General features: G+C 42.5%; 1 long non-coding RNA gene across 1 annotated transcript; it reads left to right on the forward strand.

Moving 5' to 3' along the window:
• Positions 1-16,021: 16,021 nt before the first annotated feature.
• LOC309840430 lies at positions 16,022-51,715 on the forward strand. Its single transcript, XR_014298593.1, has 3 exons — positions 16,022-16,077; positions 34,933-35,009; positions 51,630-51,715. It is a non-coding gene; the product is annotated as an uncharacterized lncRNA (long non-coding RNA).
• The last annotated feature ends 20,374 nt before the right edge of the window (positions 51,716-72,089 follow it).

Raw genomic sequence — 72,089 nt, forward strand, 5'->3', positions numbered from 1 at the left:
CAGGGCTTGTCCGGGACGTCTGCAACATGACAGACTTCCCACCTGCCCCCCGGAATCTGGGGGCACGCGCAGAGGCCTTCCCCGGCTCGCCCGCCGTGCGGATGGTCTCCTGAGCACCTTCCTCTCCTAGGGCTGCCCCGGAGTAGGGACGCTGGACGAAGCGAACACTGCAAGGACGGGACGGTGAAGAGCCTCGGATTGCCAGGGCCCCGCGCACTGGCCATTCCGCAGCCACGTCCCCTCCCTGACTTCCTCCAACCTCCCTCCCTGTTTGTAGCTGTTACTGGTCAAGAGATCGAAGAGTTCGGTTTGTCCTTCGGAGGGTGACAGGGATAGCTTCCTTTTCATTTCCTAGCCCAGAAAGATGCCCCATGCGTTTTTAGACATGTGCTCGTTCAGTCTCCTGTCATGCCTGGAGTGACTTCTGTGCCAGGTCATGGCCCAGGCACCTGCGCTCTGACCTAAGAGCTCAGGAGGTAGTTGGGAGGCGGTGTAACTGGAACCACGGGATACTGGATATAAGAAAAAAGTAGAGGTTACAGTGGTGCGGGGTGCATCTCAAAATCAGGAGTGAGGAGTTTTTAGAGACTTTGAAGAATGAGCAGAAAAAAGTTCATTTGCCAGAACTTTAAAGTTGGAGGACAGATCATAGCACAAAGGCATGAAAGGGCTAGTTTCTTTAGTCAAACGCAAGGGATTTCCTACCGTTTTTGAATATGGTGTGAATATGATTTGGGATTTGAGGGTGGGTAGGGAAAAAGAAGCAATGGAGAGTGGGTTTGGGGATGTCTGTGTCAACTTTATGACCCTGAAGGTCTTGATAAACTCAAGTATCACGTCATGGAATCCTTAAACCAAACCTTGGGTAACTGATGTTTCAGTGTAGTTAGAATTTATCTAGGCCTTCCTTGATTGGTCCTGACTTGTTCACAGTTCTCTCTTGTTCCCTTTGACTGTTCTTAACTCCACATTCCAGTCTCTTGCATTTTACAAAATTTTGTTAGTTAACATATAATGTCATACTGGTTTCAGGAGTAGAATTCAGTGATTAATCACTTACACAGAATCCCCAGTGCCCATCCCAAGTGTTCTCCTTCATGCCCGTCCCCATCCAGCCCACAGCACCCCCTGCCTCCATCAATCTTCAGTTTGTTCCAAGTTAAGTCCTATGGTTTGCTTCCCTCTCTCTCTCTCTTTTTTTCCTTTGGTTTTTTTCCCCTCACATGTGTACATCTCTTTTCTTTCTTAAATTCCACCTATGAGTGAAATCATATGGTATTTATCTTTCTCTGACTGACTGACTTTGCTTAGCATAATACACTCTAACTCCATCCATGTCATTAACATGTGGCAAGATTTCATTCTTCTCAGGGCTGAGTAATATTCCATTGCATACATATGTACCACGTCTTCTTTATCCATTCGTCTGTTCATGGACATCTGGGCACTTTCCACAGTTTGGCTACTATGGACACTGCTGCTATAAACATTGGAATGCATGTGCCCTCTTGGATCACTACATCTTTATATTTGGGGTAAACACCCAGTAGTGCGATTGCTGGGTCGTAGGGTAGCTCTATTTTCAACTTTTTGAGGAACCTCCGTGCTGTTTTCCAGAGCGGTTTTGAGGAACCTCCATGCTGTTTTCCAGAGTGGCCGCACCAGCTTGCATTCCCACCAACAGTGTAGGAGGTTCCCCTTTCTCCGCATCCTCGCCAACATCTGTCGTTTCCTGACTTGTTAATTTTAGCCATTCTGACTGGTGTGAGGTGGTACCTCATTGTGGTTTTGATTTGTATTTCCCTGAGGATGAGTGAACATCTATTTTCATTTTAACTCTTTGGTATTTTTCAGAAGTTTTGTTTTGGATATGTACTTCTGGATTCCAGAAGGTTCCTGGAATCCTGGGTCTCTAGATTACCTGGATTTAGGGTGTCTTTGGCCGTTTCTTGTTTTTGTTGTTGTTGTTGTTTTGTTTTGTTTTGTTTTGCAATGGTTTTATTTATTTGAGGGAGAGAGCACAAGCATGAGGAGGGGCAGAGGGAGAGAGAGCAGCAGACTCCCCATGCTGGCCTTGATCCCAGGACCCCAGGATCTTGACCTGAGCCGAAGCTGATGCTTACCCAACTGAGTCACCCAGGTGCCCTAGGGGCTGCTTTTGACCATTGATGTTTATGCTAGGTGATGTAACAGAAGTAACCTTTTTTTGTAATTGACACTGATCTATGGGGGAACCACAGGCAAATTGCAAATGTTTAAAATTGCTACTGCATTTTCATCTAATGGTATTAGTAGTATACTGGGTCACTCTAATAAGTATACAATTATATTTTCAGTTTTACCTACAGGACAGATATTGATTTAGATATGTTCTTATTTTCCCATATACTGCTATTTTGAAATTTCAAAAGTAATTTATGATTAACTTACAGACTAAAACAAACACCAAAAGCCCTCAAATAATATTAGATGTCATTCCAGTGTTAAAAGTTGACATCTAAAGAATCTTATTCAGTGGTAACATCTTTTATATGATTAAATAAAATAACTTCCTAGCATCTTGAACACTCTGTGGAATGAAGTATACATTATTTTTCTCTTCTTTCTTTTAAAGATTTTATCTATTTGAGAGAGAGAGCCTCAGAGTATACAGGAGTCAGGGGGAGGGGCAGATGGAGAGGGACAAGCCGACTTCCTGGTGAGTGTGGTGCCTGATGTGTGGCTCAGTGTGGGGGTTCCCTCCCAGGACCCTGAGATCATGACCTGAGCAGAAGGCAGACGCTCAACCTCTTGAGCCATCCAGGTGCCCCTCTTTTCCTGTTAAAAGCTAAGAGATATCACTAACTAATCAAGAAAATTTCTAGCTAATTGAGAAATGCAAGAAACAAGGAATATAGGTCTTGACAATATGCTTTAATTCTGCACAGAAACACAAGTCTTTTAAAAAATTTTGAAGTATTTTAAAGGGTGAAGATTTTTTGCTGTTCATATAATAATCCTTAATAAAGTCATTACCTTCATTGGTATTCTGAGCAGTGCTTTCTTGTTTCAGGATCTGAAGTCATGGGTGAAATTAGTGCGATAGAGTCCTGTGCATTTGGTGAGAGCTTAATAAATAGTAATTGATTGATGAGGTGTCCAACCAGCTTTATTTTTCTCCCTTTATCAGGCTGTATCGAAGCTAAAATATCGAATGGAAAAATACAACTATTCAGTTGTTACACTATACCCATGTGAAAAATTAAGTGAATTTTAAGATCACTTGTTTTATGAGAATTGAGTCAACTTGATTTGTGTACATAGAGCCCTCCAGAATATAGGCATACTTGTCATCAGTTAGCATGCATCTGGTTATGAGATCACCTTATTATTTCCCAAACTGTATCTTAGCTTTATATCAAGGAATCTCCATTTGACCAGGGTTAAGTTTTGCAGATCATGAGAATTTATACGGTAACAGTTATTCACAAAGGCTATGTCAAAAGAAACACTTTGTCACAAGGTGTTGAAGATGACTGATTAGTACTATAACTCTTTTCATTAGAATTTTTAATGCTGACTTTGCCTGCTGTAGCATTTTATATTACCTTTCAGAAATAAAGACTTAATTAATATGATTAATTAACATCAGCAAAGTATGGTAGGTAAGGGAATAGTCTTCGGAGCCAGGCGTCTGGGCTTGAGTCCTGGGTGTGCCACTTCCTACATTAAGACCCCAGGCATGCTATTTAACCTCTGTGCCTGTTTCTTCTTTTGTTAAAAAAAAAGCTCTTAGAATAATCCTTGGAACATCGTGAACTCTATGTAAATGTTTTTCCTGTAATATAATAGGTAAATGAATAAATTCTCAGTGAACAGAGTTCTTACAATCCTGAAAATTATAAAGAGGGAAACAATGAATTATACACACCAAAAGAAAAAAATCTCATCACCAAGATATAACATTTTGTGAAGCAGTATTTCAGAATTTTCTCTAGATATATATGAAAAGAATAATCAGTACCTAGAAAGGAAAGCAACTTCATAAGAAGTATTATTGTACGTAGTTTCTAAAAATAAAAACATTACATATGATTTTATTTGAATTTAGTAAATGAGAGCGTAATTGATGGAGTTGGCAAACTTCATATAAATGGTTATTCAGCACAAGCTAGTTTATTTTTTTAAGATTTTATTTATTTATTTGACAGACAGAGATCACAAGTAGGCAGAGAGGCAGGCAGAGTGAGAGGAGGAGGCAGGCTCCCTGCTGAACAGAGAGCCCCATGTGGTTCTCGATCCCAAGACTCTGAGATCATCACCTGAGCCAGAGGCAGAGGCTTTAACCCACTGAGCCACCCAGGAGCCCCAGGTTAAAGTTTAATAAAGGACACTTCTTGTAAGAAAAGAGATTATAAAAATCATTAACATGTTAGAATCTTTATTTTTTTAATGTCCTGTTTTAAACTCCTTGCTCTGAGAGGTAAACTGATGAACATTCCCATTCATTTTTCTTCCTCCCCCTCACCACTGTTTCCTCCTTGCATCTCAGGGGCTTTAGCAGAATATATCTTGGAATTGATCAACTTAAACACCCCTGGTTGGTGCATTTTGCAGCTTCACTTCTCCCTTGTGTCAGTGGACGATTGTGATCACTACTCCTGGGATGTGTTGTTCATGACTCCATTTATAAGAATTACGTTCACGGGGAATCATTCTCTGTCATCTTTCGGATCATTTTCATTCATTGTACTTCATTTTCTGCTGTGTAGTTACTGAGAGGACTCTTACCTAGTCTCCTTCTCATTGATTGGATTTTTAGACTTGATCTTGGCCAAGAGACTGAGAAACAATCATTGATTGGATTTTTAGGAGTGTCTCTTGTTCCCTGTTGTTCCTTATTGGATAAGAGACGATGCTGTGTGTGCTGTCAGCATTTTCCCGTGTCCACAACTTACCTTGTCATTCCCATTTTATTTTTTTCTTTCTTGAGAACCTGTTTCTGTTTGTTACATTCATACGTTGGGGAAGTTATCTAACATGAAGCTATTGCAAAAAAACTTCTCTTCCTTGAGTTATCTTTCTTTCCCAGACTGGTTCTGCAGTGTTCCTTTGTTGGTCATTCTGTTCTGATGTATGATTTTTGCTGGGTCCCATGTGTAACTGGCATGCTGTTTCTTTTCATCTTGTTGCTGCTCTGATTCTAGGCCATCTCCTTGCTCTGGTGAAATTATGGGGAAATTTTCCTTGACACAGCCCCCATTTATGCTGTGATCTATTTATCACCCTCCTTTGGAGCCACAGGAGCTAGAACTAGGTGTTGCTTTGAAGCCCCCTGTTCTGTGGTAGGAGGGTATGTGAGGGCCGCGGAAGCGCCAGGCTGCCCGGGGACCTGGTGTTTGCTCCCTCCTCTGGGATGCTGCCGGGTGCGCTTCCACACAGGGCTTCATCAGGGCACACCTCTGGGGGCAGGGCATTGGAAATTGGCAAGTCCTGCCTATCATTTTATTTTTGCTACTGAGGTATTTTGGGGGAGCCTGGGTGGCTCAGATGGTTAAGCGTCTGACTTTGGCCCAGATCATGATCTCTAGGTCCTGGGATCGAGCTCCGCATTGGGCTCCCTGCTCTGTGCGGAATCTGCCTCTCCTCTCCTCCTGCTTGTGCTCTCTCTCCCTTACTCTCTCTCTCAAATTAGTAAATGCAGTCTATTAAAAAAAAATAAGATGTTTCCTGGAACATGTGGGGCCTTCTAATACGCATTAGGGGGTTTGCCTTATTGATTTAGTGTTTTAGAATTTCCTATTCTTTCTCTTGGCCTGTGTCTACAAATTGGAGGATATTTGTGAAAACTCTCAGAATTCTATCCATTATAAACCTTTTGTAATAACCTTTCTTCCCTTTCTTTAATTGCTGTACCTATTAAAAAAAAAAACTATCCATCCATCCTTCCCTCTGTCCATCAATGTTGTAATGAAAGGAAATTCTATGATACTAATCTATTTTGCCATTTTTAGTCCCATTTATTTCTTTCTCTTGGTTTTTTTTTGGGGGGGGGGGTTAATTGCCCCTGTTGACTATGGCTTGGGATTTGGTCTATCGGAAGTAAGCTATGCAACTAAATTTCATGTTTCTTGACTACAAAGAATGAAACAGTGATTTGAAGACACTGCTTTTAGCCAAAATACACAAATAACCTTGAACCTGGAGTCCTTGTGAATTATTAGTGATACCTCTGTGCAGTCCGGGCAGTAATCCATTCCAGTGGATTATCCAGTCCATTATCCAGTCCATTACGAGGGCGAGTGGGTGGGGGGGCCTGGGCGCTGAGCTGGTCCTGACAGATCTTCCCAGGGAGGCACGTGGCTCTGTCTCTTCATGCTACAGAGTACAGGAAGTGCTGCTTCAGCCCACGGTGATTTGAAACACAGATGATGATGACTTTTGGGGAACAGTTCTCAATTTTATTCTGATGCCCTCAATATTTAGATGTCTCATAAGAGGAGCATGATATAATGGAATAAGCAGAGGTTTTTCTGAGTCACATAGACTTGGATGCAAACCCTCGATCTATTAGCTGTGATCCTTTGTTAGTTGTTTTTTCCATGTCATCTGTATAACATAATGATAGCTGTTTGCAGGGGTTAAATTAATTAAATGTGTACAGTACTTGGGACATTGCAGACACCCAGTAAATATTGTCTTCCTCACTGTTGACTCATTTATGACTGCTTTTAGGATAGCTAGGGACTGCCTGTCCATTCCTCTAGACTGTGGTGGAGATAAACAATCATTGATGTTTTTTCTCAATACTGTCTTGGGCTATTACCGATTTTGGCATCAAGGAAAGCAAAATGGGAGATTTGATCTGTTTTTCTGCCTAATCCTATGCTGTCATGGGGATCCTCAGACCAATGTGGCCAATTAGAGTTTGACAGAATCTCCATGTAGGCTCTTAGTCCCAAAGGTGTAGTTAAAAGGCTAGTGGTTAAGAGCTCAGTTTTTGGAGTCAGACCTCCTGAGTTTCGTTCCAGGCCATGCCCACTTGTACTTAGGTCGGGTTACTCTTGCCTTCTGTACTTTAGACTTCTTAACAGTACAATGGGAAACTAGTTCTGAATTCATAGGGTCTTTATGAGTACTAAATGAGCTAACTCAAGTGAATTGCTTAGACTGATGTGTGACATGGGGCGCATTTAATCAATGTTACCTTCTCTCACTACTCAGGGATATCAACCGGGAGACGTGGCTGAAGGTAGTCTTGAGTCTCTCCATGACTGGGTAGAGTGAACCGCTCCCTACTTTGTAGTCCCGTCTCGTGTGCGGATACTGCCGTGATAGCACATTCCACAGTTTATCACCCCTATCGTCCCTGCTATTAGACCGCATCTCTTAAAGGGCAAATACTACATTAGTTCATCTGTGGATCCTTGACACTGGGCACAGCCTAGCATGGAGGACGTGCTTGATACGTGCTGTGTGGTGATTGGGAGTCAGCCTACCGTGGTTTACATGCTGGTGTGCTCAAAGACTAGCTGTGTGACCAGAGGGCGATTACTTAATGTCCCTGTACCTCAGTTCCCCTTTGGTAAAGTAAAGATAATTAGATGCCTACATCATTGGGTCGTTATAAAAATTAAATCAATTTGGGGGCGCCTGGGTGGCTGAGTTGGTTAAGCATCTGTTTCAGCTTAGATCATGATTCCAGGGTCCTGGGATCAAGTCCTTCACTGGACTCCCTGCTCAGCGGGGAGCCTGCTTCTCCCCCTGCCTCTGCCCTTTCTCCTGCTAGTGTGCACTCTCTCTCTCAAATGAGTAGATACAATCCTAAAATTAATACTTGTGCATTCATTAGAACAGGGCTTAGCCTATTTTGAGAGGCTCAAAAAATATTAGATTTTTTAAAAATTCTCTGTTGTTGTGAAATTGAATTGGTAAATAGATGGAAAATGCTAAGTGGTGTTATGGTCTTACACATATATATGAAAGTTTCACTTTCTGACTGTCGTGGGAAGATTAGAAGAGATTCCTTATGACCAGAACACCTAAGAGTCCACAGCCAAAAGACATTCTTCATTTCTTTTTTTTTCTTCCTCTGAGAGGGAGCCAGTTCTTATTATTTAATATGAACAAAGGCAGGTGAATCTCCTAGTTTACATTCTCTGCTCTGAGTACTACTCAAAATCCCGCAGCCTGACTCTGAGTATGCTTGCTACCTCTTCCCAGCATTAGACTCTCCTGTTATCAAGACCTCAGTATTTTCCTGGAGTCGTCAGTTTCTCCCATTGCGTTCTTTACCCACTTAACAGATGGGGTATTATCCATTGCAGAGCCCCACTGGCTGCTTCAGGTTGCTGATCTTTAATTTCATGGTCCACTAGGAAGAAGAGTCTTTGATGTTATTCCTAGTAGCCACTGAAATAGGGTGAAGCGGGATGAGCAGAGCAATAGATGAGATTTATGTTGACTTGTAATTTCTAATAGCTGGCAGTTTGCGGCAAACAATAATAGACAGTTCCTTAGTGGGACAATTTTAATCAAAAGCAAGCAGTATTGCCTTCTGATTTTTTTTTCTTCTTGACTGTTTTCAATTTATATTAGTTCTCAGTATCAGTGGGTCAGAATTGAGAATATTGCAGTTTTAAAAACACTCTTATTACCAATCTCTCTTTTATCTGTGGACATACATAAGTAGACATGCATATTTTCTTTTGACACTGAATGAGCCAAAAGACGTGAATTATTTTGAGGGCAGGAATCATACCCTGAATTTCACCATCCCTAGTATCCAGGACGGTACTTGGTACGGGATGCTTACAACTGAAGAGCACAGCCTTTCTGTAAGACGGCACCTCTCTCTTCACCTAGCGTTTGTCGAAGATCAGCCGTGTTCTAAGGCCAGTGGGAAGCAGCTTCTTGCTCCTGTCCCAGCAAGTCTCCTCACGTCTTCCCATGGATGAAATCTGTTAGTCTTCTTTTACGGAAAGTGAAAAATAGGCCAACTGGTTTAAAATAATATTCTCAGGACCCAAATTAGGGTGTATTTGTAAATGAAAATGGCCGAAGAATCCAGGGATTTCTTATGTTCTTTCAGTAATACAGCTTCACGTACATATAGAAAAGGCAAGCCCAGTGAAAGCATTTATATCTGCCTGAGTTAATTATACAAGTGGCTACATGGGAACTGTAGGGCAGGCAGTGTGGTGAAGTGGTGGGAGTGTGTGTGTGTGTGTGTGTGTGTGTGCATGTGTGTGTGCATGTACATGTGGGCATACATGCATGTAGGTGAGCGAGTTTTTGTAAGTGAATGAATGGTTAGACCAGAGGGAGGAGCCTGTTGACATGTAGTGAATGATGGTGGATATTCAGAAAGATGGTTAGAAAAGATCTTGAACTGTAGGCTGAACAGCTGCCGCTTCATGAGAATGGGTGATTCAGGATGGGATCTGGAGCGGAGCATCAGCAGCACGAGTGACACAGCAGAGCGGGTTCTGGTCCTTATGCCGTCTAAAGGTCTCCGGGTGAGACTTCAAGGCACTGCTCGACCTTGCTTTGCTTCTGGTTCATTTTACTTCCTAGCATTGTGCTGACTTAGCACAGAAGTCTTTTTTTCTCTTGCATATCAATCTTTCAAGCATTTAGTCAGCTTTTATGTATGTTTGGCCTGTTACCTACTTGGGCTTGCATTTCCAGAGCGAAGTCATAAGCCATCAGCAGTGTCTAAATGATGGGCTCAGAGACTTGCGGGGATCTCCCAGGCCGGCGAGCTGGAAGCATTTCCAGGAGGACTAGAAGCCCATTGTAAGACCGGCTCTTCGGATCCTTGTGGTTTGTCATGCGTTCCCGAGTAAAATAGATTGCACACAACGTTCACGTAATGCAACTTTGTTTCATGCCTTTGGGGAGGTTATAACCCATTGTAATCATTACTAGCAGAGCATACATCATACCTTGAATTTAATCAACAGAAAGGTAATTATAGAAGTATGGGCTTTAAAGTTATAGCCCCAGTTTAGTCTCACCAAAACTAACAGCTGCCAGAGAGGGGATTTTGAGGCCACAGATAACCTAACTGTTCACCTAAGGAACACTGCCATGTAGGAAACCGTATGTTTTGTTTTTCTGCTGCTATTGCTGTAACTAAGTCCATTTGAGACCATAATTCTTCATAATTTAGTCCTTTTTCATCCCGTTGCTTACTCTTACACTTTATGTTCCCAGTAACACTGGGAAGAATTTTCCTTAAGTTCTATGCTGTTTCTTGCTTTCGTATCCATAATAATACTGTCATCTCCACCAAGAATGTTCTTTCTTCTACTCCTTTCAGATTCAACTCATCTTGTCATCTCTTGGAGTCTTCCATGACCACAAAGACTGGGCACGTCCTCTCTTGACCCAGTAGTTGGTGCTCACTGCTGCTTTTGTAACTGTCATATAATTACTTTTCATGTGTGTGTGTGTGTGTGTGTGTTTCCTTTTCCAGGTCAGAGTCTGTGTCTTGTTCGTATTTTTAATTCTCGGTGTCTAAAACAATTGTAGGCACCGTCTTGGGGCTCAGTAATTGTTTGCTGAGTCATTAACTTCAAGTAGTTCCCAGTGCATGAGGAATTCTGACTTACATATTCAAGGAGATGTTTTTGGAAGACTTAATACACAAAAACAGCTTTTTATCCCTTCTTAATCGATTAGATCCTAGGGTTCTGGGATCTGTCTCAGGGAGACAATGGGGTATGATGCTTACATAGCTGACTAAGGTCTTTATAATTCATTAGTTCCTAGAAGGGAATAGTAAAGATATAGGCATAGGTGAGGGTCAGATAGCAGGTGTCGGTCAAGACCCCGACATTCAGTCTGGGAAGGATGGTCGGAGTCTGAGGGATGCTGGGGTCTCGTTCGTGCATGACATCTGGGAAAGTTAGACCCTTTAAAAAGTTCAAGGTCAGAAATCTGGGAAAAGTTAACAGAAGACACTGATGGCAAGGCAGCGAAATGATGCAAGATGGATTTGGTACATCTTTTATGGACGGATGTTTTGAGCATTTTTGGGAAGTCCTAGTATCAGGTTCAAAATTGTGATGATCACGGAGTCTGAATCTGACAGGATGACGGCCGGCTGCATGACGGCCGGCTGGGGGGCGGCAGGCTGGATGGAGCACGCCGGTGTGAGGAGGACGGGCCTGGCTGAGGCCCATGTGCTTCTCAGGGCTCCACGCTGAGGGCTCCCGGACGTTCAGAAGTCGAGCCGGTGCATACAGACTTGGCTGACCAGTGTGGAAAGGCTGTGCTGCGGGTTAGAAGAAAGGAATTGAGTTTCCAGATGAAATTCTCCAGTGGTCACTTTCTTGGGGGCCTGCCCAACATTGTTGCTGGAGATGTGGCAGTCGTTGAAACTCTGGATGGCACAAGCAACAAACAGACTAGAAGGGACACACCTGGAGAGACACGTTCAGTGGGTGTTAGACGCAGCTGTGACTTCCCAGGACCTTCTTCTCCTGCTGGGCTTTACAGTTACAGGTGATTTTCTTTCCTCCTCCCTGGGTTTCTTAAACGAACCAAGAAAAAGTCTGAGCAGACTCAGGCCAAGGTTACAAAAGAAAGTCTCCTGCAGATCAACTCAGGGGGCCACGTGCAGATTCTCTGAGATTCTGTGAGAGGTCCCCGGGATGGACATCATCTCTCGTGGCAAACGTTGGCAGACACCGACCTTTGCAGCCCGGCGCTGTCATAGACGCCACATGTGCTTGAGCAGGTGTCTGCAGAGAAACGGGAGCTCCTCAGCCGCACGACCTGACTCGCTCCCTGCTCTGGTTTCAGCCGAGACCTCACTCGCGTGGGTCATTGACTGATGTCATTTCTCCCCTCCGTCTCCCGATCTAATGCTCCCGGGTTTTCCACGTGTCTTAGGACTCCGGTTTTACTTGACTGCTTCAAACTTTGGTCCACTGCAAGACGACTCTTAACTTGTCTCATGATACCTGTTAGTGAGTACAATTTACTGAGTAAATACTGTTACTTTGTCACCTGATTCACTCTGCGACTCCCTAGGAGGGCTTGCCTCTGTGTAAGCTGTCCTCCGGAGACCAAATGGAAAAGTCATGAATTAAAGAAAATTTCTTCATGTTTTGATAAGTTCTCAGAGATACTCTCTACATAGCTAAAATACATGAAAAAGTTAATATGAATACAAAGTGCAAAAAAATAATGTTTGTCCTGATCTATAAAAGCCTTTTCTTACAAAAGCTCTTCCTTCTCCATGGGAAGCACAGAGGCCCAGATTTGTTAATTGAGTTCTCTTGGACTGAGCAGATCGTCAGAAGTAAAGGCAGGCGGGACAGCAGGCTCCTGTCCCCAGGACCAAAGAGCTGGCCAGGGTCCCTTTGTCGGTGCCTCCTGTGTTGGAGCTGAGAGTGTGAAAGAAGCTCCGCTCTTCAAAATGAAAGTTTGTTTCTTCTGTGCAATGTTACAGTTCCTTTGTGGCTCTAAGAATCTGCTGTAGGAAATGTGTCATTCCCACCGGCAGCCGCAAAAAAGATAGAATACAGGGAAAAGTTAGAGTTTTTCTGGGTTACTTGAGCCTCCAGGGTGCCCAGTTGGAATAGACTTCATCTTTGGGGCTAAAACCTGGGTTCTGTAACATTCTTGAATTCCACACATCTTGCTTAGCTTTAAAGTATGCAGTGTGTGTACCGAGAGGCAATTCTGTTTTTCTTTTTTAAGGCCTTTTAGGAAATGGTGGAGATGGTAATTGAGTAATTTAGGAAACACATTAGTATGTTTGAAGATAGGCTTGAAGATCATTAGAAATTTGTGTTTTGTCATTAATTCACTTACGTAGAAAAATCTGGGAAAAGCAATGCCCAAATAATCACACATCAAGCTATAGCAAAAAATTACTAGTTCCTAAATTGTTTTAATTTCAATTTTTATATTATTGTGAGTTCCAAAACAATCTGTCTTATGATCTTTATTACAACCTATTTCTCTTCTTAAATGCCTTTCATAGATTTTATTCCTGTTTTCAAAGGTTGAACAAAAGCCCCAAGTAGACAGTCAGGCTGCCTTATTTGTTAAGCTTTATTAAGCTTTACAATATGTATTTTATTTCATGCCTTAGCCCGAGGCACATGTGGTTGTGAGGGACTTGGGTCTCTCACTGACAGTGTGCAACTGCTCTGTCCCAAATAATGTTGCATTATGCAAAGAAGTTAAGCAAAAATGTAAGTTTTACATTTCTGATGCCGTGCAACACATTCTGCCTGCATACCTATGCTTTTGGTTATAAAATAACATGGGATAGGAATGAAAGTTAACAGAAGAATTGCTTTTTATACTTCGAATTCCCCATTTTTGATGGATTGGAATAAGTTTTGGACCCATGCTGTGTTGCATAAAAAACTCTCAGGAGGTAAGTGCGGAAGTATGGCTTCTTCTGTCCTGTATCATCCTTAAGATTTTCCCCAAACCTTCAGTTTCTCCCCACCCCCCGCCTTCCATCCTGTGAATGAGCTGCAGTCACTGTGTTATCTCAGATCAGGACCTTTCGGGAGATATCTTAAAGAAAATATTTTCCATATAGCTTATTTAACTGAAATGTTATATCCCGTCATAGATTGCTTTAGTTCTTTTTTTTACATATTAAAACAACAGTAGAATAAATTATTAGGAAATTAATATCCCCCTGCATTGCTCATTTCTTCTAAGCATTTTAATACTGTGATACCTTGGATTGTCGTGGAAATCATTTTATCATACATTGCCTGTTCTACTGAAGCGCATTTTTAGAAATTCAGTTTGACCTAATCAGATCTGACTGTTTCAGTTATTTCTTCATTATCTCCTAGTTTAGCTGCCTATTTTTGTGTATTAAATCATTTCTCATTGTTTCTATTGATTATTTTGCTATTGAGACCTAAAACAAAAATAATGGAGGTTTCCACTGGGGTGGAAAAAATGCTAATCTTCACAGGAATGAGAAAAGAAGAAACAGAGGCCGGGGTGTTCATCCTAAAGCCAATTATAAAGTGAAACAACAAATTTGATAGCACATTTTGCCAGATTATTTTGAAGGCTTTAACAATTTAAATATTATTAGCTATTTCCCTGTGTCTATAAGCATGTCTGTGGTTCATAGAGTTTACGTATCCACTCCTGCTGTTTCTGGAAATAACCCTCTACTTCAAAATGTATTCTAATCCCTGATCAAATTGTTTGAGTTCAAGAAAAATCATGAAAATAATAAGAACAGCAGCTGCATTCTAAAACTAATTTTTGTTCTCGAAGAGCAGGGGCCATGTGAATAGCAGATTATGTGAGTCATATTGGCTTTTAAGAAGTTAGGAGATACAGCCACAGTTGATTTATTGTAACTTTTGAACCCAAGTTGATGATCTCGTTACCCCTACTTGAGGCTGGACCACCCGTCCAGGCCACCTCACGAAGTGACTCCAAACCTCCTGTCTAGCTTCCCCCAACGTGCTCACTGAAGAGAGTTGTGATGTTTTATTGTTAAACATTGCAGTGTTTAAGGATATATCAAACGCTAGTAGTAATCCCAGCGTTGGGAGCGGTCGACAAGGTGCCGATTGCTGTGTCATGTGTTATTTAATCATCACAGAAATTCTGTGACAGAGTCGGATTATTCTCATTTCTCAGTGGGATCTTGGATCCAGAAAGGTGAGAATCAGGCCCAAGGTCGTCACACCGTGAGCTGCAGCGCTGGGGTTCACAGGTAGGGTCGTATCGTTCCAGAGCCCTCTGTCTCTCAAGTAGGGATCAATGAATCGCGAGGCTAATCACATCACCGAAAGGCTGTGTGGGCTGTTTGATGAGGTGCTGAGAAAACGATGTTCCCATCCCCGGGGTGGTGGTCTGGGGACACCCAGATGACTTTTTGGTTGTGGTGATGCTTACGAAGGGTGCGCCTGGCATTTGGTGCTTTCGGTGGGAGTGGAGGTGGGGGGAGTGTTGGCAGGGGTGCCAGCGGCCGGCAGTTCTCGACACAATTTCATCCAACCGAGAGCTTCTGCATGACCCGCTGCATTTTGAAATTCAGATATACGTGGAGGTGAAAATGTTTTCGCTTTTATCAGAGCCTAAAGCCCAATTCCACTTTACATGTAAGTGCACAGTGTTCTTGTTTTTTGCATGGTTTGAATATACACTAAGTTTTCAGGGATGCAGTCACCATACAAACTGAAGGGAGAGCATACTGTTTTTTGAGGAGTTGGAGTTTTGCTAAGAGTTGTTCACAGATCTCAGGCCACTTGTGGCTCTTAGGCTATCAGTGAAGGCTCCTTGATGTCTTTTCATCCTTGTGATGAGGGAGCAGGAGGCTGGCTGAGGACAAAGCAAAAGCTGGCGCCTTGCACCCCTCTCCACCTGCCCCCCCATATGTGTAGCATTCCTCAAGCACCCCTGACTGCCATAAAACGATAGTTAACTTGCAGGGATCACCGTCCTGCAGAACAGGAATCTCCCTTGCTCTACAGATGTCCTAGAGATCTAAACAGGGAGGTTACCTTATCAATAGCACAAATTTCCAGAGGCAAATAACTCTCAGTTCCTGAAGCCCTAATGTCTCTCTCCCCACCATAAACTGGAGGAGACTGAGGTAGAAGGGAATGTAAATGATAGCAGGATCATAACACCTCACCAAGAATCTCCCAACTATCTTGATGTTAATACCTGACCTAAAGACAACATTGATCAAGCCGTAAGGGCAAGGCCTCCCCCGGCACCTTGTAGGCCCTCCTTAATATGTGAAAACTCTGTTGAAACCTCCCATCCCTTCACCACCTTCCCCCAACTGCAAGGTATATAAAATGCCTACCCGGGGCAGCAGCTCTTCCCGCCCACGGGTCCTGTCCCTGTGCTTTAATAAACCACCATTTTGCACCAAAGATGTCTCAAGAATTCTTTCTTGGTCATCGGCTCCAGACCTCAGCCCACCGAACCTCACTTAGGTTCTAGAACTTCATCACTTGGAGATTCACATCCCTGGGATTCTACGGAGAGCTGCAAGAATCTGCTTATTCCAGCGTTTTCTCTCTCATCGTCATGCCTGGTAATTCATACAGTGTAATGCATATTTTTTTCTAAATGGTTTGTATTTATTTTTCCTGTAAGTTATAGTGAGAGCATAATATTAACTGCCTTTAAAGAAATTAAGTGGTTATTTAAATTACATTATATGCCAGCTTCATTTTTTGCATAGTTAAAAAGTAAGTAAAACAACGTATTACATGAAATATCGAACGTGGTAAGGTGTGTTGGGTCTGACAGGCTGAGAACCATCTGTCACTCCCTCCCCCAGCGGGGCTGGTCCTCGGGTGGCTCCTGCCTGTGGTTGCGAGAGCCGTCGGTGGGTCTCTGCCCTGCCTCGGGTTCTGCCGAGGCTCCATTCTTGCCTTCTCTGGCGCTGGGAGGACACTCTGGGAGTGTTTCGGGGCCCTTCAGTACGCCTGCTGTTCGTTCATCATTTCACAGTTTTCTAGGGATGGTGGTGCTCAGGAGCCTGAGAGAGGATGTTTAAATGCCAGTTTTCATACTTTTCACTTTGGAGGCTAGACTGTACTTTTCATTTTTATGAAGTTTTTTTTTTCCCATTTAAAATAAAACTAGGAGCCAGTTATCTATCTGGCAAGAGTGTGGCAAACAATAAGTGTTAACTGTTTGTACATGAACAGCAGCCAACCATAACATCGATGCGTAAGCCACACAGAGCCTGACACTCCGGTCTTCGTTCGATTTTTTTCCCATCTTTGCTGAAATCATTATAAGCATACTTTCACTCTGAAGGCTCTCGTTGGTTTATTTTAAATCAACATTACAGGGTTACTCCTGAATCCAACCAAAGAGTAGCTCTGTGCGTGGGTTTCTCATTGTTTTCTGGTTTGGCGCTGCAGGCTCTCTCAGGAGCCCCCGGCTGTGTGACTGTGTGACTTTGCTGTGGCCCCTTCTGCCCTTCTCCTGCTACTCAAGTGTTGGCTGACATTTAACTCAATGGCCCACCAGTTTTTCCTGACGCTTTGATGTCTGGGGAGTGGGAGGGTATTTTGTCCTCTGAACAAAGGAGCCTGCTGCTCTTTTCCTTAATTTCCATTCCCGGCCAGGAAGCCTTTTCAAAACCCTCTCATTGTCTCAGATGCAAATGGTATTCCAGCCCCAGGAGAGGGCCATACTGGGAAGTCAGTGACTAGATGTGGGAGGAAGGTGTGAAAGAGGGGGAAGTGCACAGCAATTTCATTCTTAAGCCTTCCCTGAGTGTTAATTCATATGAAAAAGTATGCATGCAGTATCAGTCCTTCAGCAGGAATAATAGTGACCATCCCAATAACAAAGATGGTGACCCTTTGTTGACTCTTGGAGTCAGGCAGTTAGCTAATCACATAAATGCATTAGCTCAGTTAGTACATAATGAATAAGTAATGAATGTGATTGCCCCCATTCTAAAATAAGGAAATGTGCCTATGGTTGCTTGGTTTATAAACCACAAATCTGAGATTTGATCCTAGGTCCATGTGACTTCAAAACTCCCATGCCCTTCAGTTAACGAAGAAAATGCAGTTGTCCCCTTGTTAGTACAAGAAGTTCAAGTCTGTAAGTTTGGTCATGTCACTTAATGAATGAATAGGTTCTTCCAGGGACTGGGTTTAGGAAATAAATTGTTAATTGAACTTTTATTGTCATCACATAGTGACTTTATAGATATTTCCCCAAATAGCTTTAAGTGAAGAAAACTTCATATGTCTCAGAATAATAAGCTGATAAAGTAGTACTTCCAAAACTCAATGCACTGAGGTAACAGAAAATAAAAAATAAAACAGCAGTTTTGATTGTAAAAGCACAAAGAAATGGAATTCGGCTTCAAAGGGGTGCCGGGAAGGACTTGAAGGGCCCTGAGATTTTATAGACCACCGTGATCTGCTCTGGAAGTCTTTGAAGTTAAATACCCCTATGAAACTTGAAAGTATACAGCTTAGAGCCCACAATAAAACTGCTTGAGGCCTCTAATCATCTCCTTTTATGAATTTTTGAATTGCAAAAGAAACTCATATTTGGACATTGTGCGTGCGTGTTACTCAGAACAAACCACAGATAACCGAGAAATTGTTGAAACTTAAACTGGGTCTCTTCATAAACAAGATCATCTCGATTAGATAAAGCATTACTCCCTCCTTAAACAGTGGATACTTGCATCCAGCATGTGAGCCTGACCCTTAACCATGCAGCTTATTGTCTGTGTGGACATTGAAAGATGTTTCCATCTTTATTTTATTTTTTTTTAACTTTCTTTTTTAATTTAATTTTACTTCATTTTGTGTGTATGTGTTGCAAATTCAGTGTTGATGCACCACACCCAGTGCTCCATGCAATCCATGCCCTCCTTAATACTCACCACTGGGCTCACCCAACCCCCACCCTCTCCTCTCCAAAACCTTCAATTTGTTTCTCAAAGTCCACAGTCTCTAATGGTTTGTCTCCCCCTCTGACTTCCCCCAACTCCCTTCTCCTCTCCATCTCCCAATGTCCTCCGTATTTTTCCTTATGTTCCACCAGTGGAACCATATGATAATTGACTCTCTCTGCTTGACTTATTTCACTCAGCATAATCTCCTCCAGTCCCATCCATGTTGATACAAAAGTTGGGTATTCATCCTTTCTGATGGAGGCATAATCCTCTATTGTGTATATGGACCACATCTTCCTTATCCATTCATCCATTGAAGGGCATCTTGGTTCTTTCCACAGTTTGGCAACCGTGGTCATTGCTGCTATGAACAATGGGGTACAGATGGCCCTTCTTTTCACTACATCTGTATCTTTGGGGTAAATACCCAGAAGTGCAATTGCAAGGTCATAGGGAAGCTCTATTTTTAATTTCTTAAGGAATCTCCACACTGTTTTCCAAACTGACTGCACCAATTTGCATTCCCACGAACAGTGTTAAGAGGGTTCCCTTTTCTCCACATCCTCTCCAACACTTGTTTACGGTCTTGTTGATTTTGGCCATTCTAACTGGTGTCAGCTGGTATCTCAACATGGTTTTGATTTGAATCTCCTTGACAGCTAACAATGATGAACATTTTTTTCATGTGTCTGTTAGTGATTTGTATGTCTTCTTTGGAGAAGTGTCTGTTCATGTCTGCTGCCCATTTTTTGATGTGATTGTGTTTGGTGTGTCTTGAGTTTGAGGAATTCTTTATAGATCTTGGATATCAGCCCTTTATCTGTAGTGTCATTTGTGAATATCTTCTCTCATTCCGTGGGTTGCCTCTTTGTTTTATTGACTGTTTCCTTTGCTGTGCAGAAGCTTTGATCTTGATGAGTCCTAAAAGTTCATTTTCACTTTTGTTTCCTTTGCCTTTGGAGACATGTCTTGAAAGAAGTTGCTGTGGCTAATGTCAAAGAGGTTACTGCCTGTGTTCTCCTCTAGGATTCTGATGGATTCCTGCCTCACACTGAGATTTTTTATCCATTTCGAGTTTATCTTTGTGTATGGTGTAAGAGAATGTTCGAGTTTCATTCTTCTACACATAGCTGTCCAGTTTTTATTTTTTATTTTGTTTTTATTTTTTAACATTTCTTTAGTAGTTCGGGGTCTCTTTTGGTTCCATGCAAATTTTAGGATTGTTTGTTCCAACTCTGAAAAATGTTGCTGGAATTTTGATCGGGAAGGCAGTGAAAGTATAGATGTCTCTAGGCAGTATAGACATTTTAACAATGTTTATTCTTCTTTGCCAATTTGAATTGAATTGAATTCAAATTTGCCAATTTGAATACCTTTTATTTCTTTTTTTGTTGTCTGATTTCTGTTGCTGGGACTTCTGGTACTATGTTGAACAACAGTGGCGACAGTGGGCATCCTTGTTGTGTTCCTGATCTCAAAGGGAAGGCTGTCAGCTTTTCCCCGTTGAGGATGATATTCCTTGTGGGTTTTCCATAGATAGATTTTATGAAGTTGAGGAATGTTCCCTCTATCCCTATATTTTGACGGGTTTTAATCAGGAATGGATGCCGTATCTTGTCAAATGCTTTTTCTGCATGAACTGAGAGAACCATGTGGTTCTTCTCTCTTCTTTTATTGATTTGTTCTATCACATTGATTGATTTGCAAATGTTGAACCATCCTTGCAACCCAGGGATGAATCCCACCTGGTCATGGTGGATAATCTTTTTAATGTACTATTGGATCCTGTTAGCTAGGATCTTGTTGAGAATCTTGGCATCCGTATTCATCAGGAATATTGGTCTGAAATTCTCCTTTATGGTGGGGTCTTTGCCTGGTTTGGGGATCAGGGTAATGCTGGCTTCATAAAAAAAAAAAAAAATCTGGAAGTTTTCCTTATGTTTCTATTTTTTGAAATAGCTTCAGGAGAATAGATACTATTTCTTCTTTGAATGTTTGGTGGAATTCTCCAGGGAATCTGTCAGGTCCTGGGTTCTTATTTTTTCGAAGGTTTTAATCACTGCTTCAGTCTCATTACTAGATATTGGTCTATTCAGGTTGTCAATTTCTTCTGGATTCAGTTTTGGAAATTTATAGGTTTCCAGGAATGCATCCATTTCATCCAGGTTCCTTAGCATGTTTCCATCTTTAAATCAGGGCGCCAGTCCCTGCCTTCCACTGTGGGTAAAGATGAAGTGAAATTAACAATGCCAAGTGCTGGAAATAGTGAAGAGCATCCAGGGTATCTTCAAGAGTTCATCATTATGAAGTATACTTTTTCAGATTCAGAAATTTAGCAGTAAAATCAGAATGTTTGAGATGCATCAGAGTCCAGAGAAAACTCCGAAGTGTCATTCTACCTGATTTTATTCCTAGCACTCTTTTTCACTTAACACTTATTTTTCATCCCAGTACAATGCATAAAACATAATAGGGCTTATTCTTTTGTCAGTTCTTGGGTTCTCCCCTTTTCTTGTGAAATTAGCTCATATGTATTTTGGGATACAAAGTATATTTTTGTATTACAAACTCTTGCTATAGAAAATTTGAAACCTTGGAAAATAGAGAAAAAAAATCCTATTCCCATTACTCCAAAATAAGTGTTTTAAAAAAATTTATTGTTATTATTATTTTTAAAGATTTTATTTGAGAGAGAGAGAGAGAGAGAGAGAGAGGCTGTTTGAGCAGGGTTGGCGGGTTGAAAGGGGAGAAGGAGAAAGAGAAGCAGATGTCCCCTGGAGGAGGAACCGGACCCCAGAGTCCTGGGATCATGACCTGAGTGGATGTTTACCCAACTGAGTCACCCAGGAACCCCCCAAAATAAATATTTTTAAACATTTTTATGAGCTTCTTTTCTTTTTATGAATTTGCATGTGGTTAATTCAGTAAATATTTGATTAGCCATTTAATAGGCCTGAACCATTAACCTAGGAACAGTGACTTCCTGCCTGTTTTTACTTCCCATTTTCACACTCTAACTCAGGACTTAGGGTTTTGTTTGTTTGTTTGTTTGTTTTTAAAGATTTTATTTATTTGTAGAGAGAGAGAGTGAAAGAGAGCGAGCACAGGCAGACAGAATGGCAGGCAGAGACAGAGGGAGAAGGAGGCTCCCCGCCGAGCAAGGAGCCCGATGCAGGACTCGATCCCAGGACACCGGGATCACGACCCGAGCCGAAGGCAGCTGCTTAACCAGCTGAGCAACCCAGGCGTCCCAGGACTTCAGTTTTAATCTGCACATGTACTTACTGACAGCATAGGAGCACCGATTTGGAATGTGCCTTGCAACTTATTCACATAGTTCCTTTGGTTTTCTTGTTTCCTTCGTGTACATGGGATTAGCTTTAACTTCTTTTGACTCTCTTTGGAAGGCTCATATAAAATGTCTTTTAGCTGTGATTCAGTGCTGCCTCCGTCTCCCCTACCCCAGGTTTGTGTTGGCTTGGGGTCTCCCGAATGTGGCCAGCCCGTGTCCTGTTAACCAGCTCTGGTACTAGCAAAAACCAATGACATGCTTTGCTAAGGCCTGATTCAACCTCCTTAAAACTACGGCAAAACTCCTGACATCCTGGACTAAATTTGATAATTTTACAGTCACTTTTTCTGGTTGTTGTTGTTTTTTTTTTCCTATGGTATACTCATGATTTACCTTCTTTTATTGTGATAGGTACAAATAATTTTACTCCATTAACACTGATCTAACCAGGTGGAAACCCCACCCACCCCTGCCCAGGCTCCCCCGCTCCACCCCCAACCAGAGCTTTTACCTGAGTCTTGAGCTGTACCTTAGGGAAGCTTTTGTTCTGATCAAGCTGGTAATTCTATTTGTAGCCAAATAAGATCTTCCTTCCAGAATTTTATTATAGACCGCTATCCTCTTGGTATCACAATCAAGTCACTTTATAGGGAGTGAAAGGAGCAGCTGGGAGATCGTAAGTGACAAGTGTAATTAAAACAACGTTGCATATTCTAGTACTTCATGTATGCAACTGTGGATCCTGTGTAAATCTAGAGGTTTCCTAATGACTCTGCTTAGTAATACCAGGGCAGGCTTGGTTTCTAACTGGAAGGGTAGATGTCAGCCTGGTCACTGTTGTTTTCCCAGTGAGGATTCTTAATCTACTGTACGATCGTTCTGCAGGCTAAAAGTCTGGTTCACAAATCTGATTTCCATATAGATTTCATGGCTTCAGTCTTGTTTACTGAAAATACAGTGTATTTGGGAAATATGTCTCAACACATAGACCTGGTTATAACTTGCCAAGCAGAGCTCAATGATACAAACCATACATAATCAGAATTTGTGAAACGCTGGTGCTGTGAGACACCGTAGAGATCACCTGTGCCTTCCACAGCACAAAGGAAGTTACATCTCCATAGTCACATACCTAGTAAGTGGTAAAGCCGGGCCTTGAGCGCAAATCACCTAACGATGCCAGACCCCATCTCCAGCGTTTGTGCCTCCGATTGGATTGGCTTTGATTTAGATCCCTTCCATGTCCAGATTCCCGAAGCTCGCTCTTCTCGCTCGTATAGCACAAGGAAGGCAGGGAAGTCTATCTGACCCCATTCTATATCTGAATTTTATAGAGAGCTAGAATAAAGTTTTGCATGGGATTTGTATTAATGGGGGAAAATTACATCATGAAAAATAGGAGTGGTCACTGGAAAAGATTTCCTGTTCGCAAAGCAGAGCATGCCTGTTTTCTTGCCAGTGCCCAAAGGGGACCGTTTGTCCTTCCTTTGTGGGAACACTGTGCAGTGCGCTTGCCAACAGCCTTCGAATCGGGGCACCTGCAAGGTCTGCTCAGCTTGGCCATTTCAGCTCCTCAGCGCAACCGGTGTTCTTGCAAATCCTCCTTATGAAGTGAACAGCATTCACGTTCACTTAGTTTTTTGGCCTCAACACAGTTACGGCACATGTGCTTTCACGCCTCCTCTTGCCTTAAGAGTGATGCCTTCATTTACAGAGCAAATGTAAAGGAGATGAACGTATACTTTGTTTCCTTTCAGAGCTGGATTTTTATGCAGGGTAGGGGTCAATACTCAGAATGGTTTTGTTTGAAATCCACGTCTAACTGAACGCATCGCGACATGGATCAGTTTAGCCTCATCGACAGACTCGCTTGCTTTAGTTTGCAGGGACTTAGATTCGTCAGCCAAGAACCGTTTTTGTTGATTTTCCTCTTTTCTCATCATGGTATTTTCTAATATATTCTCTTGAAGCTCTAATCAACTTAGCACAGGAGAGTATGTGGGTAATGAGATTCTACATGGAGTTGAGGTTCCTGCCTTTCTGTGACCATCACTCGGGTTTGGACTCCTGGGGGCATTGCCTACGGGATAAATAAGCAGATACGCTAGCATTGCTCCAAAGTAGAGTGCATTCAGAAGTCCCTGATGCTTTCTTAACACTGTGACTGAGACTCCATGATGTAGAAAGGAGCTAGTTGGGGCTCCTGGGTGGCTCAGCCATCAAGCATTTTTGCCTTTGGTTCAGGTCATGATCCCGGTGTCCTGGGATCGAACCCCGCATCGGGCTCCCTGCTCAGTGGGGAGCCTGCTTCTCCCTTTCCCCTTGTTCTCCTCTCTTGTTGTGTCTCTCTCTGTCAAATAAATAAAAATGAAAGAAAGAAAGAAAGGAGTTAGTATAACATAGGGATTAAGCAGTTGACATTGAAGCATGTCTGGAGAGTTTGAATTCCAATTTTGTATTTTCCATATGGCTCACGTGTGTGTTTAACCCTTTGGACCTACAGTACACAGCAGCTTCTTAGAGCTGGCATCAGAACTAAATGCAGACCGCTTAGCTCAGGCCTGGGACAGGGTACGTGGGCAGTGGGAATCCGGTGTAGTGCGGACGAGCAAGATGCGGAAGGAACTGCTTCCAGCCTCAAGCACCGAGTCCCAGAGAGCTTCTTGGGTAAAACCAGCCTCTGCTCTTGGAACTGTCCTGCCATGTTTGCTGGGCTGAGGGCCCACATTGAGGTAAAGGGGGGATGGAGAGGGGGAAGCGTTCGACTGGAGGGAGGGAGTTTTATCAGGGTCTATAAAATAGGACTGTGTGCTTGAGTCTTGAAATCTGTAAATAATCTTTCGTCCTACTTGTGAGAGGTACATTTCTCTAGGGAATACTGCGGTGGGAGAGCATCTTAAAAACTGTATCCAGTGACCTTTGTACTCGCAAAGAAAAGTAGGTGAAGGAGGGAAAACCTCCAGTTGTCAAAAAGGATCACAATGCTTAGCAACAGCTAACTCTGTCTCTCGAATTGAAAAATACAGTTTATAGAGCTTTGAAAGGCATCCAAAGAATGAAAAAACTAAATCCTAAAATTTTAGTTTTAAGAGGGAGAAACAATTAAATGCAAGTTTGTTTGTTTTGTGAAATGCATTTTTTTTTGCCCAGTCTCTCAGCAAGGGCAGGGAGTTATATACACTGTACAGGGTTTGGTTCATTTGAACACGTAACTGGACTCAGACCAGTTAATGCTTTGTTGTGAGTATCCTAATTTTGTTGTTGCAGTGTTCACAGTGTTAGTGTTATGATGCCTACTTCCAGATGCGATAAGTGCTCAGACATTGAGGAAGAAGTGTGTAGTAGGTACAGCTCCGTGCCTGCATACAAGCACTTCACCTTCTAGAGGGAGCAACGCAGACTGTGTTCCCGTAGCGCTTGGTGTGCGCTGATTTGGGGGCGCACTTAGATAAAGCTGTCAGGAGGTGCCTGTGTGTCTGCTGTGCGCAACGGGCTCTGCATCTTTTAAGGCAAGGTGTTATGCTTTTCTCATTGTGGTTTCTCAGAATCGGACGTAAATTTTCGGTTACGTATGGAGCTGTTGACTTGTAAGAATAAAGAGGGTTAAAAAGTCCACGGGCAGACTTCGGCTTACCTACAAAGGAGGACCAGGGACCAGATGTCGCCTTCTATGTGGAGTAACTGAGAAAGGAGACAAGATACCTGAAGCTGTATTTCCCGAGACATGAGACATCGGAGCCTGAAGGATTGTGATCCCTGAGAGGGAAGAAGCAAATGCGATGAGCCCCAGGACTGCCCTGAGCCCCTGCTCCGGGACAGCTCGCTGCCATGGCGTGGGGACACAGCCCTGAGGGGGACTCTGCGGTCTGCATGGAAGAGAGGGAGCCCAGAGAATGGGAGACGCACCGTTTCCTTGCAGCCGTGGGCTTGTAGAGCGCAGGCCACAGGGCAGAGGGCAGAGCTGCGTGGGACGAAGGCCCAGGCCATCTGCCGAAGACCCACCGTGAGGATCTGGCAGAATTCTGATTAGTATCCTGGATAAGGAAGTTACCTGGGAATAAGGCAAGATCTACCCAAAGGGATTAGAGAGAACAGTATCTGCTTTCACACACGTTCTGGGATAGTGCCGTTCTACCACTCAGAGTGGAACGCGTAACTGACGGTACATGAGGCGGAGAACTCAAAAAGGCCTTACCTCAATAGAAAGGTTAGCTGATCCTAAGTTAACTGATGCTCTGCTTCCTCCATACAAGCTTTGAGAGCAAGACCCCCAAACATCCAACTCTTTCCAGCAATTAACCCCATCTCAGTGATTTCTGGTGTGGTGGACGGACCCTCCCGGGACCCCCGCCCCCGTGAATATTGACCTCGTAGTGTCCACTCCGTTGTGGAATTTCCTCCCATCAGTCGTATGACTCGAAGCGGGTGAGTTCTTTCTGTAACCTGAGCATGCTGGGAAGCAGATCCTTCCTGGCCCAGCCCGCGGAGGGGAATGCAACTCGATGACAGCGCTGGGAAATTCTGAGCAGCGTGCCCAGCTGTCCCTGGGTTCCTAACCCACGGAAACAGAGAATGAATGTGCGCTACCTTGCATTGCTGTCTGTGGTAATTTCTTACGCAGCGAAACAAACTGGTATTGTTGACATCCAAGCATCACAACCAGAGGAGGAGGGAAATAACTCCCCTATTGAGAAGAAAAATGACCCATCACTGACCAGGGAATGGCAGACGTGATAGAATTAGCAGACACGTGTTAAGACAGTAATGTGGCTCTAGGCTCTACGTTCAGGGAACTAAAGGAGGGATTGAACATGGGAAATACAGACATGAAAGGTATAGAGATGACCCACATTTAATAGCTGGACATAGAAACCACCAGGTATTAGGTGGAATACGTGGGGCTCACAGATACTGTAGAGGACAACAGTTTGAAGATACAGCAGCAGAAACTCGATAATGAAGCACGCAAAGGAAAAGAAGGCGGAAAAATACAGTGAGCACGACACTTAGCTGTGGGATGACTTCAGGGGGTCTAACGTACATAGAATTTACAGAAATTTCTTTTCATCAGGGGTGGTAGGGGTAGCTAATACGCAGGCTGCTCTCTGTCTGGGCGTCAGAGAATCTCTGTATAAATTTGTACAGATCGCTACCTCTCTCTATCTGGATCTCATCAGTTGGTTTTATTTAAAATAAAGCTGTAGCAGTTCTGAATTATTTGCAACATCGTTTTGGCAGACTGAGAGTCTCCTTGACACAGTGTGTCCCGCTGTGATCACGGTTCTGTTCTTGAGGCTCCGCCATGCTCGGAACTGCTCAGGGTTTTTGTTGGTGGTGGTGTCTGTCGTGCACTCCTCCTTTCCGACAGAGCGCCTTTGGGAAATCGCCTCTTGCCTACTTGTGTGGATCAGGTGGGGTGAACCCTACCCTTGCTTCGCAGGAAGTCCGTGACTGGCTCTACCCCCGTGGTAGTACGAAACAGGCATTTCCCCGTTTAGACTCATGAGGATCTTGGGTTAAGACTTCAACTTCATTGGTTGGAAAAGCAGGTTTCCCTTTCTCACTGGATGCAAAGCGGAGCTTGCAGGGGAGGAGCTGCCGCTGCTGTTTCATGAGCGGAACCTGAGGGCTGGATAGCCTGTGTGAGAGCGAGCCTCCAAACAGACAGAGGAGAGTAGGCTGGACACGGGGAAGGCGGAGGAGGACCACCACCACCACCACCACTAAAATCCTCTCGGTTTTACCCAGTTTATGCCAGATTTTCCTTCTCTCATAACTGAAGGAATGCTATGAGGCATAGCTTTGTTCACTACATCTCAGTTTTGTAGTTTATAATTCTGAAAGGCAGGAGGATGAGACGGGGTCCATCATGTAGAGAAACGCCACTCACTGACTTGCACACACCCCTGCTGGTTTCCTTTAGGAGGTGTGTGCACAGTCATAAACAGATGCCTTAGGAAGGCTTTTGTTTTATTTTTAATTTCAAAATCAGGGATTGATAGGATACATATTAGGGCATTTGGAGAATGGGGGGGTGTACTTACTAATCATTGTGGATATGAACAATTCAGTTTGGGTATTGATTCCAAATAGGAAAATACCGTGTTAAACTAGTTTGGTGTGTATGTGAGCAGCATGTCCAGGTCTTCTGTCCCAGTTTCGTCTCAGAAGACCTTATTTTAGGAAACCGGTGCTTTTGATCACTTAGCCAAAACTCCAACCACTGTCTGTTTGGTTTACTACTATTATTGACTCAGAAATAGATTCTTGACACTTGTCTTGCTGGTGAGTCCTCATACAATGTTGGCGTTTGGGGGTGAGACTTTCTTTTCTCTCTTTCTTTCTTGATGGCAGGGGAGGGAATATGAGCCCGGGGAGATGGTGGACAGGCAGAGAGAGAGAGGACCCTTAGCAGACTCCAAACCCAGCATGGAGCCTGATGTGGGTCTCAAACTCAAGAGCCTGAGATACCTGAGCCGAAATCACATTATGCTTAACCAACAGAGCCAGCCAGGCGCCCCTTGGGGATGAGGCTTTATGCCTTCCCTGGAGGTAAATCTGGTAGTAGACGGATGGGTTCATTTATCAAGATGGAAAACATAACTGTGTAAATAGTGATTGGCAAAAGTATTTAGATGTATTAGGCCTGGCCTTGTTCTAAGGTAATTTTGATAAGTTAGTGTAGTTTAATGGAGTAGTTACTGTGCCCAGAAAGAGAAGATCTCCATTGAAATCTGGGTTCTTCCACTCTCTACTGAGTATATAAGGGTTAGTATCCTTCCTCTGCCTTATAATGGTGACTTCAGCATTTCCCCTGTGTAGGTCACAGTGTACTTTTAAAAATTTGATGAGGGGCACCTGGTTACTTCAGTTGATGGAACATGTGATTCTTGATCTCAGGGTCATGAAGTCAAGCCCTACGTAGGGTATAGAGATTACTGAAACAAAAATCTTAAAAAATATCTTAAAAATATGAGATCTTTCATTTCATTTCTTTTATTTTGCTAAGTAACTTACCTTAACTTTTTTTTTTTTGAAGATTTTATTTACTTTTATTGAACACACAGAGAGAGACCACAAGTAGGCAGAGAGGCAGGCAGAGAGAGAGGAGGAAGCAGGATCCCCACTGAGCAGAGAGCAGGAAGCGGGGCTTGATCCCAGGACCCTGGGATCATGACCTGAGCCTAAGGCAGAGGCTTAACCCACTGAGCCACCCAGGAGCCCCTACCTTAACTTTTTTAACACCATGGGATACCGGTGGATAATGGATCTCTGATACCTTTCCTAGAAAATGGAAAAGTAATCCTGAGGCTTAGGATACTTAGCAGGGAGTGGAAGATCCTGCAGCTGAGTACCTTTCCTGTAAATACTGCCAGTTCATCACGGATCCCCTATTAGTATCTTATAAACTGCTTCTCCCTATCCATGCATAGACCTCTGTAGACCAGTAGTGATGGGTAGGTAGTAGCTTTTATAATCGAGAAGACTCAAGTTGTTGGGTGGGGCTGTGTACCAGCTCTTTCTTCCCTTCTCTCATGTGTTTGGTGACATCCGTGGGCACATGTGTGCATCACATCTAATTCTACAGGGCGCCAGTGAAGTCTTAGTAGTACTTATCGTGCTTCTCTTTCGGTTCAAACTCTACATTTTAAGTGTTTATCATTATCATGGGAAAATACCTTCTCAATCCAAACTAAGACATTCAGAGAAACAGGGGGAAAGAATGATGCCAAGGATGAGTGTTGCTTGAGATTTCCCAGTCTTTGGCTCTACAGTAATATGATACAGATGAGTTTCCTCACCTGTATGTGCAGGAAAGTCTTTGGTTTGACCATTTCTAATGTACTTTCTGAACCTTAAAGTTGATAGTGCTTTGATGCTCTTTTCATTTGGGGCTTATTTTTAGACACATTTGTGCCTGCCGGCGGTTTTAGTAAGTATATGGCTATAAGATTGAATCATCAGTATATATGCTATCTTTTGGCTGGCATATGCACTGCTGATGTTTTCAAACAGTGGAAAAAGCAGGTGAAAAAGAGCAAGCAGTTGCAAACAATAGTTCTTTATTACGTGACACCAAATAATCAGGTTTACAAAACAGGAGGCTCTCTAAGCTGTAGACTGCACTGAATAAACACATTTCCAGGGAAGGAGTTTTCCTATAAATGAATGTAAAAATTGACCAGACAGTGCAGTGTTAACGCAGTGACATGAGTAGAGTAGCTGTGTTTCTTACTCTTTGTTCTAGAAGCAAAGCCAATATTAGTCATTACTAATATTATTTTACATACTAGCAAACATTCAATATAGATTTGCAATTAAAAATTAATTTCTCAAAAAAGTAATTTTCAAAACCATTTTTATTTGCTGGGGTGTCTGGTGGCTCAGTTATTAAGCTTCTGTCTTTGGCTCAGGTCTTGATCTTGGGGTCCCGGGATCGAGCCCCACATTGGGCTTCCTACTCAGAGGAGAGTCTGCTTCTCCCTCTGCCCCTCCCCTCACTTGTGCTCTCCCTCTCAAATAAATAAAAGTATTTAAAAAAGGATTTTATTTCCTATGAGGACAGTGTATCTACCACTAACTAAACATTAAAAAGTAAATAAACTGGATACCTGGTTATTAATGAAATTTAATCAGTTTTTTTCCCCAAAACATTTATCATTATTTTTAATAGATATTGAATTTGAAATATTTAGAAAATCATCTTCATGCATCTCTTCTTCGGGTAATCTGAGTTGACTTAATATGGAATTTGCACATTTCCCATTCACTGAACAATCCAATATCAGTATTAGCTGTGAAGAGGAATGAGTCATAACCATCTCCAAAGCTAAAATCAATACTTTTAGAAAGTTCTTGCAGAGAAAAAGATGTGTTTAGTTATTGAATTAACTACCCTGATTCTGCTCTTCCAAATGTTTGCCTTACACCCATGGAAATAAATGATCTGGTTAAGAAATCAGCCTCAGGAGGAGTGAATGTGAAGGCGAACTTGGGATCAGACGGTCATTGGCCATGGTCAGAGGCAACATGGCAGCAGAGATCTCGGGTGAGAGTCAAAACAGGTCCTCCTGAGGGGTCCTGAAAGCCTCAGTCCCTGGTGCCAAGGAAACGGAGTGTCCTGTGGAATGCATCTAGGGAAGAACAGCGGAGTTAGGTGATTTTTAAATTTTGGTTTTACTTTTGTTTTTAAGGGTCTCGTGTTTTACTGGTTAAGCCTGAACCGCCGACATTTAGTTTTCAGAGTGGAAAATCATCTCTAAGTCTTTTTGCCTGACCTAATAAATTCAGTGCAGATTCGTTGAACACCTACACTGTATCAGACACATTTTAAACTGGTTACAGGAGACCTGAGTCCAGTGACTGTAAGAACATAACTGAGAAGTGCTTCTCCAGCATCTTTAAAAGCATTTGGAAGTTACATTACGGTAATGGGACTGCAGTTTTTATGCTAGGAAAATGCATATTCTCTCAAAACGGGATTCTGGTTGCACCGTGACACTCCTTTTCATTTAGGGTTCTCGGTAACTGCTATAGGTAGACCTTTGGGACTGGACAATGTCAAGCATCTGGGTTTAAACATTTGTAATCAGAAATTCTGAAGAACCTCCTGCGTGCAGATCCCTGAGTGTTCTGCCGGTGTGCGGAATGTTTCTGTGGTTAAACCGTGGGTCAAATAATAATGCATAATGGATTTTTGAAAGCACTTAGAACTATAGGATACTAACAGTAATAGATTTCAAACTTATGCGATAAAATAAATGCAGAATTTTAGGGGGAATATATCAAACATAAAAATTGAAAATTAATGAACTTTTGGCTTAAATTAAGTAATTTTTGATCGGGGTGAGATTCGTATAGCAGGAACATAATCGTTGTGAAGTGAGGAGTTCAGCGGTACTGAGCAACTCACAGTGTTGCCAGACTCTGCCCCCTGCTGCTCCTTGCTGTCTTGACCCCCAAGAGAGGCCTGTTCCCCGTAGGCAGTCCCTGTCCCTTCTGCCGTCCCCCCTGGCCCTGGCAGCCGCCCGTGTACTTTCCATCTCAGTGGATTCACCTGTTCCAGGTGTCTCCTGTAAATGTCATCATAAACTAGGACATCTTTTCTGCCTGTCAAATGAAGTCATTGTTATAATAATACCATAGGAAAATAAACCTAGAGAAATTAGGACAGGTTAGTAAAGTTTAAGACTGAAATTTGTGGAGTTGAAATCAATGTTATGTAAGGAGAAGAGAAAGTTTGTTAAAATTAATCAAAGCATGTGGGGAGGGAGAGAAAGAGACAGGAAAAGATTGTTAGGAATAATTACTGTTGTAATTTACCAAGAAGACTCTGTCAAGTTTTTATGATAAGCCAATGCGATGTATATGACTAGATATATATGACATGTATATGACTGAACTTGATCGTTGTACAGAGAAATGAGATGAAGACCACTGGAGGAAGCCACTCAGTAAGCACCTGACTTTGTTAGTCACTGGCAATTTGCCTATCCAGTTTGCAAAGCACTTGAGCTTTTTTCTTTTCCTTTTTTTTTTCTTTCTTTTCTTTCTTTCTTTTTTTTTTTTTTGTGAAATTGAAATTGAACACGCACATTTCTTACTCTCTGGTCATTCCTTTACAGAAAATGTACCTTCAGTTTACTGTCACATTTATGTACTAGAAAATATTTAAAAATGTTCATAGCAGTACTGAGTGTAAGTGAAAATAGAAAAATAAGGGAAAAATCCCCTGGCTTGTACACACATTATAGAATGTGCAAGTTGATGAGACACATCTATGAAATAATTGTGGGAGCATCATCTTAGGTGAAAGGCAGGACACAGAACACGGCATCCAACATGCTAACACACAAAGCTGAGCCCAGTATTGAAGGACACGCACATTTGTGATTCAAAGACGGCACTGTGATGATCCACGCTGAATTTCATGGTGGTGGTCATCTGGCGTTCAAGGCCAAGGGAGTAGCACAACAGTGCTATCTGTAGTATTCTTTTTCTAAGGCTTGAGTTCACAGTGATACTTTCAGTATTATAATTCATAACTTACCTAAAAGTTGTATGAGTGATTATATCAGATTTTTAATTTATTTTTATTTTTATTTAATTTCCATTTTTATTTTAAATTTAAATTTAAATTTAAATTCAGTTTTTATTTAAATTCAGTTAGCCAACATATAGTACATCATTAGTTTCAGATGTCGTGGTCAGTAATTCATCAATCGCCTGTAACACTCAGTGCTCCTCACATCATGTGCGCTGCCCTTAATGCCCGCCACCCAATTACCCCATCCCCCACACACCTCTGCTTTAGCAACCCTCAGTTTGTTTCCTGGGATTAAGAGTCTCATATGGTTTGTCTCCCTCTCTGATGACTTCCTGTTCTGTTTTCCCTCCCTTGCCCTGTGAGCCTTTGCACTGTTTCCTACATTCCATGTATGACTGAGATCAGATGGTCATTGTCTTTCTCTGATTAACTTACTTCGCTCAGCATAATACCCTCCTGTGCCATCCATGTCAGGGCAAATGGTAGGTATCTGTCCTTTCGGATGGCTGTGGAATATTCCATTGTATATATGCCGCATCTTCTTTATCCATCCAGCTGCCTATGGACATCTGGGCTCTTTCCGTAGTTCGGCTATTGTGGACATTGCTGCTATAAACATTCGGGTGCGCATGCCCCTTCGGATCACTTCATTTGTATCTTTAGGGTAAATACCCAGTAGTGCAATTGCTGGGTCAGAGGGTAGCTCTGTTTTTAACTGACTGTTTTCCAGAGTGGCCGCACCAGCTTGCATTCCCACCAACAGTGCACGAAGGCTCCCCTTTCTCTGCATCCTCGCCAACATGTGTTGTTTCCTGACTTGTTAAAATTTTAGCCATTCTGACTGGTGTGAGGTGGGATCTCATTGTGCTTTTGATTTGTATTTCCCTGATGCCGAGTGATGTGGAGCACTTTTTCATGTGTCTGTTGGCCATCTGGGTGTCCTTTTTCCTGAAATGTCTGTTCATGTCTTCTGCCCATTTTTTGACAGGATTATTTATTTTTTGGGTGTAGAGTTTGACAGGTTTTGTATAGATCTTGGATAACAGCCCTTTGTCTGATATTCATGAGGACTAAGACAATGGGGGAAATTATTTTATGCTGTCATATAGTATGGCCAGTAAACATTAGCTGTTATTGTCGCTTTCTCTCAGAGGTTTTAAAGTTTTTAACTCTATCAGTAAAGACTACTTTACATAGTCCTAACATATATAATCTTAAATTATGTTAGTACCACTACTCCTCTAAAAATTATATTGTACCAGTATATTACCTGCATTATAAATGCATAAAATATATGATACAAACTATAAGATAAACAATATTTTAAAAATAATTTTATATATTAAACATGTAAACATAATTCAATACTAGTGAATGTAAATTTCTATTTCTAATGGTACCCCGGGTACTTCAGAACCTTTTTATTTAGCATCTTTACAGACTGTTTAGATATTTACTGTTTTCATTTCATAATGTGGGCTGACAAAAAACTCATTTTAGGACAGATAAGCATCAATTCTCACCTTCCAAATGCATTATTAGGAATTATTATTTTTTTTTTAAAGATTTTTTTTATTTATTTGACAGAGAGAAATCACAAGTAGATGGAGAGGCAGGCAGAGAGAGAGAGGGAGAGGGAAGCAGGTTCCCCGCCGAGCAGAGAGCCCGATGCGGGACTCGATCCCAGGACCCTGAGATCATGACCTGAGCTGAAGGCAGCGGCTTAACCCACTGAGCCACCCAGGCGCCCCAATTTTTAATGGATAATTTATTTACAAAATTATTTTAAAGCTAACTGTCCATTTTTAGAGGATTAATTTCAGGAAATCTGACAAAAAGGTCCATAGATCTGTGTCATGGTTTACAGTGCATAGCAATGTGCTGAAAACAGGTGGAAGTGTGAGGTCACCCACAGCTCCAAGAACAAGCACTCTTCCTGAAATTAATGACCTGTGTTCACTTGAACTGTCAAGAGAGAATTCACATTTCAATCAGAATATTAAATGTCAGAAAACTTCTGTCTTTAAAATTTGGATAAAAAAATTAAAGTTCCATTACTTTCTTCCTGCACCAAGTGATTGTTTTGCTCGTCTTTACTTTGGGTAAGAAATAGGTTTTTTTTTTGAAAGTTTCAGTAACCTGCTACAGAGAACCCTTTGGGTCAAGTATTTATTCACTCAACTATTTATCAAACCATCTGTGTTTCAGGCAATGTGTCAGGATGTAAGGACACATCAGACATAATCCCCAGCCTCGAGAACCTTTCAGCCTGGTGGGGAAAGCAGGTAAGGAAAGCAATTTAATGTCACTTGCGACACACTACTTTGAAGATATTCCTGTGATGCTATGAAGCCCGTTTGTCTTCACAATACCCCATGAGGTCAGTAGGGTGCCTGCTCTTATTTCATTCTTTAGGTAAAAACACTGAGACATTATGGGATTCACAGAGGCCCAGATACTGTCACATAATTGTCCTGACCCCAGAGCCCCAGTCTCCTGGTGTCTAGTTCACCATGCCTTCCACAGCTTGGTACTTGCTACGCTGATTTCCTAAACCTGAGCGCGTCTGAGAGAAATGGTCTGTCTTTCTTTCAAAAATCCCCTTTATTCTTTTCTTTATGAGTATCTCAATGTGAAATTTCATATTTTAAAGAAAGTCCCAATGATGTAAGGCAAAATCTCCATGGTGGGTCCATGAGGGCTCACGAAGAAATAACGATTGCAAGACATTTCTGTAACAAAATGTTTTAAATAATCATCTTGAACTAAGCTTTACAGGCTCTTCTCAAAATACAGCAGAGTCATCATGAAGAGCTAAGTTCAGATATTAAGGTATCATTAGAAATCTGTCTTGTGCCAGCTGGGGAAAAACAACGACTTGTTAGGTCATGTTAAGGCTAACTTCTGTGGTGGTGCAGTGGGCGTTGTCTGTATTTTCCACTCTTGCATGGTATACTAGTGAAGACAATATAACCGAATTTTCAGAAGCACTCAAGGAAGCCAGAATTTTTTAAAAAGAACTGTTAATCACCCAAAAGAAATTCCAATTGTTAATTAGCAACTAAAGATCACCGTAATGAAATTACCATAAAATTTAAAGAGCATGAAAAGAATTTCAAAAACATATTTTATATATTAATTCGAAGTGTAGTAATGATTTCCTATTAAAAGCTAAAGCTCTCTCAATTTGATTATAATCCCTTCTCATAAGCTACAGCTTTTCAGTCTGTGTAAGAGAGATTTTCAGGAGAGAATATTTCATTGAAAGTGTTTTAGCATCGAAATTTCCAAACCATCAATCTCTTCTTCATTTTCTCACATCATTTGGTTACATTCGTAAATCATCTGAAATGTTAAGCTTAGGTTATTATGATCTAATATGAAATAAATCACCACTACCATATTTTTTCCCAAAATTTCATGAGTTTTTAACTGAAAGAAGGGATGTGTGATAAGGCAAGATCCAAATACCATCTTGCATTAGGTTGATTAGGATCTAAATAAAATATTAGGCCTGTGAGTTTCTTCCCCTACACTGACTAGAAAGGAAGTTAGGAACTACCGAGTCTCGAGGTCAGTGAGGTGGATGCGAAAATGTGGCGAGTTCTGGGATGCTCGGGCGTTCGCCCGTGGCAGCTGGAGGTTTCCTGTGTGGCCCTTATGTACCCTTTCTCTGCTACAGTATAAAATACACACGCTTCATCATACTTCCTGCGCGCCAGCTGTCATCCTGAGCCCGAACACACACAGAGACACCTATGGGCTGGTAGTCAAGGTGTCAGAGGAGAGAATCCCCAGAAACCACCTCTCTTAGGTGCTGTGTGTTCCAGACTGGGGAAGTGAACCTGACCAGTGACTCGTCGCAGAGTCCCGCTGACATTTCAGGGAGGAATTAGAATTAGAACCCAGGATACTCCTAACTCCGAACATTTCCTCCTCTGCTTTGGTCCTCTCCCCGGTCCTCCTCTCTTCCCTCGGGAGCCCGTGCTCTTTATGAGTGTCTGTTTGTGAATAGGACAGACTCCGCGGATACTTACTCTGACGTCTTTTTGGGTCTTCCACGCCTTCATCTTTGGTGCCATGAGTAGATGTGCTTTGACCTGTTACTCTCGATAAGCACCTTGGGAATATGTGTTCATCCAGGCCCGTCTTCATCAATCAGGAGAAAACTAACACAAGTTAACACAGTGAAGTTTTCTTCTTTTTCCAGCTCCCACTCATGTGTGCACGCATGTACACACACACACACACACGCACACACACACTGATTTCACCATACCTACCCCGTCAGCAAACAACCTGTTCCTTGAGGGAATGAGACGATGAAGCCGAGGCAGGCGTTACAGGACTGTAGGCAGGCGTCTATGCGAGATGCTCAGAGATCGGGCTAGGTGCACCTGCCTTCCGAGAGCAGCAGAGGTGCCTTCCGCTCGGCAGCTTCTTGAGCTCACACCTCTTAACTCTCCCACTGAAGAGCCACGGCTTGTGGCAGCTCCATGTACTTGTGAGGTCCTATCACTGATTGTCTGGTATCCTCACTGAACCTGGACGGATCAGCTGTGACCCTCCGTAAACCTTACACGCTGCTCTTCACCCGGGCGCGGCCCCCTGCGTGGTGGGGGAGACGCTGAACTGTGGATAGCTTTGCACCAGATGCCCTCTCCAATTTCTTCAGACCCTCCTCCAGTGTAATGTCTTACAAGAGATTTTGTTTTTTATTTAACTCTACTCATCTCTAAACTTCATATTCCACTTTTGGCTTACTTTTCAAGAAAACTAAATAGCACTCTTCGGTTCAGCAGTCTTTTTTTAAAAATAATAATTTAATTCCGATTCTTTCCATTACAAAGCTAATAACACACATTTCATGCTATGAAGTCCTTTTAAAATATCAGCATGCAGAAAATGTTCCTTACCACTTTAATTAATGTGCCTGTCATATTCCGAATATTCTGAAATCCTTTCAAGGGGTGCTAAGTATTAGGTACATAAATAAATAAAAATATTCATTGTTGCATTTCATTAGCACTCGGGCAAGGAATAGAAAAGGAAATTTCCATAAATTGATGTATTGAATTTTTAGGTCATTCATTTTACTGAAGCTTGTAATTTTCCATCTGGAGTGTTCCCTTGATCAAATAATTTACCTATTTCTTAATAAGGCCCTTGTAGAAACATTGAAGGAACTGCAGGAGCTCATACGGGGCAAGTGTCTGTGTGTGTCTGTGCAGGTCTGTGGGTCTGGAATGACCTTCATCCAGTATGAGGATGAGATGTTTTCTTTATGGGTTTATGGTACAGGAGATGGCAGGACTGGTGCTCCACCACGGGCGGGATGGACGTAGCGGTGCCAGGACACCAGAGGGCGCTCTGCAGAGTCGCTGCTTCTGCCCATACCTGGGGGCACCGAAGGGACCTGGAGGCTGGAGTCCTGCTCCAGAGCTGCAGGGCAGGGTGAGGAAGCCTTAGGTCGCGTGTGGGACGGGCTAGGGAGGTGACCTGCTCTGAGATTCTGACCCACATCCAAGAGGGGACTGCGTACATGGGTACTTACCCCGCCGTTGTTTCTGCTCATTAAACACTGGCAGCAGCTTAAACGTTCAACAAGGTGAGGGAGAATGACAGGGAAAAAAGCTTGTAGGTTAGTGCAACTGTGTCTAGTGGATCAACGTAGCGATACACAGTTGAAAAAATTCACCTCGCTCGAGAATGCGCGGAGTGCAGCTCCCTTCATGTGATGTTACAACCCACGGGCCACCCTGTGCAGAGAGTTCTGTAATTTTTAATTTATGGTAGTTTGGGGACTTTTTAATAGCCCTAATAAATGTTAACTTTAAAAAATATTTAGTATGGATTTGAAAGTTATAATTAATCACTGGATGCAAAGTTGGATATCTGTTCGTAAGATCTATTTTACTGTTTCTGTGCTTCAGGACTTCTGTGTGTTTTTACTGTTTTGTCCCTGTGATGTGTCCCAGACCGAGTGGCATGTTAAGTACCATTATTTGTACTATTCCTGATACTTTTCCGTGCATCTCTTGCAGTTTCTGCTCTTAAAAAGTTGTGTTTTGGATCATAGACAATGATAATTGTTTTGTCTCTATGCAAATTGTCATTTTTAGTATTATAAAAGACCATATTTTTCTGGTTTAAATGTCTTTAGTTTAGGCTTTAAGTTGTTAGATAACAAAATCGTAACACTTATTTTTTCTGAAGAAAAACTCTGTAAATAGACTGTAATTTACTTACTATAAAATATGTCCATTTAAAATCTATATTTTGATGTGTTTTGATAAATTTATGCATTTGAGAAGCACCACCCCAAGCAAGATACAGAATAGTTATATCATTTTGCCCCCAAATTCCCTGTTCTCTTGTGTTGTTGTCAGCCCAGCTGACCACCGATCTTCTTCTGGTCAGTACAAATTCGTTTTGCCATTTTTAGAATTTCATATAAATGCAAAAATATGCTTTATAGTTATTTGCCTTATTTTAGTGAAAATGATATTTTTGAAATTCATTAATATTCTATCAGGTGTCAGTAGGATCCACATCCTTTTATTTACTTAGTAGCATTTGTATTTCATTGTAAGGAAATACTCCAATTTGCTTGTCTGTTTATCTGTTGATGGACATCTGAGTTATTTCCAGGCTGTAATTATGGATAAAAGTGCTTTGTATATTCATATATATATATATATATATATATATATATATATATATACACACATACACACACACACATATATATACTCTTAATTTTTAACCAAAAGTAATACAAATAAAAATAAAAAATAAATTATAAATAAATAAATAAAAATGCCTGAAAAGACATACATATATGTATACATTATATGTATATTATTATATTATATATGTATTATATTATATGTATACATACATTATATATATATATATATATGTATGTCTTTTCATGCATTTTTATTACTCTTGGTTAAAAATAAAGAGTAAATTCCCAAGTAATACAGCAAGTATATATTTTTCTTTATAAGAAAAGGCCAAGATTGTTTCCAAGGTGGTTGAAACATTGTACATTTTTTCCACTGTTAAAAAAAAAATTCACCATGACTTCATGCCCATATCAACACCTGTTTCTTGTCAGACTTTTTCCATTGCCGCCATTCTAACAGGTGTGTGGTAGTATCACACCGTACATTTAATTTTCATTTTCCTGGGGACCAGGGATGTTGAGCAGCTCTTTGTGTATTTACTGACCATTAACATAGCTTCTTTAATGAAATACTTGTTGAAATCTTTGTTCATGTTGTATTGGGTCGCTCATCTTCCTATGACTAATTTACTCACATTCTGGATTAAATCTTTTGACTCATAAATGTGTGTGTGTGTGTGTGTGTGTAGAGAGTGAACTTAGAAGTTTATAAGTACATGAGAGAGAGAATATTTTCTCGCTCTCTGTGAATTACCTTTTTACTTTTATCATAGTATCTTAAAAAGAGCGAATGTTTTAGATTTTGATGGTAACATTCAGTGTGGCACCCTCTGCTTCTGGGTATAAACTCTACTTTGTGGTTCTTATAAAACCACAGACTTGCCATACTTTCCCTTATTAAAGGCAAGTTCTACATAGTCTGAGCTTACTCTCTTGCTTTTGGCCTTTTATATCCATTGTTACATGTAATTTATTACCACAATAAAGTCTATCCCACGTATACTGTAGGTATGAACTATGGGTGATCTGACTATTGCTTTTATTGTGTATCACACACTGACACACACACACACACACAGACAGACACACAGAGTTAAGGAATTAAAATTTAGGTTGCCTCCATTATTATACCTCTTTTCAAAATTTGAATTATAACTAAAAATTTACCATCACATTGAAATTCACAGGGAAATTATCTCGCGCGGTATTACCACGATTTCTGTAAGGTAGGCAGAGATTTCATTTTAGCTTCGCTTTCCAGATGAAAAAATAGGGGCTCAGCACTTTCATTTCATTTACCCACGATCATCAAGAAGAGAGGGAGAGCTGGGGATTAATCGTATGTTCTTTCCCTTCCGCTGGGTTGACTCCTGATAGCTGTGTTCCCCTCAGACGATTCCAAGTGATGTTAATTGAACTAGAAGAAGTAATAAAATTGTAAACAGAGCAAGGGTTGTCTGTACTGGAGGCCTGCTGAGGATTACCAGGTAGAAAGATAGAATGAAAACAAGAGAACTGAGTGTGCATGGGAGCGTGTGTGTGTGTGTGTGTGATGGGCAGGAAGGAGAGAAGAATTACTGTGTGGGGATTAAGAGGCTGAGAGGGTTTTGATTGGTCAATTAGATTTCACAGTCATGACAGTGTTTTCTAGTTCGTAAACTTTATGCTTACTTTTAATTATAAGCCAGAAAAGCATCCTGGCTTTGGTACCGTGGCACAGATGACCAGTGCAGAGAGTCAACAAAGATTCCTTGTTCATGTTAAAGAATTGTTATCCCAAGTGAGGCTTTGCTAAGAGGCTTATAGGACTTTTCTTCTCTGAAAGTCACTTAAGAAAAAAGAGGAAATTTAGAAGGTGTTTTTAGGGTACAGACACATTTGTTCTTCCAGATAGAATCATGCAGATTGTAAGGATTAATGAGGGAAAATAAGGGAAGCGTCATTGCAAAAGCATTTCTTCTCTCCGTGCACATCTGTTGGTATATAGTGGCCCTTATGTAGGAATGTTTATATTCATGAGTACTTAACTTTTGACACTGATTTATAGTTACTGAGTCTAAGGAAACGGATTATACCTTGTTTGACTATGATTTAGAGAGAAAGCACGGCAGATCTGTGACTTCACTTAAATGATACTTTTGATCAGCTAGGTATGCTTGAGGTCTCTAGTTAGCAGTTTTCAAACTTGTCTGTGTGTTGTTAAGCCCTCAGGAGCAATGAAAAACAGCAGAAAATCTATTCCCACCCCCTCTCACAATTTGTTTATGCTTAGTGTTGCTCCTCAGTTTTCCTAGTGGTTCATTTAGGAAAGCAAGATTTTTTAAATCAAAGATTTTGTGATGGAATAAAGATTAGACCTATTTTACTTAGTCCAAAAACAGGAGGGAGATAAGTTCTGCATATAGGTGGAGAAAAAGTATATAGAAAAATGAAGGTATATTATGAGAGAAAAAAACATTTTCAGGATGTAAGGGGATATTACAGATAGCAATAAGATACGAATCCAAAGGTGATTATAATTACACATCCTTTTCTGATTATTCAGACTTTCTTCTTAAGGGAGGTCACCTCATGAAATTAAATGCATGCATCTATTAACTTTTTTTTTTTTTAAGGATTTTATTTATTTATTTGACAGACAGAGATCACAAGTAGGCAGAGCAGCAGGCAGAGAGAGAGGGGGAAGGGGGCTCTCCGCCGAAGAGGAGCCTGACACAGGGCTCAATCCCAGGACTCCAGGATCATGACCTGAGCAGAAGGCAGACGCTTAACTAACTGAGCCACCCCAGGCGTTCCTATACAAGACTTTCTTAAAGGTTTTCCTTTTACCACCAAGTTATAGAATCAGAGAAACCACGTGTCTGATTACTTAGACCTTTAAGCTGTAATGATTTCACACGTTCCTTTTTATGGCATCATTATATGGTAAAAGGGATGGAAAGCCCACGTTCGTTCCTGGAGAATGGGCAAATACCACAAAGGAATTAATCCTGATTTGTAACGTGACTCTGAAAACCGCAAGTCGAGATCACACATAACCTTTTGGAAACGAGTAAGTCTAACATTACAAGGTCTTTGCTGTTTGTGACCCGTCGCCTGCCCTGGAAGTTTCCAAGTATGGTTCTTGTTCAGTGCAGCATTGTAGCTACTGAATAGGGCAAGAGCCTTGCTCCAGGTTGTCTTTGTTTAATGAAGATTGCCGTAAAATCAGCCTCTATCACATCGCCGCTTTCAGAAAATGTTCCTACTATTGTGTTTCTGATTTTGAACCTCTTCCAGAAGAAGATGTGGTCTTTCATGATGTATATAACGCCTTCTCTTACACTAAAAATACGGGCTCTCCAGCCAGCCACGTGCTGGGATGTCCAGACGGGTGCGCTCAGCAGCTGTTGTCGTGAAGCCTCCTGCTGCCCCAGCGCTGGTTCTGTATTCCCACGCACGGCTCCTGGCTCAGGTTCGAGAATGGGGAGGGATCAGTGAGCCACTGCATTTTGATTGACTGTTTTCTCTCAACAGCATTTCAATTTGGAGAATCACGGGAAGAAACTACAAACACAAAATACTCATATTTAGGTCTTGTTTATTCACATTATTTGTCTAAGCTAGTCCTGTGAAGTAGCCGATTATGTTTTGTACCGAGCAGATGTAACTTCAGAGAAAATAATAATTTTTATCTTCCAGAATTTTATAGTCAGGATGAGACGGCATGGTGGCAATAGCTGCGATCAGTTTAGCCCTTGCCAGAATCAAATGGACATTAGAGCGATAGCAGCTGTTTTGCTGATAAAGGTTTTAGTAGAGGAGTGAAAAATAAATTCTAGCTTAGGCTCATCAGAATAGATCAAATGATCAGAGCCCACAGTGTGCGTTCCCCTCACCTGAGTCCCCGTGGATTTTCTTTGTGAGGAAGCCGGTGGGCAGGAAGGAGGGGCCCAGACCTGAAACGAGCCGTGCCGAGGCCGGCAGGCTGGCCCGCACGGCTTCCTTTCTGGTCTCTGTTTGAGTTGGCCTGGCCAAATATAGTCTTCTTAGGCTTTCTCTGCAGAGAATTAAAGAAAGGTGACCTCGTTTAAAGAGTGCTGGCTAGAAAGTGAATTTTCCGTTTATATCAACCTATTTGCAAACTACATAAACCCTAGATAGAAAGAGCTTTGCAAGGAGGGGGGAGCTCAGTCTGAACATGGCATTCTAGTGTTTGAACACTTTTAAACTCTTTGACCACAAAAGTTTGGAAAATTAAAAAAAAAAGGAAGCAATATTTTTTCTTAAGATTGGTTCAGAGAAATCCTAAAATGGTCATTTCTGTCAAGAAGTAGGCTTAGCAGAAAGTTTTATTTTTAACTTTTAAAAAATCCCCTTCATTTGTTTTAAGCAAAAAAGCTGGGATACACTCATGTGGTATCTTTATTCACAAAACTTTTATTTTATTTTATTTCTTTAAAGATTTTATTTACTTATTTGAGAGAGAGCATGAGAGGGGATAAGGTCAGAGGGAGAAGCAGACTCCCCATGGAGCTGGGAGCCCAATGCGGGACTCGATCCTGGGACGCGATCTTGGGACTCTGGGATCATGACCTGAGCCGAAGGTAGTCACTTAACCAACTGAGCCACCCAGGCTCCCTATTCACAGAACTTTTAAATCTACAAATAGTATTAGAAATACTGTACTCTGAAAACACCACAATAGAACATTTTTCCCCCTGAATTCAGTTTTGTAAACTAGAACAGTTCGCTCACGTGTGAACCAGGAAGAACGGTACCTACATCCCAGGCGCCGGTACCATACCCAGAGTGCCCCCTACCGGACGGGACGAGGCCGAATTGGCCATTAGCGTTTCTATTTTAAAGAGTCATCTGAAAGCCTAACTTGAATGGGTGTGAATAGGATAGAGAAAGGAATACCTTGATTTCGCAGTAGGGGCTGCTGCGCTGAGAGGGCTAATCGCCGTACAGTAGTCCTGGTCCCCAAGCCACTAGCCACGGGGGAACCGCAGACAGAGCCCTGGACCCACACTAGAATCAGTCCGTACTCCCTTTCTCCATTTGGCCTGGGCCCACTTTTGTCTTTTGCTGTCAGCAGTTTTGCTCAGAAAGGAAGAAAGAAAATTATTAAAGTCAAATTAGTATTCTATTGATTACACTTCAAGTGAGGATGTCCTTTGTGGTGAAATAAGCATTTTTATAATTAGAAAGCAAAATAAAAATGGATTTGGGGATAAGTGAAAAACAATTTTAAATGATGGGACCAAAAAGCCCATCATCGCCCTTTGGGAGCAGCCTGAAAGCAGACACTCCCTCAAGAATGATATCGGGGGCGCCTGGGTCACTCAGTGGGGTAAAGCCTCCGCCTTCCGCTCAGGTCATGATCTCAGGGTCCTAGGATCGAGCCCCACATCAGGCTCTCTGCTCTGCAGGGAGCCTGCTTCCCCCTCTCTCTCTGCCTGTTTCTCTGCCTACTTGTGATCGGTCTGTCAAATAAATAAATAAAAGATCTTAAAAGAAAAAAGAATGATATTAGGGCACCTGGGGGGCTCTGTCGGTTAAGTGTCTGCCTTCGGTGCAGGCCATGATTCTAAGGTCCTGAGGTCAAGTCCCGCATCAGGCTCCCTGTTCCAAGGGGAGTCTGCTTCGCCCTCTGCCCCTCCCCTCTCTCATGCTCTCTCTCTCTCTCTCAAATAAATTAATAAAATCTTTAAAAAATATTGATACTCAGAAAGTATGATGGCGGACCAGCGAATTCTACTAAGGACAGATGATGACAGTGCCACTACTGACTACCAGAGTGGGGTGTGTGCCTGTGTACTTGTAGATAAAATACATCTTGATGTGAAAAATACCACATTTTTTCAGATCCTTAAATTGAAGAACAAAATATGGTAAACATTTTTGTATTCTTCTGGTTTGCAGAGGGTCTTTGGAGAATTTTTGATGTGTAAGAGGAAATAAAGGAGTTGGGGTGAAATTTAGGGCATGTGGATTGTCCCGGATGATGAAGGACATGTGGTCCCAGGAGCACGTTACGGATACCCCGAGTCACGGATACCCTGAGTCACGGACACAGTATTGTGGAAGCTCTGGAGATCAGCCCGGCCCTAAGAAAATGTTGTTATTCCTGATTATATTTCAGCTGTGGGTTTGGGTCAGATTGAGCTTCCCTGCTTTTCTCAGTTTGAAACTACAAGCGATTCGGTGTTCAGGAGTTCTCTTTGGAATATTATTATCTTACATAGCAATAGTACTTCTACCAAGGGTGCCTTTCTTTGTATGACCCCTGGGAGGGGCTTACACGATACAGCTCATTAGAGAGAAGCTTGTTTCTTTCTTGACCTACTTAGAATATTCTCCGGTAGAATTTGATTAAAATTCCATCCTGTGCCTGACACCATGGTTAAATTCATCCTGGTGCCACCTGATGTCCTTGGAGTACCCGTTGCTTTAAAGGCGCTTATACACAGACTGTGTTAGGAAATTACCGAACTGAAAACAACATCCTGTTAATTGGATTAAGAAAACTCTGTAAAAAGCCACATAACTGTGGTTTACTAATGTATGACAGAATGTCTTGTAGGGCTTAGATATTTGCCATGATTCTTCAGTAACCCCTACTAATGATTGCTGGTTTACACAGGGCTAGTTGTTGCAAGTAACAGAAATCCTTCCTGGTTTGCACAAAAAATAAGGCAGGTGTTGAGTAGATCACGGTATTTATGTGAATGCTACAGAACCAGGTTTAGGGGAGTTCCTAAGGGAGGACAGGCATAGGCAAGCTCCAATCAGAGAAGTACTCTGTTTAGGATGACACCAACCAGGTTATTGGAGCCTGTAATCTAAATCCGCTTATATACTTAGGTCTGAAACCTTATACTCTCTCCTCCTATTTTGATGGACGGGCTATTGGTTTTTGTGCTTGTGGCAAGCCCTTTCAAATGAGTGTTGAGTCCCAGAGTCTTGCTTACTCAAGGATTTTGATCCTGACATTATTTTCTATCTTTTTTGCATGATTATCCTTTTCCTAAATTGGAAAATGATAATCAACCAACCTTCCTCCCTTCCTTCCTTCCTTCCAGATGTTGCTCCAGTGCCATCTTACCATATGACCTTTCCCTGGTCAATCTGTCCAAAGCGTACCACCCTCGTGCCTCAGTCTGGCATTCTTTGTCCTCTGTTATTGTCAGGGACCCTCTCCTGCCACATAAAAAAGGCACTCCATGAGCTCACTGGCTTTCAGTCTCTTTCTTCACTGCTGTATTTTCCTTAGTAGCCAGCAGCTAGTACAGTAGATAGAGAAATGTTTCTTAAATGAATAATACTGGGCAGTCAAATCGATACGTGTCACCTTTGTCTAATGTAGTGTTAAAAATTCTTCCCTTATGAATTGTTTTCAACTAAACAGTTACGGTGAGTAGCAGGGAAGTCAGAACTGTATTCATGTAATAAAGTAGGACAGTTCTGAACTGGAGTGTCCCATTCGGGCGCTGGGACACGTTTAGGCTACGCACTGTCAGGAATAAAGGTACGTTGTGGATCCCATTTAAAAGCTAGTCATCTGGGGGCGCCTGGGTGGCTCAGTGGGTTAAAGCCTCTGCCTTCAGCTCAGGTCTTGATCCCAGGGTCCTGGGATCAAGCCCTGCATTGGGCTCTCTGCTCAGTGGGGAGCCTGCTTCTCCCTCTCTCTGCCTGTCTCTTTGCCTATTTGTGATCTCTGTCTGCCAAATAAATAAATAAAATCTTTAAAAAACAAACAAACAAACAAAAAACTAGTCAGCTGCTTTAATCTTACACTGTGAGCTTTTATCGGACCAGGACTGCACCTGCGTTCCTCCTGTAGAAGCAGGGGTCTCCAGGATCAGCTCCCAGAATAAATATGCTCTTCGGGCTTTTCGGTTGCGCTTTTAGCAAGCCCGGAAGCAGCAGAGGTTCTACAGTGAGACAACTTGACTTAGGAGGATGGGCACAGGCTACATGCTGAGGTGATTCTAAGGCAATTAAGACACAAAACAAAACCCATTTCTTGACCTTATAAAACTTGTTCTTAAATGACTGTACAGGAGGGAGAGGCAGATGATATGTATGTATGTACCTCTAGGGTGGATTATGATGGGAACAAGCCTGCAGGCTTCACGAGAGGGCCAGGTCAGCTCCGAGCGTGCGATGAGAGAAGGCTTCGTTAGGGAGTGTCTTTTCTATCTATTTCCAAAAGAACACGTGATTTCGTAGGGGAAGATAGAGATATGGAAATCGAGGAGGAGAAAAGGGAACTAAATTTCTAGGTATGTGTTTCAGGAGCATTAAAGATAAGAGAATTTGTGGCAAAGACCATTGTATGGTGCAGGACACCATTATCAGTAATCCCCAGTTTACTTAATTTTTATTACAAATGTATATGCTTATATATGTTTATAAGAGTGTTCTCAGATTCACATGACCATGTACCATTCTCAGCTTTTCAGGAAACATAATAGAGATTTCTATTAATTTTGTGTTAGCATTGAATTCATATCAATGATCAACCAATCAGTAATTAACTACTAATCAGTAAATAATTAATAATTAACATTATTAAAATAACTAATTACTAATATTGCCTTGATAGTAAAACAAAATGCGATTCACCTAAGGATATTGTGTTGTTGTTAGAGAAGAAAGTACATCAAACTTACTGACTGATTGATTTTTTTTAAGTGTGCGCCATGCTAGAGCCCAAGGCAGGCCTTGAACTCACCACCCTGAGATCCAGACCTGAGCAGAGATCAAAAGTCCAATGTTTAACTGACTGAGCTGCTCAGGCACCCCCACCCAGCTTAATTTTTAATACTGTATGCTAAGTAAATTTTTTTTTAAATTATTGTTATTTTGACATGTAGAAAGTTGGATTTTTGTTTTCAACTTTATGTATTTATTCAGTAGTAATTACTAAGTGCCTGTCAGTGGAGGACCAAATGTCCTTTATAATAACTGTAATGCTTGAAAATTGATCCCCCCAAATTCTTCTTGAATAGGGTACCTGGTTGGCTCAGTGGGTTAAACCTCTGCCTTCAGCTCAGGTCATAATCCCAGTGTCCTGGGATCGAGCCCCACTTTGGGCTCTCTGCTCAGCAGGGAGACTACTTCCCCCTCTCTCTCTGCTCTACTACTCTGCCTACTTGTGATCTCTTTCTCTGTCAAATAAATAAATAAATATAATCTTTAAAAAAATTCTTCTTGAATAAATTAATAAATTAATTGATAAGCATGACCATTGAGAAGTTAATAAAGAAATATCAAATAACAATTTCATGGCATATTTTACCCATTATACTGGAGAAAAAAGTCAATGGGTCTTATCACAGATAATCTATGGGAATATAAAGTCCTGCAGGAATTCTGGAATGGAATTTCTAAGTATTCAAACTTGAGATGTATATAACCTTTGACACATTATATGAAATCTTGATATAATAGATTTTTGGTATAAAATATGGGATATTATATATAATTAATAATATATGTATGTAACTATATATAAATATAATTATAATGTATAAAATAAAATAATTATATTTCTTTAATATAGGTACAATATATAATAAACATAATAATTATTATTACATAATTATTATTCTGGAATAAGAATTTACATTTTAAAAATATTTTTTCAAAAAAATAATTCAAAATAAATTATTAGCATCGTAAGTTGACTTCACATGTCTCTCCCTTTATTTTTTATTTGTTTCCCACCTGCTTCAATTAATAATGCTTCTTTAAAGAAACAAATGGATTCAAAATAAGTTAAATTAAACCTTCAGAGATCAATTTATATATATCTTTTCCACATATGTTCATGAAGTAAATGGGAAGTAATCATCAGAATACATTGTTGGTCTTTCACAAAATTAAAACTAAAATTCTGGCGCTAATTAAAAGCTCCTGTTCAAAACTCTTGGTGCATTTTTTTCCTCCTGACTCCTTTTCTCCTCAATCTACTGCTTTTCCTTGCCAACTGAGTTCTTGATTCGGTGCCATCTCTTTGTAATGGACCGGTTTTGTTTGTAGGATTTGTTAACCCTTGTGACTCAGCCAGGCTGAGTACTGATAGGTAATGAATAGGCTTTAACTTAGCAAAGCTAATAGACAGGAGTCCTAATTATGATTGCAGTCTTTGTTAGAGCAAGTGACAAGACAACAAGCTATTCTTATTTGCTTACTTCTTACTTAACGACCTTAACAATCTTAGGATTCCAGAGAGTGGAAGACCAACCCCTCTGTTGCCGCTTGCTCCCTTGTTACTTACTGTGACTGAAGCTTGTGAATTTGGGGTGCTGCCAAGATAATAGGGAGCCAAAGAGAGCTTTGAGGTATAGCTGTGTTTTCCCTTATCGGCGTGATCTCTCTTGGTAAGAATGGAAACAGTTATATTTTTTATTCTTCAATGAAGTTTTGAATTTCTGTGCTTTTTGACCCTAGTCATTTTCTCTTCAAATTTCTTCTTTTTCCTGTTAAAATACTATTCATACCAATGATGGTAACATTATTGAATTATATGTCTTTCTGTAATACATGATAGTATTTTCAAATCCCATAGCTAACTTTGGAAATAGTTGTGGTGGAAGATAAAACAATGAAGTTTTCATTGTAAATCAAGAAGTATAAAAAATTAATTTTATGGAACACTAGTGACTTATCTAAAGTATGGAAATAGCCCAAGATGCCTTTCAGAAAGTTCTCCAAGGCTATATAAAGCCATTGTTCCAGTTGGGCTGGGGTTTCATATCATCTTCAAGTTTTTCCCAACTGTATTGTCCCTGTCTTAGTATTGTTACATTTATCTCCCCAGGCTGGTAGACAGTTAATACCACTCATGAGGAAGGAACCGTGGCAGGTGAGGACATAGTGATGGGGACCTTATTCATTTGGATGGCAACGAGCGGTAGTTGGACAATTAGAACATGTACTACGTTTCTGAGTTACCTAGCTGACTGTTCATCTTACTGGAGAAATAGGAGCAATAGAAAATTCGGAGGAAAGAGACTCCAATGGAGAGGCAAAAAAGCGAATGAATTTAATCTGATATTTATGATGCGGAGGGCTAGATTAATAAACTAAAATGAACACTTCTATAGGAATAAATGCAATTCCTTTATATTTAGTATACACATTCACAAAAAAACCCACCCAAACACTTACCTGATGCTTGATTTAAATGGTACATTGTGTATTTCTATTTTTTTAATTTTTAATTTTTTTATAAACATATAATATGTTTTTATCCCCAGGGGTACAGGTGTGTGAATCGCCAGATTTACACACTTCACAGCACTCACCAAAGCACATACCCTCCCCAATGTCCATAACCCCACCCCCTTCTCCCAAACCCCTCCCCCCAGCAACCCTCAGTTTGTTTTGTGAGATTAAGAGTCACTTATGGTTTGTCTCCCTCCCGATCCCATTTTTTTAAATGAATGTTTTGTGTGCATTGGTGGAAAATGATGGAAAGACCTAATTTAATCTAGGGCTAGACTGATGCGTTGGAAAGCTGCCCAGGGGTCGCGGGCATGGTAGCATCAGGAAGGTCTGTAGGAGGGACCGAGGTGGTGAGGGGACGGTGTAGGCGACATTTATGGTGGGAAGGTATTTCCCCGTCCCTAGATTATCACAGTAACGAGAGAGGAAGATCCTGTCATTTCTGTCATGAGTGGAGACACTGAGAGTCAGAGAAGCTCTGTCAGTGTCCGAGGTCACCCTCGCTGGACGCTGCCCACGCCACACCCTTGATGCGAGGGCCTGTCCCTGTCGCTGTGATCGGGTTCGCCCCCTGCAAACACCTGCCTGTATGTTTTTACAAACATCTAACTCTCACCACGGGTGTCATTTAGAAGTGCCCCGGGCACCTTTCGCCCAGTGGCTCTCTTGACACGCCCCCGCGCCCTCCCTTTGTGCGGGATAACCTGAGACGCGCTCTGCACCCGCACTAGAGCCTCCTTGGGGACGGGCCTCCCTGCTGCGCAAGCTGGCTCCGTGCTTCCCGCTCCTGTCCCGTGTCCCCTGTGCCTCTGGCGTGCGTCTTCTCCCGCGTCTCACCAGAGCTCCCAGGACCTCCCGGAGAAGCTGCGGGCACGAGCCGGCTTCCCTGTCCACTTCTGGCCAGACGGTCCTGCCCGGACAGGCCCAGCGCTCCGACGCCGGCGCCCCTCTCTGAAACCAGCGGCTTTCTCACTGTCCTGTTGTTTTCCTCCAGATGCGTGGCTCCTCAACCTCCTTTATTCTCTCGTGACATTGTATGATTCTGTGACTGACACCATCGTATTTGTGACCTGAAACTTCTCTGACCAGGTAAGTAAGAGGTGCACTGTGTGTTCTGACTCGTCTGAGAATAATCCGGTGGTTGGGGCTATTAACGTGGCCAGCCTGCTCTCCAGCACGCAGTGTGAGCAGGGTTGGAAACACAGAGCTTCGGGAAGCTTGGCAGAGCTATTTCTTGTTTTATTCAGCCTCCCATAGTTAATATTCAGAGGAAATTGTTTATTCATAAATTGTCTTTATTACCCATCACTGCTGGGATATCATTTAGACACCATTAGTGTGTTTGTGCAATTATTTTCATTTTTGTCTCAAAGGCATTTATGATTTCATGTGCTTCAAAACCCAGGAATTTTCTCCTCCTCTTTTTTTTTTTTTAATCTGTATATATTATCTAATATAACTAAGCTTTCTGGACTAGGTTTCAAGTGGATCTCTTGAGCTTTTTTTTTTTTTTTTTTTTTTTTTTTAAATAAGTGCAGTGAAATTTGTCTTGATGGAAGAACACAGAAAGCTGTGGAGACTCACCCCATGTGTGGGCACGGCGGGTTGTATTCTAGGTTATGTCGAGTAAAGAGCAGCCAGAGCTAAATGACATTTGTCAGTGGAGTGTTAACAAGACATTTTCTGTTGGAAACTCCGAGACCATAGGAACAAGACCACGAGCACGTCCCGGTTTAGCGGCTTTGCCCAGCGTGGGGAAGAAGGTGCTGCTGTCATTTCATGATGGTCTGCGGTAGGATCGTGTTGTCTTAGAGCACTTTTTGAACCCTCCGTGGGAGCAGATCCGTGTCTCTTCTGTAAGTCCTTGAAAACCATCCGCGTTCAAGGAGGGACGCAGCATCTTCAGGCAGGTACCTGTGCATTCGGGGACATTTGTCTTTCCTGGAATGTGACCGTGTTACCGACTTTTTATCACTAATTGTGTCCTGTTTTGAACCCCGGGAATCATGCAGGGAAAAAAAAGAAAGCATAATCCTCAAAATTGGTGTCTTTCCATTATGAAGGCGGGTTTTTACCTGCACGTCTGCTGCCCGCCCTCCCGGTGAAATGCCGCCATCAGGACAGGCGAGGCTAATGCGCCGCAAGCCGCTCGCGCAGGGGAGGGTGACATCTTGTCTTTCCTTCGCATCAGGACCGCAGGGCTTACTGCCTCTGGGAGGGAGCAAGGAAACATGAAAACGGCCCATGAAGCAGAGCCAACATGAATGGTTTACCTGCTTCAAGGAGTAGAAACAGAATATTGACTGGGTGATGCCACAGAGATGATGATACACACTGATGATGTTCTGTGGCCGGGCGGTCCGTCACATGGGAGCCCTTTTTCATTTACACACAAATCACTCTGGGGTAATTTCTCCTGCTTCAGTTGCACTTTCCAGGAGAATACGTTGGCGTGACCCTGTGAAGCTGCTTTCTCAGAAGAACACAAATCAGAGTTGCTCGCCCTGTCTCTGGTTTTGTAGATACTGTATGGCATTAGACCGTGACAAAAACTAGGTACCTATGAAATGGAATGTTCGAGTCAAGTGACTAGATTAGACTTGATCACGTGGTTTGAGGTCCGTCTGTAGGAAAGCAGATCATTGGGGCTCACTGATTCGAGCTTTACTCCAAAATACGCTGGTTTTACTCCCTCTCGCTTCTCAGTCATAGGTGAGGTCCGGCCTTTTATCACCGAATGCCTTTAAGGAAATCAAAAGAGAAACAAACAGGAAGAAGCATCAGTGTTTGTTAGTTTGTGATCATCCATTGTTGTCGGCTCCTCCTGGCCCAGAAGTCCTTCCTGTGTACAGACCTGGGTTAGGATTCCCTAGCGGGGTACCTGGGGGGCTCAGTTGTTAAGCATTTGCCTTCGGCTCAGGTCATGATCCCAGGGTGCTGGGATCGAACCCTGCATTGGGCCCCTTGCTTGGCGGGAAGCCTGCTTCTCCCTCTCCCATTCCCCTTGCTTGTGTTCCCTCTCTTGCTGTCTCTCTTCTGTCAAATAAAATCTTTTGGGGGAAAAAAAAATAAAGGCTTCCCTATCTTCCCAGTCAAATAAACTGAGCAGGTGGTGGACTCGGGGAGTGGGTTCCATGTCCATCTCATTAGAATGACCTGTTACCACCCTTTCTGCATCCATACTTTCTTCTCCTTCGCAAAAATCAGGGTTTTGTCCTGACAGTTACACTCATGTCTCCTTTTTGAATGTCATGCAGGATTCCAAGTGGACAAAACTGTGTCTGGCACCCTTCTTACCTGTTGGTGGATCCTTCTCTGTGATGAAGTCCGCGCTCGGATGTCACCTTCTCGGAGAGTCCGTCACCTGAAAGACAGCCACGCCCATCGTGCCGTCTTACTACATCATGCTGCGTGTGTCTGAGATGATACCGTGTCCTTCCTTCCTGTCAGCACTTGTGCACGTAAGCGTGGTACACACACCTGTATGTACAGGTTTCCATGTGCACGTAATTTCATCCCTCTTCCTCCGTTAGCAGGTACATTTTAGAGAGGGGAAGGATCTGCTCTTGTTTTCCTGGCTGTGCATCCATTCCTTATGACATGATACGAACACAGGATCCTTTGTAGATAGGTGTGGTTGGATAAACGTGGGTATGACGTGAGCACACTTCTGCCGTGGGATTTCATGTCAGGTGATGCTTTCTGGATTCATTTTATATAAACGTGCAGGTGTATTAGAAGAGTTCTTAATTGGCATGATTAGAAATTCATATTCAATGAGGAATTGTAATAATGTTAATATATAATATTGTATTAGTATATAAACAAAAGGTTTGGTTGGGTCATTATATAACTTTTCCTTGAATATGACTGTATTTGGATATCACCCTTCTGGAATACGTCATACCCAGACTGTATCATCAATGATCTTCAGTTAAAATTTATTTAATATGGAACAAACACTTCAAAAAGCACTTGAAAATCAGTATTTATGCAGAAGCATCTGGATTTGTGTTCTTTTCTATATACCCAATTCAGGACCATGATTGTGACTCAGTTTCACTGTGTTCCCCAGGAATCACCTCTCACAGAAACAACAGCTTTGGTATCGTAGATGACCTTTTACATCCATTTGCATTAAAGTAGGTACTGAAACGGACAAGGACAACAGGACTTGCAGGCAAACATCACATTCTTGGTGAATTCAGATTCAGCCTTGGAACCCGAAGTGGGGCTGTCCCCCGCTGGTCGTGTTGAATGTGCCTCGGCAACAGAGTCCGTGTTCTGGGGAGGACAGGGAAACTTTATGAGGTTATTAGGGACCTGGTAAGGGCTTTAGGTCATTAGGGACCTGGTAAGAAAGCACCTGATGTATTACCTCAAAAAATTTTTTTAACTTAATTTATATTTCCTTTAGTACAAAGAATATACTAGGTTGGACGTTTTAATATCAATCTTTTAACAGCTTAGATTTAGATAATTAAATGGAGCGGAAATGGAAAATACTTCCAGGTAGGAATGCTTTTGTGAACTTTCTGTTTCCACCACTTGTCCCCTGGATGTTTCTTACGATTCAGTTGTTCATGGTTTTCTCAGCAAATACTCATTGAACATCTACCATTCTAGTCAATAGGAATGACGTGCTCTGTTCTTTGCCCATGTCTGCTCTCTACCCTTTTGGGTTGACTCTCCCTTCTAGGAGCCGACCCCGTAGACCACGTCTGCGAGCTCCTGTGCTCTCTGTTGCTCGCTGGCTTCTCGGAAGGGCTGCCTCAGGCTGACTGTCGCTTAACACACAGACATACCGGTGGCCTGTTCCACATGACTTTCTTTTTCTCAGTCCTTATAACCTTCTTTCCCTCAGCTTTTGAAACCTGGAGGCAGGTATCTTTGCTGCTAGCCCTGGGCATCCTTAGCTATCCCGTGCGATTCCTTTGCCTCTGACTCTGAGCCTTCTATAAAGTCCCTTATAAATAAATGCTGCACAAATTAGCCTAATTGAAGTGTGCTGTTTTCCATTGGGGCTCTTTGGATTTAAGATTCTTGGGAAAATATTGAAGTATCTTTTGAATCATTAGGAAAGGCTGAGACATTTTGATAAATTTTAGAACTCATTTTATACTAAGATAGTGTTGATTGTGCTTTGAAGCCTTGACAACCAAATGAACTGTTAACTTGGTTAACTTAATTACTGAGAATGTCTGGAATGAATCCTGGAGTTAAAATCAAACTTGCAGAAATTTAAAGGGCTTATTGGACCATTTGTAGAATGCATAGAGTCTAGCCTAAGAAAGAAGATTTAATGGTTTACCTAAGGACGAAGAACTATAGGACAGACTCATATATGAGGACAGATCCAGAATCCTCAGTAAAATATTAGCAAATTGTATTTACTAGTATAGTGCTTTAACCATTACCAAATCATGACTAATTTGTCACTCGAATGTAAGGAGGGTTCATCATTAAGAAATCCATTGATACGTTTTATTGCCTTGAATTAAAAGGAAAATCCATATGAACACATGCATGTTCAAAGAAACGATTGAAAAATCACATGTCAGACTATCTTTGTAAAAGATTTTATTTATTTGACAGAGGTCACAAGAAGGCAGAGAGGCAGGCAGAGAGAGAGGGGGGAAGCAGGATCCCTCCTGAGCAGAGAACCTGATGCGGGGCTCGATCCCAGGGCCCTGGGATCACAGCCTGAGCCGAAGGCAGAGGCTTTAACCCACTGAGCCCCCCGGACGCCCCTAACCTCAAACTGTCATTAAGGTATGAATAGCCGACCTCTTGTAAAAATATAAATCTGCCACTAGTTTTATATTTGGGGGCTACATACTGGACGCGTGCTCCATAATGCGGTGAACAAAACCACAGAGTCCGAGGGGCACTGGGTTCTCCAATTCCATAACGGAGCTGGAGCTATTGTAATAGATCAACAAAAATCAACAAGAATTACAAATGTTTAAAAAGCAAAGATAAACTTAGTCCCAGATATTATAACCTTAAAAACCTATGAAACTTAGAGAATAATTTTTAGAAGTAATTTAAAAATTGATTAATTTTGATAGATATAATATCAACATGAAAAATCAATAGGTTTTTCATTCCATCACTAGGAATAATTACTTGAGATCTATATGACAAAATTATCATTTATAATAACAACCACAAATATCACAAATATAACAAAGAGTAATAAAAGAAATTGTGCAGAAATTATAGAAGAAATTTAAAAATTTACTAAATATTATACATACAGGTTATTCATTGGAAATGGCCAGTATTATGATCTGTTTCCCCTAAATTATTCTGTATATTGCATGCAATCCCAGTCACACTAGATCTAGATAAACCGCCTTAAACTGTATGTGTCAGGAAGCACAGTTTGAAGGTGGTGTTTGAAGTACAAGGGACTCACTGGGGATGTGGCTTGTTGGAAGGTGCAGGGCAGGGATTGGGGGGGCAGGTGTAGCAGGGAAGAGCACTGGGCCATGATGTGGTTCTGGCATCTGTGCCAGGAGGCTGGGGAGGAGGAGGAGATCTTGGAGGTGCTGCATCTGGAGGCTCTCGGCTCACAGCTCCCCTGTGGCAGGTTCACACTTAAAGGGACACCTGCGGACAGTGCTGGTGTTCTGGGAGAACCTTAGACTATAACATAGTTACTGCTATCCTGGGGTGATTCGGTCCTCTTGCATCATTGTTTCCAGACCATGGGCTGTGACTGGGACCTGGTTGTATTTTATTTATAGTGCTTATCTAAGAGAATGGTGACAAATAAATGAATGGGTATATTAACAGTGGATGAGATTCGTCTCCGTGAGCCCCCTTTGTCTTTAGGCCAGGAGAGCAGGAAGCAGTATCTTGGAGGAGCCAAATCACGTCTCCCATGGCCAAGGGTGTCAGTTGTCATTAACATGCTCAGAGTATCTGGGTCAACGAGCCATGAAGCATTTGAGCAGGTGGGGAGAAATTCACTGTATGAATTTCATTATTCTCCTAATAATAATAATAAAAAAACGTACATGTTGGAGAAAAAAAATGTGTTACTTTGCTATGGTCCTATTCCAGAGCTAATGGGCACATTTCTTCATATGTTTGAGAATGCTTTTTAATCATCAAATTATAGGACTGGTTGGTTTAGAGCTGGTTAATATTTTAGTGCCACCAAATATCTTTTTTGAAGAATCAGTCACTTCAGTAATTATATTAAAAAGGCTGAAAACTGTAATTCACTTCTTTTTAGCCAAAAATCACTGCAAAATCACAGTAAGTGATCTAAGTATAGAAACTGACTTACAAATTTTTACTTAATTTCGCTGGCAGATTTCAGAGTTACTTTGTATTTATTCTTTAAATCCTACTTGTAGGTACACTTGCTACTGTGGTCTGAATCCCCAATTTACTATGTTGAAATCCTAACCCGGACATGATGATACTCAGTGTCCAGGAGGTGAGGCAATCACGAAGGGCAGAGCTCTTGTGGGTGGGATTAGTGTCCTTATAAAAGAGGCCGAGAGAGTGCCCTCAGCAGACCCTGAGCCTGCTGCCATCTCCACCTTGAATTTCCTAGACTCCACAATCGTGGGGAATACATTTCTGTCTTTATTAAGCCACTGGAATCTATGTGTTTTCTTACAGAAGCCTAAAGGGACTCAGAAACTTGTTTAAGTGTATTTTAAAATATATTTCTCCCTGTCTCTACCTCAGTGTTGAGGACATTGCCTCATACACAGAATGATCCAAAAAATAGTTACTAAATGAGTAGTTACTTGCTTGAAATACATAATGTACTCATAACAACTTTTAAATGCCACAGATATCCAAGGAATATAAGAGGTGAATTTGCTTCAAAGGTTTCTTTGCCAGGATCCAATAACTATATTATTAATTTCGTGAAAGAAAGAAGATAAAAAATGTTAAGATATGTCTTTTTTATATTAGTCATTGGGAATGGAACATTACCCTTCACATCCTTGTGTTTTGAAAATGGTATCTTTTGGTGGAAAGTGCTAAACTCGTCAGCACGTAGCTGTGGTCTTCAAAGTCAGAATTCTCTGCAAGGATTTGTAAGGAATCGTGCAAATGACATTTCTTTCACCTTTTCTGTAAATGTTGCTATTAGTGTCACTAGTTAATATTGTGTGCAGAGGTATCAGCACCTTTGTGAAAATGAATTCTTGCATAGTGTTTCGCATTTAGATAATTGAATGGAATGAAACGATGTGGTAAGAGATATGTCAGTGTTTTCCTTGTTTTAATCTGCTTACTGTGTTTACTTGTACCTTTTTTGTTCTCTCTATACTCTCTGTTGATAATATAAGAATCCCATACGGCTTGCCAAATGTTTAATTGGAATTTATTAGCTAATATTGCATATCCATTTTGATAAATTTTGACATAATGAAGTTACTGTCACAATGTTAAACGTTTATTAGATAAAGTATAAATAAAATATATGTTGGAAATATAAAATATAATACAATAATACAATAATATATATATATATATATATATATATATATATATATATATATTCCTTTTTAACCACAGAAACTTCACCCAGCAACAGAAAAAGAAAGTTATAGAAACTGCTAGGTAATTTCCTTGAATTCTTCTCATATTTTCCTCATACTGCATTCCCTCTACCATATTTATGTGGTTGTAAACCTTGGCTTTGCACTGGGACTCTAGCTTTCATTCTGTTTTTGGCCCTGTGCTGTTTATACTTGGCCTTCCTGGAGTTGGCTCATAGCCATGGACTTGGACTTGTCTTCTGGTTTGCTTTTTGTTCCAGCCAGTTCAAGTGCTAGTCTGTTGACGAACTTGCCTATCAGATCATTTTCCCTCTGTCGTAGAGACATATAGACTAATTAGGTCTGTCATCAATACCATCATTTGTAAAGAGAGAAGTCTTCATGATAAAGAGATTGTGGTAGTTCTCTTTCACATTGATGATACTGAATCGGCACAAAGATCTATCCCTGGACTCAATACCCTTAGCCCTTTCCAGTGAAATACACTTTTTTTTTAAGACACATCAGTTTCATATTATTCTTGGATATCTTCTAACTTCACTGTGATTTTACTCCTTGTCATTTTGTTGTTGGATATTGGGTCCCTGGTTACCAACTCTGATGAGCTACTCTGGTCATCTGCAGGAAGGTAAATATTTTGTATGTTAAGAACATCCGTGACTGATTTGAATACTTGAAATATGTCAAAAGATGATTCAGTTCCCTATGTTTGGTGCTAGATGGAACTAAGTTCTGTAGAGATGTTCTGCCAAAGATTTCTTCTGGCCCATTTCCTGGAAGCCTTTGGAGAAAGGTCAGCTGGCTCGTGAGCCCTGGGCTGGGACAGTAGGTGCTGCGTTCTGCCCTGTGTGGTCATGCAAGTCGCAGTGTTTTTCTGTGTCTTGGCTTCCTCATCTGTAAAAGAGGTAGACGATGAGAGCACTTTACTGATCTCAGTCCTGCATCTGGGCTTGGGAAGGTTGGATTTGTTCTGGGACACGACAGTTTTGTTGTACCTCTATGTGCCCTGAAGCCCAGGATCTTACCTTCATGCTTAAATGCATCTCTTCACTGTCTCTGCTGCCTGGTACCATGTGTTTAGATCTTCCAGTGCACATGGAAACAATGAAATCAAAGCAAACCTTATGTCCCAGAATATGTCCTGTGAGGCCAGAGAACCATGAGTGAGAGGAGAAAGGAATGTGGCTCACAATTTAGTTGGACCATGTGCCTTCCTCTGTTGAGTAGACTCATAGTTACCATCTGCCTAGGCCATTGCCACTGATGATATTATGCTTCAACTGTCCCTTCTTCACTGTGCTCCCCCCGGAAGGACGGGAAAGTTCATGTGGGACCCGTGGCTGTGGATGGGCAGTTGGGCTGTTAATGTTCTCTCTCTTCGCGGTGCTTGTCTCTATTCTGTGCCCACCTCCCAGCGTTCCCAGCGCAGGTGCTCGCTGCCGCTGCTGGGCTTTTCCGATTGCAGTCCTGACCTTGTACTCCAACAGGGTCCGCGCCACCTCTCCTCCCTTCCTTCTTCCTCACCACCTTCCCCTCTGAGCTGGCTGTGAGAGGGGAAGCCACACATGCAGCTCGTTCTTATTCTAAGTAGAGGGCTCACACTTTCTCACAAAAACTTAATTTTTGAAGTACCTGTATTTATAAAAGGAGTTGACACATCACAATGAGAGATGAGAAGCTTTCTGGCTTTGTAATATTCTGATATTCAAAGTATAAAACCATATATATTTTTTTAAAGATTTTACTTACTTATTTGACAGACAGAGATCACAAGCAGGCAGAGAGGCAGACAGAGAGAGAGGAGGAAGCAGGCTCCCTGCTCTCGGCAGGAACTTGATCCCAGGACCCTGGGACCATGACCTGAGCCAAAGGCAGAGGTTTAACCCACTTTAACCCAAAAAAATAAAACCATATTTTTTTAACAGAGCAGCTTTTCCACGACCTCGTGAATCATGCATTGGGATGCCTAGCACATTTGGTTACTTCTACCCAGTATCGTAATGACATGTAAAAAGTAAAAAATAATCTCTCAATTTTACCACTTTTGTCTTTTCTACTTAAGACTGATTGCTTATCCTCTTATGTACCTTCATATTTACTCCATTCCTCTTACTTTTGTCTCCACAGTGGAAGCTTTGCCTTTAAACCCAGGAATTTTAATGACATTCTGCTGTTTTTGCAATGAGTGTGTTTTTAAGGTGTTCTGGGAAATTTAGTATTTACTATTCTGGGAAATTTGAAAACTGTGTTAAATCAAAATTTGAGATGTCCACTAAGCACTTCTTCATGAAATCCCATTTAAAACACACACACACACACACACACACACACACACACACACACACACACACAATTTAACCCAGCTATTGGGATAATCTTCCAGTCAAGCCAAGAGAACAGTCTTTAGATGTTTTCAGCGCGGGGTCTGTCCGTTTTCACTGACAAAGCTAATGACGACGCTACCGGACTACCTAGAACAGCGTGCAGTTCTGTTTTTAAAAACTGCCCAAGTTATCTTATCTTGTCTTCTTCCTTTTTTTGTATTTACCCTGGCAGGAGAAACTGCTGTTCCCACCAAAGGAGTCATTTTGGTAGGGAAGGAAGCTTTGGCCGGCGATGGGTCAGTGTGGCCGTGACACCGGGATGCCACTGAACTCCATGTGCGGGCGCTGGTGGGAACTCCGTGCTCTCCGCTGACAGCCCCATCTCGCCCGTCACCGGCACACGCAGCCCCGACCCGGGGAGCGAGGGCGGACCGTGAGCCGACTCGCGTGGTGGTTTGAATAGTGCCTGTCACTCCTCCGCGAGACTCCTCAGTGTCCTCCCGGGGTCTAGTCAGTTCGTGTGATCCACCGTTCCCTGTGGTAGAATTTATTTTTAATTTCCCCTCTTCATCCGTTATCATTGTATTTTCCCTTATGTCAAGCCATCTATCGATCAGCCCAGTAGTATGAGCAAGTTTAAGGGGCATGTTTATTTTGATCTTAAGTTTCTAAATATATTATAGTGTTCTTGGCCTTAGGTTTCTTTTTTAAAAAAATATTTAAAAAATTATTTTAAAGATTTTATTTATTGGGGCGTCTGGGTGGCTCAGTGGGTTAAGCCACTGCCTTCGGCTCAGGTCATGATCTCAGGGTCCTGGGATCGAGTCCCGCATCGGGCTCTCTGCTCAGCAGGGAGCCTGCTTCCTTCTCTCTCTCTCTGCCTGCCTCTCTGTCTACTTGTGATCTCTCTCTGTCAAATAAATAAATAAAATCTTTAAAAAAATTTAAAAAAAAAGATTTTATTTATTTGTGAGCAAGAGCATGAGCGGACAGAAGGAGGAGGAGAGGCAGGCTCCCCGCTGAGCAGGGAGCCCCCTGCGGGGCTGGATCCCTGGGCCCCAGGCTCCTGACTGGAGCTGAAGGTGGCACTCACTACTTCACCGACCGAGTCGTCCCGGCACCTCCCGCCTTCGGTACTTTCCACCATTTTTCTGAGATCCCCATGAGATAGATGCTATTATTGTCCCAGTCCCATATAAAAATGGAGACTCACAATGTTGAATAAGGTGTTCAAGCTCCCAGCAAGATTAAAGAGTTTCTGGCTCTGACATCTGTGATCTGAACAATTAGGGTGTTTTGTGTGTGTGGTAGGGACAGTCACTAGCAAGGGAGAGGGGGACTTAATCTTCTTTATCTAGGCAGAGATAATAGAATCTTTGAGGTTGGAAGCTAGGCTTGGACCCTCCGCATTTATAAAGCTACTTTTCTCTTTCAAAAAGACCATTGGCTTTCTGTCCGCAGAAGGATGAGTGTCCCATCTCTAAGTGACTGAGGACTGGGATCTGAGAAGGGCATGGTCTGTTTGTGGAGCTGTTCTTCCGCTGAGGCTGAACGGTATTTCGGAGAGAGAGGGCTCAAGATCCCCTTGGCCTGTGCTGAGCCACAAGCTCAGGGCACATGGCAGACATGGGGGCTGTAAGCTGAGTGCGGGAGGGGGGGTAGGTCAGAGGAGAGGGTTGTGGAAAGAAAGCCTAGCCCGTGCACGTTCATGACGTCAGGATTCAGGCCACAAAATGGTCAGACTTAGGGGTGCTCTACTACATTCTTAATATTTTTCTGAGCGCTCCTGGGATGGTACTGAGCACACACACAGCCCTTATGAAGCATGGTCACTGAAGGGAAATACTAATTACTTGAGTAGTTGTTAGAAGCGTCACAGTGAAGGAAGGAATGGTCCTGTGGACAGTGATTAGCTGCTGTACGAATTTCTAAGTGATACCCTAAGGCAAAGATAGTGTGGCTCAGCCTTTGGAAGTATTAAAAAGCTAATTAAGAAGGATTATATCTTTAATATTCAGGTTTTACCACATATAAGAGCAATCTAGGAAAACATAAAATATTAATGTTAAGTTTGCTTAACTTAACATTATCTCCAGCTCCGTACCCCCTCTGCCACTCCCCAGTATCGGGCCCCTCTGTTCTTCTAAGACCTGGCTTGATGTTCTCCCTTGACCATACATTTTTTCCAAAGCAGTTAGCCATTTGAGAATTACAGCTAGCAAATAACAATCCCCAGACCTCATGGGAAGAAAGTCCCCAGTGTTTCTTTAGTTGTCGAGCCATTAGTAGTGCCAAATTACTTTAGACTTGGGATCAGATAATAATATATTTTCCAAATTAATTAGACAAATTACAGGTCTGGCTGGGATAAAAAAGTATATAAAAAAAAAGACACTCTCCTTTTTTAACACAGTTTTTTTAGAGCATTTTTAGATTCACAGCAAAATTGAGCGGCCGTGCAGAGATTTATTGTACACACCCCGTTTCCCACAAATGCATCCACCTCCCCATTATCCACATCCCCCACTAGAGCAATAAGTGCGTCAATTGAGTCTATGTTCATGTGTTGTCATCACCCCCAATCCGTGGTTTACTCTAAAGTTCATTCGTGAATTGTACATTCTGGGGGTTTGGACTCGTGTGTCCATGACAGGTATGCATCATTGTGGTATCCTACAGAGTAGTTTTATTGCCCTAAGAATCCTCTGTGCTCCTCCTGTTCCTGCCTCCCTTCCGCCCCTGGCAACACCTGGTCGTCTTCCTGTCCCCATGGCTTTGCCTTCTGCAGAAGGTCCTGTCGTTGAAAGCACTCACGTCAGCTGCTGTCATTGGAAACATGCACTTCAGCTCCTCTCTCTTGGTTAATACCATTTAAGCTTTTCTTTGTCCCGACAACTTTGTGGCTCCTCTCTTTTCGGTGCAGAGTAATATTCCATTGTCTGGATGTATCGGTCCCTCACTGAAGGACATCTTGCCAGGGTTCGGCAGTCATGAATAGAGCTAAATATCCTTGTGCAGTTGTCAGTGCCTCTGGGCAATTGTCGAACCAGAGGGAGAGGACATCTTTAGTTTTGTAAGAACCTGCTAACCTGTGTTCCAGAGTGTCTCACCATGTTGCGTTGCCACCGCCTGTCACTCCACACCCTCCCCAGTGTTTTTGGCTCGGGATTTTGGCTCATCTAATAGGAGTGTAGTGGCACCTTACTGTTGTTTAAATCTTTTTTCCTTGATGACAGATGATGGAGAACATCTTTTGTATGCTCATTTGTCATCTGCGTATCTTCTTTGACCAGGTGTCTGTTGAGGTCTTTGGCCTACTTTTTAACTGCTTTATTTGTTTTCTTATTGTTGAACTTCAAGAGTTCTTTGTAGATTTTGGATGAGTCCTTTCTCCAAAGTGTGTTTTGTAATTTTTTTATCCCAGTCTCTGACTTGTCTTTTCATTCTCTTGACATTATCTTTCTCAGAGCTGAAGTTTCTGGTCTGAGCAAAGCCCATCTCCTCAAGTGTTCATGTTGTGGATCACACCTTTGCTGTCGCATCTGATAAAAGTCACGGCTATGTCAAGGGCTTCTAGGATTTCTCTCCATTTTTATTGAAAGGCAAGTAAATATTAAGTGAAATTATCTCTTTTATAAAATCTTCAAACTCACATTTGAGTCCTTTTTCTTAAAACAAAAGATAAAAAGAAGACAATGTGTATTTAATAGCTCATACCACGACACAGTGGTATAAGGAGTATATGCAACAGAAGTGTAAGTTTAATAGTCACGTGTGACGGTGAGATGGTGTCTTTCATCCTCTAAATTTTAGAGTACAGAATGAAAAGGAATTAATACAACTTATTTTTTATCATATTAAAATTCTGAGAAGCCAGGTGCATAGTAGAGTTATTCTTCGTGTACTGAGGGTGGTAACAGTGCTGGAAATAAAGAGTACTGAAGTTCCCCTTTATGCTTTTTTTTTTTTTTTTTTAAGATTTTACTTATTTATTTGACAGGGAGAGATCACAATTAGGCAGAGAGGGAGGAGAGGGGCGGGGGGCGGGGGGAGGGGCAGGCTCATGACCTGAGCCAAAGGCAGAGGCTTTAACCCACTGAGCCACCTGGTGTCCCATCCCTCTATGCTTTTTAAACGTATGTTCACTTTATGTAGCTGAGCAGCAGTGCTATGGTGTAGATATTTTTTTTTTAGTTAAAAAAATTTTTTTTGGGGGGGTGTAGATATTTTTATGTCCATTTTAAAGATGAGAGTATTGGGTTTCACAGATGTTAGCTGACACTCCAAGGAGATGAGACTACAAAATAGCGATTAGTGGTTATTGAAGTCAGTGGTGTGACTGTCAATAGTAGAAGATATATTGGGGTTTCAATGGCCACAAGGGCTGCAGTTTCCCCAGAGAAAACACAGTACAGATGCAGATAGTTGAGGGCATTGCTTCGGTGGCTTAAAAATAACAGGACTGACTTCTCTGTGACTCTCTGTTCCTTTCCCTCTTGGTGACAAAGTGGCAGTGTAGCTCCAGCCATTATGCTTGTCTTCCTGGCAGCATAAAGAAGAAATGAAGAAGTAGAGGAAAGAGCGGTTCCAGTATCAGAGCAGTAAAGTTTTTTTCTGAACTCTCCAGCGCACTTCTGTCCGTGATTGGGCCACCTTGCAATCACTAGCCTCAGATGATCCTGGGAAGGATAGTGTTTAACTTTTCAGGGTCCACTACAAAGGGTAGCAATGGAAAGGTGACTGCAAATGGGGACATGAGAGCCAAACTTGTGTCTGCCAGAGTGGTGAATTGAGATCCTGAATTCTTGTGTAAGAGGTCAGCTGTCTTTCTTTTAATACTTAACAGCCTTCCAGAAATGCACGTATTGTCCTCAAATGCTAAAATTAAATTGTAAAGCAAAATATAATTATTGTTATCAAAAAGAATTCTTGCTTCCCCCTTATACAAGTAGTTATCTTCTGTATATTAAATATAATCATGATTTAATTATTTCATTTGAATATCTTAAGATCCCAGGCATTCCTATCAGTTTCAAGTATAGAACACAGTGATTTTATTTTCTCTACATTATGAAATGATCCCTTGGTAAGTCTGGCTACCACTGTCGCCATATAAAAGGTATTAGTGTATTTGTGACTCTCTTCCCTGTGCTGTTGTTTTGCATCCCCATGACTTACTTTATAACCATGAGCTGGTGTCTCCTAAGCCCATCACCAGTTCACCCTCCCTCCCACCCACCTCCCCGTTCCCGTAACTGGCCGTCTGTTTCCCACATCTGTGATCTGGTTTCTGTTTTATGTATCTGTTTCTTTTTCAGATCCCACATATATGGGACATCACACAGTGTCTGCCTTTCTCTGTCTCCGTGCACTTAGCCTGATCCTCTTGGTCTGTCCATGTGTTTGCTGACGGCGAGATCTCATTTCTTTTGATGGCTGAGCAATGGTAAATCGTCAGAGGATGAGCGAGCAGTGTGTGGTATTCTGTGTGACTGAATCCGCTCACAGCTCACGGTCCTGTCTCCCCTTCTTACTGGTCCCTGTTGGGCTGGCAGGAAGGGCTACCAAAGATGACGAAAATTCCCGCCACAAGACCTGAACTCGGACAGGAGAACAAAGGACCAAGATGGCGAAAGTTCCCGCCACACCACCTGAGCTCGGACAGGAGAACAAAGGCCCAAGCAGGAACCTGAGACCCCCGCCCTGGGCTCCTGTGGACCAATGGGATCCCGATGAGCAGGAGGGATATCCAAATAAGGGAAACTTGCCAAAAAACCCCTGAGCTTTCCCCAAGACCCCTTAAAAGCCCCCTCCTCCCTGCCTTGGGCGCGACTTCCCCCACTCTGCTTTCCAGAGTTGCGGAACCTCGCCCGAGGGTGCCCACCTCCTCCCGGTGCAACTTTCTCGGCTCCCCTTCACCTGGGCCCTGAAACTTCACCGGAGAGAACCTTTAATAAACCTTGCCTTACACCCACTTTGCCTGGTGTTGTGTTTATCTCGCCGGAAAAACCTTACAGTCCCGTGACCAGATTCCTTTGTTCACCTTCTCCAGCCGTTAGCTGTGACGTGCACACGCTCCAGCTGGTGGAAGTTACCAGAAGTGGAGGTGCCGCGTTTCAGGCTGAACCCTGTGAACGTTTCACACGTGTCTTCAGCAGTGCTCCCTCCTCCGTCCCGCTGCTGCGGTGGACTCGGGGCTTCTCGGACATGGTGGGGCGGCGAAATGGGAAGAGCCACCTGCAGATCAGCCACCTGCAGACAAGCGGTCTTTCAAGCGAGCAGAGCATTAACTCTTGTTGTCTTCGGCTGAAATTGGGGGGTTTTCCAGTGAGAGCATTTATAGCACCACAGAAATGGCTACGTTTGGACAAGTACGCAGAGAAGAAGAGCTTGTTTGCAGTTTGATTTTGGCCGTGGCCTGGCTTGCTGGTGAATCGCAGTGAGAGCAGCTCTCCGGTCAAGGCTGGTGGTGTCCACTCATGCAGGATCATAGCTTTGAACATCCCTGCCCAGCTCAGTCTGTGCAGAGCTCTCAAGTCTGTCCCACTGAAGCTTTCTTTAAAAATTAGCTCATGTTGGGACATCTGAGTGGCTCAGTGAAGCATCTGCCATCTGCTCAGGTCATGATCCCAGGGTCCTGGGATTGAGTCTCGCATGGGGCTCCTTGCTCAGCGGGGAGCCTGCTTCTCCCTCTGCCTGTCCCCCTAGCTTGCGCTCCCCCCCCGTCAAGTAAATAAATAAATCTTCAAAAAATATATAGCTCACGTTCACAACCATTTAAGTAAATAACTATATAGTAATAGGTCAGTTGGATTTTCCAGGCCACATTGCTAAACGAGACCTGTGAATGGATAAAAGTATATGCTTTTTTAAAACATCACTTTTATCATAGAGATGTTTGCAAGTGTTGGAAAAAAATACTTTGTAAAGTGCATGTTTCATGACCTTTCCTATCCCAGGTGTTATGGCCCTGCATTTCCTATAGGAATTACATAATGTCTAGACATTTATGAACCACTAGATATCAGATTTAAATGCCATCATGATAAAACTAGTCTTGTCCGTGTCCTTCCGAGGAAGGCTGCCCTGAGTCTCTTTCACAGGGCATGTGAAGCTCAGCTTGTTACTCTACCTCCTCACTTTGCAAGAGTTCCTGCCCCTCCTCCTCCTACCCCTCACCTCCTCCCCCAACCACAATGTGTCCTCCTCCTGGAGGACAGGAACCTTGTGTTATGCATCTTTTTGTTCTAAAGGCCTCTAGTAGGGCCATGTCCACGGTAGGGTAGACATTCAACAGATGTTAGGTGATTAAATGAGGAAATGATGTAGGAATGAGTACAAACTGTTACAGTTCTATTTGTGATCCTTCAGCTCATTTTTAAAACATTGAGTTAATTCTTTTTAAAAAATATTTATTTGACAGAGATCACAAGGAGGCAGAGAGGCAGGCAGAGAGAGAGGGGGAAGCAGGCTCCCCGCTGAGCCCGATGCGGGGCTCGACCCCAGGACCCTGGGATCATGACCTGAGCCGAAGGCAGGGGCTTTAACCCACTGAACCACCCTGGTGCCCCCAATATCATTCTTGAGTGAGTGTCTGCTTTCAGGCTTCTCCCAAGGGGAGAATTAATTCTTAAAAGAATTCTTAATTCTTAAAAGAATCCAGTTGAATGCATGTGTGAGGTGTTTTGTGATGACATCACGACTGGTGGCACTGAACATTTAACTTAATGTGACCATAAAGAGAAAAGGAAAAAAAATATTGCTGAGCTGGATGAGACACTCGGCTATGTCGCTGTTTCCTATGACACTTCTTGTGACATTTAACGCGTTTCATTACTTGTATGTATGTACGCGCTGGTCCACTATGAAACTCTGACTTCCTAGAGAGGCCTGTGTCTTGACCTTGGCCTTCCCACTAGCATGATGGCGGGCACGGGGAGAAGAGACACACACGTGGCTCAGAAAACTCTCTTGTTGGTTGAAACACAGATGAAGAAGAACACTGATAGGAGAGCCGAGGTGCTAATAATGAGGAAGTGAGCTTTCTGAACCCTGGCAGGCAGAAGTCACTGGGGAGCACGGCATTCAGAATGGGTTCCCTGGGCCCTGGGAGGCGAGGCCAAGTGCAGCTGCCTGGCCCCGTTTGGAATGTCAGGATCTTGCTCTCGCGGTCTCCAAAGCACGGGAGACACAGAAAGCAGAGTAGCCGCCTTTTGGAGCCAAAGACACAGGTGGGTAGAAAGGAAGTAGGAGGATAAGAGGGAAGGATAGAGAGAAGCAACAGGGAAAAAACCATTGCAGCGTATTGTGTGTGTGTGTGTGTGTGTGTGTGTGTGTGTGAGAGAGAGAGAGGGAGAAGCTGTTCGTTTCGACTTGAACTGAAGGGGTGGAACGGTGTGACGCCCGGTGGGACGGTCTGACACCAGCTCTGGTCCCCATCTGGCCCCCACGAGATGTGCCGTCACCATCTCGCTCCCGTCTGAGCCCCTGTGCCCTCTGACCTCAACGTGACCGAAAAAGAGGAGTCTCCATCTCTCTTCATAGCTGGGAGACAAAAAGGCATGTGAAGTACATATTTTCCCCCAGCGCCGGCTTATTTCATGCGCTCTTCTGTTTTTATTATTCTCTCAATCCAGATGTCTCATTTTCTGCTGCAACTGCTCCCAGCTGGGTCCCTCTGCTCGGGGATGCGGGATGCCGGCAGTGAACGCTGGGGGACGGGCGGGTTCCTGCGCGACGTCGCAGTCCCAGAGGCCCGCACACGTCCTTCTGGGACGACGGCCCTTGTGCTAATAATCGGCAATAACTGAGCGTTCGGTGTGTGCCGGGCAGAGTTTGGAATGCTCCGCACGTAGCATCCAGTCTAGTTGTCACCATGACGCTGTGACGAGGCGTCACCGTGTCCCCACCTCACACGTTGGCAAGGAGGACACAGGCAAGTCAGGGAATATAGCTCATGTAAAAGAATCAAGGACCATGGATTCAAAACTAGAAGAGTCTAATCCCGGGATCTCAACTCCTGCACTCCGCTGTGCTGTTTCCTCGGAAGGAAGGCCCCTGCGGAAAGCCTGGAACTTCCAGAGAGCTCTTCCTCCTGTCTCCCTCCCACCCCCTCCCTTCTTCCTTCTCTCCTTCCCTCTCTCTCCACCCGTCTCTTCCTGGCTCCCTTTCTCTCTTCCTTTTTAAAACCTCTTACATTTTCTTTTAGATAAAGGAGTATGTGTAAAACAATGGGAAACATGGGGGCACCTGGGTGACTTAGTCGGTTAAGCAGACGCCTTAGGCTTGGGTCACGATCCCCGGGTCCTGGGATCCAGCCCCTTGTCGGGCTCCCTGCTCAGTGGGGCGTCTGCTTCTCCCTCTCCCTCTGCTGCTGCTCCCCCTGCTTATGCCTTGTCTCTCCCACCCCCACTTTAGAAAATGTGAAACCGTGAGGGGAAGGAGGTAACATCAGTTTTGAGCGCCCCAGGCTGCACGGGGACACGGGGCGTATCCCCCGGGCGCCCTCCTCCGCACTCCCACTCCCTGGGCTCCGTCTAGGTTCTAGGCAGGGACCTGAGACCCAGAGGGGCCTCTGTTCTGTGTTGGGCGGCGGGTCCTATTGTCGTCAGTTACTCAGCTTGGGCAGGGAAATGCCCTCATGGGCATGCGGGTCGCAAACACACTCAGAGCTTTAGATTTTGTCACTGTTCTCGACAGCTGGAGCTGGAAGTGCTGAGCCCTGGAGACGGGTCAGCAGCGGAACAGCCATGGGGGGAGCCGTACCAGGAGGAGAGAGAAATGACTCATAGGTTCTCCGACTCAAAATGTTTTCTAGACAGGCTTTTTGACATTTACCTGTAGTTCCTAGAGGTCCTTAGGCACCAACAATGAACATTTCTTGACCTATTAAAATAGCTCTGTGGTGAGCCCTTCACATGCTAGAAAAAGCACTTTCACCAGACCCATTTCTTTAATTTACAATTGATGCAAAGTCTGGACCTTATTTCACTGTCTTCATCGAAAAAAATAAATTCTAGCCTGAAGGGAAGAGGGAATGATTATCAGTGGGATACTTGCCCACAGTGTACAGAAGATACAGGAAAATGAGACACAACACAGCAGTCTGGGGCAAGATGGGGTCTCCCGGTGCAAAGCTTTTATCACAAGAATGCATTGAGAGCCTGCTTGCGTGCTGCTCACAGGTCGGTGAAACCCCGTTGGGTACACTGTTAAGATGTAGAGTCAGGTTTGTTCATTTTAGCTATGCAGCCTATTAGAATGAATCCGTGTATGGACCCGATAACACAAATTCCATTTCCCTGTCATTCAGTAACTAGGATTCTGTTTTCTCATGGCAAAGCTGGACTGTACAGTTTGGTAGCTCATAGCCCTTGTGGCTATTAAGCAACTGACAGGTGACCTTGTGAATTGAGAAAGTCTGTAAATGTGGGATACACACCGGACACCGAAGACTTATGATGAAATAATTTAAGATTTTCATCAGTGATTGTTTTTTATTTATAATACAAAGTAATAGTTTTATCATGAAAATTATGAAATGGTAATATTTTGCAGATATTGGATTCAATATACTGTATTATTAAAATTATT

This window comes from Mustela nivalis (genome assembly GCF_964662115.1).
Source record: "Mustela nivalis genome assembly, chromosome: 9".
Taxonomy (NCBI): domain Eukaryota; kingdom Metazoa; phylum Chordata; class Mammalia; order Carnivora; family Mustelidae; genus Mustela; species Mustela nivalis.